Here is a 72,089-nt window from a genome sequence, read left to right as displayed (position 1 = left end):
AAAGTGCCAGATAGGGCAGGGAAAGGTGGTTTATCTGGGACACCTGGTAGGTGGAGAACAGATTGCACAACTTCAGGGGGAAATCCAGACAATCATGGATTGGGCTCCCCCTACAACTCAGTCCCAGGTGAGAGCCTTTTTAGGCCTCACTGGGTATTACAGGAGAATCATTAAAAACTATGGCTCCATAGCAGCCCCACTTAATGATCTCACTAGTAAGAAGATGCCTAAAAAGATATTATGGACATCTAGCTGTCAGAAAGCTTTTGAGGAGCTCAAACAGGCCATGTGCCCTGCACCTGTCCTAAAAAGCCCATGTTACTCCAAGAAATTCATTGTTCAAACTGATGCATCTGAATTAGGGGTAGGGGCAGTCTTATCACAACTGAATTCCAAGGGCAAGGATCAACCAATTGCTTTTATCAGCAGAAGGTTGACCCCTAGAGAAAAGCGTTGGTCTGCTATAGAGAGGGAGACCTTTGCTGTGGTCTGGGCACTGAAAAAGTTGAGGCCATACCTGTTTGGCACTCACTTTATTGTTCAGACAGACCACAAACCTCTACTTTGGCTAAAACAAATGAAAGGTGAAAACCCTAAATTGTTGAGGTGGTCCATATCTCTACAGGGAATGGACTATACAATGGAACATAGACCTGGGAGTACCCACTTCAATGCAGATGGACTCTCCTGATATTTCCACTTAGACAATGAAGACTCATCAGGTCATGGCTAGTCTTATTGTCCTTCGTTTGGGGGGGGTGGGTTATGTAGGAAAGTACCATCTTGCCTGGCATGTTACCCATATTTCACTGTATATATGTTGTTTTAGTCTATGTGTCACTGGGACCCTGTGCTCATAAGTATGTGCCATGTATGTGTTCCCTGTGTGATGCAAAACTGTCTCACTGAGGCTCTGCTAACCAGAACCTCAGTGGTTATGTTCTCTCTGCTTTCCAAATTTGTCACTAACAGGCTAGTGACTAAATTTACCAATTCACATTGGCATACTGGTACATCCATATGATTCCCTAGTATATGGTACTGAGGTACCCAGGGTATTGGGGTTCCAGGAGATCCCTATGGGCTGCAGCATTTGCTTTTCCACCCATAGGGAGCTCTGACAATTCTTACACAGGCCTGCCAGTGCAGCCTGAGTGAAATAACGTCCACGTTATTTCACAGCCATTTACCACTGCACTTAAGTAACTTATAAGTCACCTATATGTCTAACCTTCACGTGGTGAAGGTTGGGTGCAAAGTTACTTAGTGTGTGGGCAACCTGGCACTAGCCAAGGTGCCCCCTCATCGTTCAGGGCAAATTCCCCGGACTTTGTGAGTGCAGGGACACCATTACACGCGTGCACTATACATAGGTCACTACCTATGTATAGCGTCACAATGCTAACTCCGAACATGGCCATGTAACATGTCTAAGATCATGGAATTGTCACCCCAATGCCATTCTGGCATTGGGGGGACAATTCCATGATCCCCTGGGTCTCTAGCATTGTACCCGGGTACTGCCAAACTGCTTTTCCAGAGTCTCCACTGCAGCTGCTGCCAACCCTTCAGACAGGTTTCTGCCCTCCTGGGGTCCAGGCAGCCCTGGCCCAGGAAGGCAGAACAAAGGACTTCCTCTGAGAGAGGGTGTAACATCCTCTCCCTTTGGAAATAGGTCTGAAGGCTGGGGAGGAGTAGCCTCCCCCAGCCTCTGGAAATGCTTTGATGTGCACAGATGGAGCCCATCTCTGCATAAGCCAATCTACACCGGTTCAGGGATCCCCCAGCCCTGCTCTGGTGCGAAACTGAACAAAGGAAAGGGGAGTGTCCACTCCCCTGACCTGCACCTCCCAGTGGAGGTGCCCAGAGCTCCTCCAGTGTGTCCCAGACCTCTGCCATCTTGGAAACAAAGGTGTTGGAGGCACACTGGACTGCTCTGAGTGGCCAGTGCCAGCAGGTGACGTCAGAGGCTCCTTCTGATAGGCTCTTACCTCTCTTGGTAGCCAATCCTCTATCCTTGGTAGCCAAACCTCCTTTTCTGGCTTTTTAGGGTCTCCGCTTTGGGGAATTCTTCAGATAATGAATGCAAGAGCTCACCAGAGTTCCTCTGCATCTCCCTCTTCACCTTCTACCAAAGGATCGACCGCTGACTGCTCAGGATGCCTGCAAAACCGCAACAAAGTAGCAAGATGACTGCTGGCAACATTGTATCGCCTCATCCTGCCGGCTTTCTCGACTGTTTCCAGGTGGTGCATGCTCTGGGGGTAGCCTGCCTTCACCCTGCACCAGGAGCTCTGAAGAAATCTCCAGTGGGTCGATGGAATCTTCCCCCTGCTAACGCAGGCACCAAAAGACTGCATCACTGGTCCTCTGGGTCCCCTCTCATCCTGATGAGCGTGGTCCCTGGCACTCAGCAACTCTGTCCAAGTGACTCCCACAGTCCAGTGACTCTTCTGTCCAAGTTTGGTGGAGGTAAGTCCTTGCCTCCCCACGCTAGACTGCATTGCTGTGTACCACGTGATTTGCAGCTGCTCCGGCTCCTGTGCACTCTTCCAGGATTTCCTTTGTGCACAGCCAAGCCTGGGTCCCCAACACTATCCTGCAGTGTACAGCCTTCTGAGTTGTCCTTCGGCGTCGTGGGACTCCCTTTTGTGACTTCGCGTGGACTCCGGTTCACCTTCCTTCCAAGTGTCTTTTCAGGTACTTTTGCATATGCTGCCTGCTTCTGTGAGGGCTTCCTGAGTTGCTGGGTGCCCCCTCTGTCTCCTCCTCCAAGTGGCGACATCCTGGTCTCTCCTGGGCCACAGCAGCACCCAAAAAATCTCTACTGCAACCCTTGCAGCTAGCAAGGCTTGTTTGTGGTCTTTCTGCGTGGGAACACCTCTGCAAGCTTCATCGCGAAGTGGGACATCGGTCTTCCAAAGGAGAAGTCCCTAACTATCTTCTCTCTTGCAGAACTCCAAGCTTCTTCCATCCGGTGGCAGCTTCCTTGCACCCTCAGCTGGCATTTCTTGGGCTCCTGCCCACTCTCGACACTGTCGCGACTATTGGACTTGGTCCCCTTGTCTTACAGGTACTCAGGTCCGGAAATCCACTGTTGTTGCATTGCTGGTGTATGTTCTTCCTGCAGAATCCCCCTATCACGACTTCTGTGCTCTCTGGAGGTAGTAGGTGCACTTTCCACCTACCTTTCAGGGTCTTGGGGTGGGCTGTTTTTCTAACCCTAATTTTTTCTTACAGTCCCAGCGACCCTCTACAAGCTCACATAGGTCTGGGGTCCATTTGTCGTTCGCATTCCACTTTTGGAGTATATGGTTTGTGTTGCCCCATACCTATGTGCTCCTTTTGCAATCTATTGTAATTCTACACTGTTTGCATTACTTTTCTTGCTATTACTTACCTAATTTTGGTTTGTGTACATATATCTTGTGTATATAACTTATCCTCATACTGAGGGTACTCACTGAGATACTTTTGGCATATTGTCATAAAAATTAAGTACCTTTATTTTTAGTTACTCTGTGTATTGTGTTTTCTCATGATATTGTGCATATGGCACCAGTGGGATAGTAGGAGCTTTACATGTCTCCTAGTTCAGCCTAAGCTGCTTTGCCATAGTTACCTTTTATCAGCCAAAGCTGCTAGAAACATCTCTTCTACACTAATAAGGGATAGCTGGACCTGGCACAAGGTGTAAGTACCTCTGGTACCCACTACAAGCCAGGCCAGCCTCCTACACCAGCAGCTCAGGGCTGGTCAGGTGCAGAGGTCAAAGAGGTGCCCAAAACACATAAGCGCCCATAGAGAACAGGGGTGCTCCGGTTCCAGTCTGCCAGCAGGTAAGTATCTGCGTCCTCAGGGGCAGACCAGGGGGGATTTGTAGAGCACTGGGGGGACACAAGTAGGCACACAAAACACACCCTCAGCGGCACAGGGGCAGCACAGGGGCGGCCGGGTGCAGTATGCAAAGCAGGCATCGGGGTTTGTATAGGTTTCAATGGAGGGACCCGGGGGTCATTCTAGCGGTGCAGGCAGTCACGGGGGGGCTTCTCGGGTCAGCCACCCGCGGGCAAGGCAGAGGGTCACCTGGGGGTCAATCCTGCATCAAAGTTCGGTTCCTTCAGGTCCTGGGGGCTGCGGGTGCAGTGTTGGTTCCAGGCACCTGGTCCCTTGTTACAGGCAGTGGCGGTCAGGGGGAGCATCTGGATTCTCTCTGCAGGTGTCGCAGTGGGGGCTCAGGGGGGGTCGTCTCTGGTTACTCACGGGCTCGCAGTCGCTGGGGAGTCCTCCCTGGTTTTCTGCAGGTCGAGTTGGGGGCATCGGGTGCAGAGTGCAAAGTCTCACGCTCCCGGCGGGAAACGTGAAGTCCTTGGAAGTTGCTTCTTTGTTGCAAAGAAGTAGTTGGTTTTGAACAGGGCCGCTGTTCACGGGAGTTTTCTGGTCCTGTAGTTCAGAGCAGTCCTCTGAGGCTTCAGAGGTCGCTGGTCCCTGTCGGATGTGTCGCTGGAGCAGTTTTTCGAAGTTGGAGACAGGCCGGTAGGGCTGAGGCCAAATCAGTTGTCGTCTTCCTCCTTCTCTGCAGGCTTGTAGGTCAGCAGTCCTTCTTCTTTCTTCAGGTTGCAGGAATCTGATTTCCTGGAATCTGGGGAGCCCCTAAATACTGAATTTAGTGCTGTGTTTAGGTCTGGGAGGGCAGTGGCCAATGGCTATTGTCCTTGAGGGTGGCTACACCCTCTTTGTGCCTCCTCCCTGTGGGGAGGGGGGCACATCCCTAATCCTATTGGGGGAATCCTCCAAACTCAAGATGGAGGATTTCTCAAGGCAGGGGTCACCTCAGCTCAGGACACCTTATGGGCTGTCCTGAATGGTGGGTGACTCCTCCTTGTTTTTCTCATTATCTCCTCCAGCCTTGCCGCCAAAAGTGGGGGCAGTGGCCGGAGGGGCGGGCATCTCCACTAGTTGGGATGCCCTGGGGCGCTGTAACAAAAGGGGTGAGCCTTTTAGGCTCACCGCCAGGTGTTACAGTTCCTGCAGAGGGAGGTGAGAAGCACCTCCACCCTTTACAGGCTTTATTCCTGGCCACAGAGTGACAAAGGCACTCTCCACATGTGGCCAGCAACATGTCTGGTGTGTAGCAGGCTGGCAGAAACGGGTCAGCCTACACTAGAAGTCGGGTAGGTATTCAGGGGGCATCTCTAAGATGCCCTCTGGGTGTATGTTGCAATAAATTGCACACTAGCATCAGTGTGCATTTATTGTGCTGAGAAGTTTGATACCAAACTTCCCAGTTTTCAGTGTAGCCATTATGGAACTGTGGAGTTCGTGTTTGACAAACTCCCAGGCCACATACTCTTATGGCTACCCTGCACTTATAATGTCTAAGTTTTTGCTTAGACAGTGTAGGGGCATAGTGCTCATGCACATATGCCCCCACCTGTGGTATAGTGCACCCTGCATTAGGGCTGTAAGGCCTGCTAGAGGGGTGACTTACCTATGCCACAGGCAGTGTGAGGTTGGCATGGCACTCTGACGGGAGTGCCATGTCGACTTAGTCATTTTCTTCCCCACCAGCACACACAAGCTAAGAGGCTAAGAGCTAAGAGGGTGGCATAAGACATGCTCCAGCCTTTAGAGACCTTCCCTGGCATCAGGGCCCTTGGTACCAGGGTTGTGCCAATTGTGGAGACAAAGGTACAGTTTAGGGAAAGAACACTGGTGCTGGGGCCTGGTTAGCAGGGTCTCAGCACACTTTCAAATCATAACTTAGCATCAGCATAGGCAAAATGTTAGGGGGTAACCATGCCAAGGAGGCATTTCCTCACACCATACTATGTATTTTGTGCTAAAACTAAGCACCCATTGATTTCTATGGATTAAGACTCTTTTTACTTAAAAAATGTATATCTTTGCTTGAGTATGTTGGATTTCTGTCATTTTGGGCTTGTTTGAGTTAGAGAAATATTGGCTATTTTTCTAAACTGGTGTGGAGTCTTGTTGTGCTGTTTTCACTGTGTTACTGTGTTAGTGCAAATATTCTACACATTTCTTCTGAGATAAGCCTGACTGCTTATGCCAAGCTACCAAAGGGGTGAGCAGAGAATAACTGAGCTGTGCATCTCCCTTACCCTGACTTGAGTGAGGGTACCTATTTGGACAGGGTGTAAACTGACTGCCAACTAGAGACCCCATTTCTAACAGAAATGGGCACAATTTACAGTGTTTCTTGGAAGCATAATGTAGCCACTGTATTCAAATATTTGACTCTGGACCTTTGTTGTTAGTAAGGACGGCAGCCAGCCCCAATTAGAGTGTTAATTGTGGAGGTCAGAAGAGACTGTGATTGGGGCAATCAGGAAGGAAAATCCCCATTACTGCTGGTCAAATGTACTGTGATTTTTTTCACATGCCTAGGTAGTTATGTGCTTTATTTCTCTAGAATTTAGGGTATTTTTCTGTCACTGGCTCATCAATTAGAATACCCCATTCTCTAAATTGTTTTCTCTCTGCCGTGATGTTTTTAACATCAGACCACTCAGTCAATGTGGATTCTCTGTGAATGGTTTTTAAGTATATTAATTTTAGATGCTCCGATGTGAGATAGGATAGGGTAGGTATATTGCTTAAAAGGTGTTGAATGTTTGACCTGATTCGGGAGTCACCTCTTGACTTAAATTACTGGGTGAAAATCAACGCTGCTGGTGTTGGTACAGAAGGAAAATCTCTTTAGTCATCAGCATTAAGGCACATATAATGTGGTCCAAGTCCATTCCTAGCTACACCCTTGTGTGTCATGAGCAACTTGGTGTTTCAATTCTGCCCTTCCAGTAGTTATTGGTTGTGGTTCATTTTCCTGTGGTTTCCCCGGCTGTGCTTTGTGAACTTCACTAGGAGAGAGATAAGATTGCATTGAGGATCTCCCTTGGACATTAGTACCCAAAAACTGTGAGAAGGACTTTGGCCAAACTCTGTGTTGATTGACTATGGTCCACCTCTTCATGTGCCCTTGCTGTGAGGGCATGATTGGGCTGATGCTTATTGGTACGGGGGCACCTCCTGGAATATTTGTGCCAAGATCTTCATATGAAGACTCTGCTGGTGGCTTCTTTGGCCCTGTCTTTAGTTTGAAGATTGGATAGATGTCAGGCCCTTCTACCCTTATGTTTTTGCCCTGTTCCCTCGCGTTTCATTTTTTTTATGAAGTTTATCTTCTATTTTGTAGAATGTGGGCATGTCTTTTGATTTTTACTTTTTCTTTTGTTGTTGTGAAAGAGGTGTTTGATTGTTTTCTACCTCTGCAAGTTGGTGGTTGTTCATGGCATCTAATGGATTCCCCATGGCATTATAGGATACCAATTGTTCACAAGACCTGCTCTAACATGTTCATTCTCTTCCTGTTGCAACAGCCTGTAGCCCTCACTGTTTGTGCCAGGGTTACCCAGTTGGCAAGAGGAGGCTGGAGGGGCATGTTGCTGCTTGCTACACACACCACTATACACATTGTTGCCTTTGGAGTCTTTATCTATTAAGTTCCTGGGTGCCTGCAGGTCTGTGTGGGCAGGATTCCTGGCAGGACATCTCGCTGAGGCATTGTCTGCAACACCTATGGCCCCCTTCGGCACACAACTGTTTTCGGTGGGAATATCTCCACCTTGTCCAGTTCTGGCAGTGGAGCTAGCTTGTTGATCATAGCATCACCCACCAATCTGGATTCTCCCTTATGCATATTTGTGTTATGTTCCATCATCAAGTTGAGCCTATCCAGCTTCCTATCAAGTGTTAACATGATGTGGGTGAGCATTTGAACGAGCTCCACTTGGAGTTCAAGTTTGTGTGACTGCCAAGTGACAGCCTTAACTGTGGCTAGTAAGGAAGAGGTGATTGTGTTTTTAATGGATTCTGGTACATCTTCTCTGCTTCAAATGTATTGTGAGGTGTTGTTCCCTAGGGGTGAGGAACCTGTTATTTCCCTGTGCTCTACCCACGTTCTGCTTGCAGTTTTCTTTACTCCAGATGTGTTCAGACCATGAATATTCCTTGTTCCTAGGTGAGACCCAGTGAGGTCCAAACCAGGGGAGCTATGAGGGCTATGGGAAATGTGCTGAGCCCATTGTGCCCCCATTAAACGATCTACCGGGGTAGAGCATTCGTGTTAACATCTCTCAAGTTCTATGCACTGTAAGTTGTTATACTGATCGTTAGCTGATCAATGGTCTTGTTCTTGGGCTAAAGTCTCTCTTCTTGGGTGCCCTACATGAGTGGCCCCTTTTGACCTCTCTAACTGGATGGACTGTGTAAAACCTGTCCCACTCAGGTCTTCTACCTAGCCAATCTGTGTATGATCTTGATTAGATGTCTTTAAATTTGTATCTCCTGTAGCCATCGTTAAGGAGATTTCTATGCTCTCCAAGAGTGAACTTGGATTGCCGGAGATTGTATCACCCTTATGCTCTTCGTCCACAATTTCTGATCTCACTACTATTATAAATACTTCAAGAGATGCTTCAAGAGAGGGCCTGGCTGCAAAAGAGGGCAGTGCACTGTTTGATTGCTAAGTGTTACCCAACATGCCATCTACCTTGTCAACTCTTGCCCTTGTGAGATACTTGTAAATAGTATCCCTAGTTCCTGCCAAACCATGCTCTGGGCCTGACTTTCTTTTGCTTTGGCCCTTGCCTGTCTTGGCCCTCTCAGCCTGGTCCACTGCCTGGGTTGACTGCCCTGCATGGAGTTGAATGTTTTACAGATTAAGTTACATGTTGGTGGGTTTTTTCCACCAACTGCCTTGTCCATTTTTGAGGACCTCATAACTGCTTTCCTATTAAGACTTCTTATCTTGGCGTTGAGCCTGTGTGATTGGTGCTCTAGGGGAATGCTTTGAGATTTCACAAAATGCTGATGGCCGCCTTCCTTGACGTGTCTTACAGCACTTTAATGTAGTTCTCGTTCACCCTATCATTGAGTGTGAGAGGAGGTCTTCAAGTTCTTTGACTGGCATGGATATCTTCCAGACAGAGATGATGCCATGAGAGCTGTAAAAAACACTTGGTGGAGCACAGGAGGGAGGGAGCTAACCGAGTGGCAAGTTGCACCCAAGCCTAGTTGGGCCACTTCTATAACCCAGGATTCAACCATGCAACGAGACCCAGCCCATTGCCCCCCCTTTGCCACCTGTTTCTCTGCTGCAATGCACCACAATGCATCCACCCTCCGGATACAACTGCCAGGGGCCTCAGTGTATACAAAAGCTCCATGATCTCTTGTGATGCTTGGGGCTCAGCCTTCTGAATAGGGGTCCTCCAATACTCAATAAAGCTGCCAAGAGCTGTTTGGAGCCCCCCTTGCCCTGTGCCTGTTGTCACTAGTCAAAGGTTTCTCAATAACGAATAGAAAGGATGGGGGTATGATGATAGATGACAATAATTAAGCTGGCTGCTGAGTGGTAAATTAGATAGGTGGGTGGCATTGTATTGGGCCTTAGATATCCTTTAGAGCCCATAAATAGCCTTAAAAATTGTTAGAGTCAATAGTCATTAAACATTGAAGTAATTAAAAACAACATTGCTTTCTCCTTACTTTAAGCCCACCTTAGCTCCAGAGGTGGATGGCAATAGCAGCAGCTCCCACTGCTTTCCACCATGCCACATTTCCCCTACCTTTGCTGTGTCCGACAACTCAACTGGGAACAACGGTGTGCGTTGATCATGCAGGGTCAAGCACTTGGCTGCAGTGTAGCTCAGCCCAGTAAAAACTAAATGGGCAAGTGCAGATATAGCGTCAAGTGGGCTGAATTTCAGATCACTTGGTTGCAGTGTGCATGGTTCAGCAGCAGTGGATCTGACCAATCCAGTGGCTCCTATTGCCTGCTCTCAGGCAAACCACTACCTCTCCGGTCCTCGGTTGCTCCATGCATCATGCGCTGCTGCTGCTTGCTGCTAACTGTAGGAAAGTACCATCTTGCCTGGCATGTTACCCCCATTTTTCACTGTATATAGGTTGTTTTAGTTGTATGTGTCACTGGGACTCTGCCAGCCAGGGCCCCAGTGATCATAAGTGTGCCCTGTATGTGTTACCTGTGTTATGACTAACTGTCTCACTGAGGCTCTGCTAACCAGAACCTCAGTGGTTATGCTCTCTCATTTCTTTCCAAATTGTCACTAACAGGCTAGTGATCAATTTCACCAATTTACATTGGCATACTGGAACACCCTTATAATTCCCTAGTATATAGTACTGAGGTACCCAGGGTATTGGTGTTCCAGGAGATCCCTATGGGCTGCAGCATTTCTTTTGCCACCCATAGGGAGCTCTGACAATTCTTACACAGGCCTGCCACTGCAGCCTGAGTGAAATAACGTCCACGTTATTTCACAGCCATTTACCACTGCAGTTAAGTAACTTAAAAGTCACCTATATGTCTAACCTTTACCTGGTAAAGGTTAGGTGCTAAGTTACTTAGTGTGTGGGCACCCTGGCACTAGCCAAGGTGCCCCCACATGGTTCAGGGCAAATTCCCCGGACTTTGTGAGTGCGGGGACACCATTACACGCGTGCACTACACATAGGTCACTACCTATGTGTAGCTTCACAATGGTAACTCCGAATATGGCCATGAAACATCTCTAAGATCATGGAATTGCCCCCTCAATGCCATCCTGGCATTGTTGGCACAATCCCATGATCCCACTGGTCTCTAGCACAGACCCGGGTACAGCCAAACTGCCTTTTCAGGGGTTTCACTGCAGCTGATGCTGCTGCCAACCCCTCAGACAGGTTTCTGCCCTCCTGGGGTCCAGCCAGGCTTGGCACAGGAAGGCAGAACAAAGGACTTCCTCAGAGAGAGGGTGTTACACCCTCTCCCTTTGGAAAAAGGTGTTAAGGCAGGGGAGGAGTAGCCTCCCACAGCCTCTGGAAATGCTTTCATGGGCACAGATGGTGCCCATTTCTGCATAAGCCAGTCTACACCGGTTCAGGGACCCCTCAGCCCTGCTCTGGTGCCAAACTGGACAAAGGAAAGGGGAGTGACCACTCCCCTGACCTGCACCTCCCCTGGGAGGTGCCCAGAGCTCCTCCAGTGTGCTCCAGACCTCTGCCATCTTGCAAACAGAGGTGCTGCTGGCACACTGGACTGATCTGAGTGGCCAGGGCCAGCAGGTGACGTCAGAGACTCCTTCTGATAGGCTCCTTCAGGTGTTGCTAGCCTATCCTCTCTCCTAGGTAGCCAAACCCTCTTTTCTGGCTATTTAGGGTCTCTGCTTTGGGGAATTCCTTAGATAACGAATGCAAGAGCTCATCAGAGTTCCTCTGCATCTCTCTCTTAACCTTCTGCCAAGGAATCGACTGCTGACCGCACTGGAAGCCTGCAAAACTGCAACAAAGTAGCAAAGACGACTACTGCGACACTGTAACGCTGATCCTGCCGCCTTCTCGACTGTTTTCCTGGTGGTGCATGCTGTGGGGGTAGTCTGCTTCCTCTCTGCACTAGAAGCTCCGAAGAAATCTCCTGTAGGTCGACGGAATCGTCCCCCTGCAACCGCAGGCACCAAAGAACTGCATCACCTGTCCTCTGGGTCTCCTCTCAGCACGACGAGCGAGGTCCCTTGAACTCAGCAACTCTGTCCAAGTGACTCCCACAGTCCAGTGACTCTTCAGTCCAAGTTTGGTGGAGGTAAGTCCTTGCCTCCCCACGCCAGACTGCATTGCTTGGAACCGCGTGTTTTGCAGCTACTCCGGCTCCTGTGCACTTTTCCAGGATTTCCTTTGTGCACAGCCAAGCCTGGGTCCACAGCACTATAACCTGCATTGCACGACTTCCTGAGTTGTCCTCCGGCGGCGTGGGACTCTCTTGTGCAACTTCGGGTGAGCACCATTTCACTCTACTTCGTAGTGCCTGTTCTGGCACTTTTCTGGGTGCTGCTTGCTTCTGAGAGGGTTCCTTATCTTGCTGGATGCCCCCTCTGTCCCCTCACGCAATTGTTGACATCCTGGTCCCTTCTGGGCCACAGCAGCATCCAAAAACCCTAACCGCAAGCTTTGCAGCTAGCAAGGCTTGTTTGCGGTCTTTCTGCAGAAAAACACTTCTGCTTGACTCTTCACGACATGGGACATCGATCCTCCAGAGGGGAAGTTTCTAGCCCTTGTCGTTCTTGCAGAATCCTCAGCTTCTACTGTCCAGTGGCAGCTTCTTTGCTCCCACAGCTGGCATTTCCTGGGCATCTGCCCACTCTCGACTTGATCGTGACTTTTGGACTTGGTCCCCTTGTTCCACAGGTACTCTAGTCTGGAAATCCATTGTTGTTGCATTGCTGGTGTTGGTCTTTCCTGCAGAATTCCCCTATCACGACTTCTGTGCTCTTTGGGGAACTTCAGTGCACTTTGCACTCACTTTTCAGGGTCTTGGGGTGGGCTATTTTTCTAACCCTCACTGTTTTCTTACAGTCCCAGCGACCCTCTCTCAAGGTCACATAGGTTTGGGGTCCATTTGTGGTTCGCATTCCACTTTTGGAGTATATGGTTTGTATTGCCCCTATCCCTATGTGCCCCCATTACATCCAATTGTAACTATACATTGTTTGCACTGTTTTCTATTGCTATACTGCATATTTTTGGTATTGTGTACATATATTTTGTGTATATTTGCTATCCTCATACTGAGGGTACTCACTGAGATACTTTGGCATATTGTCATAAAAATAAAGTACCTTTATTTTTAGTATATCTGTGTATTGTGTTTTCTTATGATATTGTGCAAGTGACACTAGTGGTACTGTAGGAGCTTCACTCGTCTCCTAGTTCAGCCTAAGCTGCTCTGCTAAGCTACCATTATCTATCAGCCTAAGCTGCTAGACACCCTATACACTAATAAGGGATACCTGGGTCTGGTGCAAGGTGTAGGTACCCCTTGGTACTCACTACAAGCCAGTCCAGCCTCCTACACTAACTCCTCTCACTATGTGGCGTGGGGCAGATCAAGGTTTGACTTTTCAGGGGACCCAACATTTTTCTTTTAATTTGAAAAAAATAGAATGAGTTCTGATCCTCTTCTCTCTCTTTCGCTCTATCTTTCTGTCTCTCTCTCTCTCTTAGTCTATCTTACTCTTTTTCTATCCCCATTGCTCACTCTCTGCCCTTTAGCCACCGTCTGCCTTTGATATCACCTAGTGAAGCAAACTGGGTGGTGTTAACCGTAATTGCACATCAATAAAGCTGAAATGCCCCTTGGACTTCACCATTTCATTTTTTTTCTTTAAAGAAAAAAACTCAAAATCAGAATCTGGATTGTCTGGCAGAATGTTTGTAACGTCAGATCTTTGTCCCTCGGGGAACTGAAAAGCCCCATAGAAGTCCATAAAAAATTTGATTTCAAATGAAAATCTAATCTCATTATGAAGTTTGGCAGTTAACCAAAAGGATTTTTCTCTCTCTCCCTCTGACCTTGAAATTACAGCTTCCATGAGGAAACAAATCAAATCAGAGTTTACTCCAATCTGCTGTCCCTGCGCTACGAACATCATGTCTTCAAATATAAAAATCAGCTAAATAATGTTCCTAATAAAGCGAGAAGTCATATCCCTGACCTGCCCCACACGTAGAGACAACCTGAAAAACACACCATGGAATACAATACTTTTCTTACGACACAAATGTAAGCACAATCTCCTTGAAGAATGGTGGTGTGATGGAGAAAATGTCCCATTCACGGCTCTAAAAAGTGTGTGAGCAGGCAATGCATGCATGGAAACTGCGTGACAGATAGAGCGATATACACAAAAGAATACATTTTGTATATACTTGGTTCTAGTGATAGCTAAGATGGAGAGATGGATGGACAATGTGAAGGATTCCCCAGAACATTCCAGTGAATCTTTATAAAGGGACAGACAGAAGAGAATTGAGGAAAGTAGACAAAGAGATCTTTCTCTGGCAGGGCTACTGCCACATGTCAATAGGTATTAAAGTGAGTATTCTCCGTTTCCTTTGTGCCTTCCTATGCGAATCTCCTGACAGGAGTATTCCTGCCCCTCCCCAGTTTTTTTCTCATTTCTTGTGACAAGGACTTTGGCTAGGTCATATTTGAGTGGAATAACCAAAAGCCCTGAACTGCTCAGAACCTGTGTCAGAGCTCAATGTTGGACTTTGCAATTACTATAATTTTAGTCTAAAAATGAGGTGGAAATGTCCACTTAGTGTGACAATACCTCGCTACCATAATCGGGGGGCCAAATCAATGCCAAACAAGACATTCTTCTGTTCCAGGGTTGGTTGTCAATTGCAAGCTCCCTGTCTAGGTTTAGGCCCAGAACCTGATTGAGTTCAAAAGCCTGCCCTGGAGCCTGCAGTGAAGCAAAGATATGACAGTGCTGCAGAGAAACATTGAACATACCCTTGTATGAGGAATTGATACTTAGAAAACAGCCATGATGGAACTGAGCAAGTGACTGACCCCAATGGCCGCCAACAACATAGAGAACATGCGTGCATTGCATTTAGAAGGGGCAAATGGCTAGTTTTCCCTGTACTGATCCACTGAGCCCAGAATGGAGGTTCTAGGGCAGGGGAATTAAATTTTGGCTTTGACAGCATGGGAACAAACTCCCCGCTCATGAGCTATATATTTTTGGAAGTTTATTTTTGAAAATAGAAAAGGTTTGCAGAATGGGTGCACCAAACAGTGCCCTTTCAGCAACTCCTTTAGATCACTTGCAGCAGTGGCTGTTGCTCTGATGCCCAAGACATGCTCATCAGGCAGAGGAGATCGCAAACTATGACAGAGTTATGCTAGTCTCTGAAAGGGGACCAGAGGCTTAAGATTCTGCTGACCAGGTTGTCTAGCTGGCTACCCATCAGGGCCTAAAAGGCTTGTAATTTGGCACCAGGGTTGTGATATTAGGTTCAAATGATGCATGGTGCAGCAAGGATGAAATGGGCTGATCCTCAGTACCTAACTGAAGTTAATAGGATTCCCCTTGTTCCATGTGATATTTTGTTGATTTTTCTCCTTGGTCTGCTGGATGGCAGTGACCATGTATCTCCGGGCAGATACAGTGAATGAAGCTGTACTATGCAAGTATTTTCAAGGAGCTGGCTTCTCTTTAAGTGGGGGTGGGGTCAGTCACTCCCATTATACACTGCCTAGAAACTCACAGAGGCAGGCACGTCTTCCTCTCCTATCATCTTAGCAACATCAGTGCTTCCATGTCTTTCAGGACTTACACCATTTCTAGTTCAGGAGAATGGCAACCATCATGGGTTCCACTATTGTATTTTAGTCTTCCTCAGTTACACAGTTGTGGAGCTCTTCCTTGGTCGAACAGAAAATGCTGAAAAACTTACTGACCACAGGCGCCAGTACCTATGGTCAGTTCTGACCAATTATAACTTTGCAATGTTCAAATCTTGTGGTTCTGCAGTTGTTGAAGGACATGACTTCAGGGTGATAGGCTCATGGTCAAGCTATTGCATCCTGTGGTGTAAGTGAGCTGCTTTGATTTTGTTTCAGAAAAGAAGAAAGAGTCTTAGTGAATGTAGATCAGGTAGAATCTGTTGGTATTGTTTCTCACTCTGGCAAGGAAAATACTGCTAATTCCAAAGGACTACTGGGCTATATTCCCATGGTTACAGACATAATTGACTGTGGGGAGAAAGATAAGAGACTATGTATGTGCAGGCTCTAAAGTCCAAAACAGTCCTGTGGTAGCCTTGCTCAAAGCAGAGCACCATTTTTAAGGGGCGTATAGTCCACTTAGATCTACCCTCACAATTAACACAAACCTGCCGCCCACATCACTTAGACACAACTATAATGTACTCCTTCAAAACAGTATACATGAGGAGTGCAAAAAAACCTTAGTTAGTAGAGACTGAGAAGGCTGCCCAGAGGTACAAGGACACAGGCCTGTGTCCTTTAACTATAGATTGCATCGACCACACTCAGCCTCTCCTGATCTGGGTTAAAGGGACAATAGTCACTCTCAAAAAGACATGTACATTTTGGGTGTCCCTTCCAAATCTAAAATCCACTCTGTCTCACAACCTTACAACTGAAGCCCCGTCAGTGGTGATGTGAGCTTGCCAGATTCACTAAATGAAAACAGGAAACGGAGACATCCAGAATTGTAAAAGGACATGGCAGCACATCTTCCTAAATCCATGCCGAAGACTTTTGGCCAAAAAAATATGTATTGGTAATCACCAGAATTCACCAACAAACTGAAATTTCTTACTTGGTAATTCATCATGGCAGCGAAACAGGTAAAAATGTGGAGATTCACAGAGGAAAGGAATAGATACTTATGGTGAGCAAAACACAGGAGTACTCTTAGAATGATGCAAGTGCCACATGGGGGCAACCAGAACCCTGGTGAGGAGTGGGAAGATGAAGTGAATATGAAATGTGAGAACTCAGGGCCTCAATGAGGTCCAGGCAGACTGAGATGATACAAAATATGGGCACGAGTAAACAAAGAGGTCCTAGGAGACCCAGAACTAGGACATGCAGACCATGCAACCCTGTTAATTTTTCTGGACAAGACAATGCTAGGAAAAACAAATTAATGAAGAGAAGTAAATAACTCTTAAGCTATCAGTTAAAATAGCACCTTCTCTCTTGGCCGACATTCCCGATAACTATGAAAATCAAAGGTCAATTCACATTTGAAGGCTTTTTAGTAGGCACGCCATATATGGACTGCTGAAACACAATCTTGAAGACAGGTTTCATTTGGACATCAGAAAAGGATCTATAGCAAAAATGCTTAGAGAGCTTGTAAAAGCAAAGCACAACAAAACCAGAGATATTTAAACTTAGTACATCCCTTATATTATATACGTAGAAACCAAGAAAAAAATGTAATTTCCTCTTAATAACTTTCCTTTCTGTATTCTTTTCTCAGTTCGCATAATTATTTCTGTATGTGTTTCTCTTTAATGCCAAATCTCCTCTACCTACTCGGAATGATCAAATTGCCAACAAAAACAAAAAAAGTAGTCTATGCGAACATTTCTCCCTTTAGCCAAACAATATTCCCTGAGTTTCTCTCAAAACCCCAAAAGAAACACTTTCCAGTCAATTTAGATCTGTGGCTTCTCTCTTTCTCCCTCTCCGACCACAATTCGTTGCTGTACGTTTTGCACAATTAATTTTTTCTTTCGTACTTCAAATGTATTGCTTTTAGAAACTTCTGTTCATATAGCTTTAATGAATTCTCTGTTTCACAGACGTTTCCTACCATCCCCAGTCCCTTCTCTGGGCCACTTATCTGTCCACGATCTCTCCTTGAGTTGGGAGTGAGGGCATTGTAATGTGGGGCCCTAGGCCCTCATGCTGGTAAGTAAGGGGACGCAGACACGGTGGTAGGGTGGTATTAAACTGGCCTAAGGCACGTGCGCCCACCCCTTTTATTGGCAGGGTCACCTGACTGGTAACGCCTGTGTTGGGTGGGTGTGTGTTACATATGTAAGACCAGCCCTCAGCAGAGTGGCTGGCAGAAAGACTAGAATGAGTCCAGCTGGACTCTACATCCCTCCCAAACTTTATTGAGGAACCAAACAAAAGTCCAACCTGTAAAAGAAACAATAACAAAGCACCACAATCAGTCTCTCGGGCAGACTGCAGAATTGCAGTGGACATGGTGCAGTTGGGAGCACCCGGACACCTCCGCACGAGTCCATAATTCAACCAGGTACAGCTGGGCACGAACACTGTGTGGATGAAGTCCAGATACTTCAGTTGCTTGTCCACAACCTCACAGTTCGCTGGATATCGTTGATCGGGTCCTGTCTGGGCTCATGTGGTCAAAGTCTATTTACAGTTTCTGATGCGGGTGCATCTGGAGCAGTGGGGAGTCCACTGTACACAGTTCTGGACGGCATTCTGACTCTGGAGATTGTCTACCTCCTAAGACTGCAGATGACGTGACGGCCTGGGGCGCCTGGAAGTCCAGCGGCAGAGCAGCGGCAGTCTTCCCTCTCGTGCCAGACCTCCATCAAGCAGGAGTCTCCTCGAGGCCCTTCCGCGGGCTTCCACAGGACTGTGTGGGCTGTGCTTGCCTATCTCAGGCCCAGCAAAGACGTCTCAGAGGAACAGCCTACAGGACCACATCCTAGTCTCGCATGGAGCCACAAGGGTTGTTGATGCAGGACCCGCTTGCTCGAGCCATCTGGATTCAGGTGCTCTGGCCACGGTGCAAAGTCTTCAGGTGACCAGTCTCTCGATATGAGACCTCCGTGCTTCCAGATGCCTGACGTGGAGCTGTCTCAGATGCATTCTCTCTCAGCGATATTCCCCTCTCACAGGAATTTGTTGGAGGCCCTTGTCCCTGGATTGCGGCAGGACTGCGTGGGCTGTGCGGGCCAACGTTGGCCACGCTAAAGGAGTCTCTCTGAACTCTCAACAGGGCCACGTCCTAGTCTTGTGCAACCCCAAGGGTTGGTGGTCCAAATGATCTGGTCTGCTCTCACTAGCAGGCGTCCGGTTCACGGAGCTCATGGCAGGTGTTCAGATGATAAGTTTCTACGTTGCCAGACATGCCTTGCCAGCGTCGGTTCTTGTTGCTGACTGTTTCCACTCAGGTGGTGCTGTGCTCCTCCTTCGATGATTGGGTGATGCACCTCATCATGATGATGATGTTTTTTCATCCTTTTGCAGATCAAACAGGTGGCGGCGGCTTTGTCAGCGGAAGGACCAATTGATGGACATAGTGGCCACGGCGGGTCTTGTGTGGCCTATGCAGTCGGCGTCAGGGATGCCATCCCAGCCAAGCAGCCGGTGACAGGTGACAGGACGGTCGTACTGGGAAGCGTGGGGGACCACCCGCATCGCTGTCTTCAGTGACGTCTGCTCACCCCGGTGACTGTCTTGTACTGATGGGTACCTCCTCATCTGCTCGCACGAATCCTCAGTTGTGTCACTCTACTTCCTTCCACTTTCACACCTGCAAGGGAGTTGATCTGTGGTGTGACTGGTCTGTCACACTCCTCTCCTCATTTCTTGTTGGCATCATGCCACTCTCTCTTCTCCTTGGTGTGGCGTCGTGCCACAGGTCACATGTTGCGGCACATGGACCTTGCGCTGCACCTCTGATGGTACATCTTCCTCTTTGTCCTCGACGTGGCGTCGTGCCACAGGTCTCATGCTGCTTCACAAGGACCTATCACTGCACCTTCGCTGGTGCATCTTCCTCTTCGTCCTCGATGTGGCATTGTGCCCCAGGTCGCATGCTGCGTCACATGGACCTATCACTGCACCTCCTCTGGTGCATCTTACTCGGTCGCAGCCTCTCACAGGCTGAGTCCTGCGGGTAGGACATGATCTGCTCTTCATGCAGACCTCTCCCGGTCTGGTCCGTTCCCGGATCCTCTTGGTGGACCTCTCTCTAGCAGGAGGGTCCCCGCTCTCTTCCTCCTTCTCTTCACTCGAGGGCGCCATTCTTGCGCCTCGAGGCTGCGCTGTTACGGCGCTCACTCCTGCCATCTGCTCTGGCAGGGTCGGTCAGTTCAGATGACCTGCTCAGTGATGGGCCAACAGTGGCCATTTTCCGTCGCTGTGCGGCCAGCTGACATGGCCTCTTGTCCTGTGCGTTACGTCACGCTCTCGGGTACTCTCTCCATCTTCACTTTTACCCATGTCGTCACATTCCCTGGCGCAGCTCTCTGTGCACGCTGCACACGTGTCAAGTCTTTTTTTTTTTCTGGGCGTCCTGTGGCAACGCCTGGCATGTCCCTTTCTTGTCCTGCGGTGATGTCCATCACTGCTGGGGCATGTGGCGTTCTCTCGTCGGTGGCAGAGGACGGCCGCCAGGGGCTGTGCAGACCATGCGCGCTCTCTTCGGACCTCACGTGGCACTTGCGTCCGTTTCTCACTGTTGCAGCTTGGCTGGGACAGCTGCAGTCTTCTCCTTCCCTATTGCAGCGTCGCCCGCGTCGCTTTCTTCTTCCTCGCTATTTCCATCTTCTGCGCCGTTTCTGTCCACGGGCGCACTCTTGGTGTGTAGCAGTCATTTTCTGAAGGTGCTGGTGTAAACTTGCCTTCTTCCAAGCTTGTTTTCCTTTTAAAACAGAAATAGGGTGCAATACCAACTCTGGCCACTGGATGCCAGTAGTGCACTTTTTTTCTAGCTTCCAAGACAGTCTTTCCTGTTACCAGCCTCGTTTATTTCAACAGATGCCGGTGAGGAGGGCATGCTGCCGGGAGGACTCCGTCATGCTGGTGGGGGCTGCAGGTAAGTTCAATTTTATTTATCTTCTCCCTTTTCTCTCCGTGTTTTTTTTCCTTTCTTTCCAATTTTTTTTTTCAACCTGCACAGCCTCGTTTGAAGAGGCGTGCAGATGGCACCAATGTCATTGAGGGGGGCGTGGGGGCTCCGGGCAGTTTTTTTTTTCCTATCTAGGTGCGTGTGAGCACCTCACTTTTGTTTGTTGGAGGTGGGGGCGGCCCTTGGCAGTTTTCATGTACTTGGTGCGTGCCTGCACCATGTCATTTCAAATTAGTTTGGTGCGTGTCTGCACCTATTTCAGGCTGTATTCGGTGCGTGTCTGCACCGAGCATTTCACTTTACTTTTGGTGCGTCTGCACCACTTTAACCACACTTTGGCAACTCCTCCTCACAGCGCAGGGTGCGCGACAGCGCCACTTTAAAAGGAAAAGGGGGAAACGGCCCCCGGTCGTTTTCTTCACTCTTGGTGCCCAATCGCACCATGTTTTTCACGTGCGCGGCCGCAGCAGCATGGGACACGCTGCGGACCGCGTTCTTTTTTTTCTTGGGGGCTACCCGCACTGGCCAGATTTTGGCATTTTCTTTTGTTTTCTCACGGCGCGCGACAGCGCCATTTCCCCCACATACCTCGCGGACCCAGCAGCTTTCTCTCACGCTGCGGGCCGCGCTGCGTCCGACTTTTGGGGGGCGGGGGCGGCCTCAGGGCATTTTGTTTTCTTGGGCTGGGGAAAACAGCCCAGCGCGCTTCGTAGCGCTTTATTTTCGGCGCCCGCAGCCGTTTTGGCAGTGCTGCGGGACGCGGTGATCAGCAGCACTCACCCCCTTTTTCCTATGGATGGGACTGGGGCTGCGACGGCCTCGCTTCTCTCTTTCCTCCCTGAGTTGAGTCCATGTCTGCGACCACGTGGGGTTTCAGATCCCACTCGTCGCCAATGTAATGTGGGGCCCTAGGCCCTCAGGCTGGTAAGTAAGGGGACGTAGACACGGTGGTAGGGTGGTATTAAACTAGCCTCAGGCACGTGCGCCCACCCCTTTTATTGGCAGGGTCACCTGACTGGTGACGCCTGTGTTTGGTGGGTGTGTGTTACATATGTAAGACCAGCCCTCAGCAGAGTGGCTGGCAGAAAGACTAGAATGAGTCCAGCTGGACTCTACAGGCATGTAGCCCCCTTCTAGTGTAGTCATGGCGACACCAGTCTTCCCTCTCCTCTGCGTCTGTTTCTTTCTCGTTTCTATTCCTGCCTCGTCAGTGTCCTTTGTGGGCAAGGCATCTCATCCTTTGCCTTCAGGTGTCCCCAACACGTTCAGCGCCTTCTAGTGCTCTGTGTCTGGACTTACTTTCATTTCAAATACTCTACGGCATCCTCCTGCTATCCATAAAGTCCTGCCCTGTGTTCACACACCTCCTAAACTCTTAACCCTTCCTGCATTCTCTACTTTCCCTCTCATTCCTGTTATGTCTTCACACCCGTTTTCTGTAGTCCGTCCTCTCTATGCATTACCCAATCGGTCAGTCTCCTTCCTTTTTCTGTTCCTTTTGTTTTTGTCTCATCCGGCACTCTGGTTGTTACTAGCATCCGGTTTTTTCAGGGGGTGAAGCTTTATAAATTACTATCTAAATCCCCCAGAATGCATCCCAAAAAGTGGCACACTAGTGGACGTAGTTAACATTTCTCCTCATGTCTATCCATTGGATATTTTGTCCTTGTTCTTTGCCAGGTGGGGTACTGCAACATAGAGGCCATCAAAATGTTTCAGCCTCGTCCATTTATTTTATATGGCCTTTATCAGAACAAAAAGTACTTACGTTTTTTGCCAGCATCAATGACTCATTATACAGAAGTATACGTTGCATGGATACAAGCAGTGCAAATATTGCTTAAAGTGTGTGTGGTGCCACATCACTGACTGATATCAATTGTCCAGTTTTAGAATCAGAATTTTTGGCTGTCATTTTTCTACTAAAAGCAAGGACATTCACACATTTATAATTATTGGCAACATTTTGCTTTCGGCTTTATGAAAGGTATGATTGGGCTGTATAGGTGCAGGGAAACATTATGAGAGGTAGAAGTTCAGACTTACATCAGAATCCTGTAAGGCAAGACAATAAAAAATTAAACGTTAGTCAGGTACAGTGCAATGACTTCTATGCCTCAAGACTCAGTAAGAATGCTTTAACCCCACAGTCCCCACCACCTGCTGGTTTTGTAATATTTCTACTTCAGACCTCAAACATATGTTATTTGAATGTCCCTTCATGCATCAATTTTGGTTACAAGTCTGGAAACATAAACAATTTCTTCACTTACACTATTTTTCTTGGAAGTATTTCAGAGGATTAATCTTCTCATTCAGATACTGTTCCTGTTCTAGATTTACTTATAGCAGCTGCATTTCAGCTGATTACTTAAGGATGACAAAACTATTCTATTGTATAATTTCAAGCTTGGTGGTTTGGTATCTGGTACAGTCACAGACTTGACAGAGCATAGGTCACTCCAATTGCTCTTGAAATCAAAAAGTATTTATTTTGTTACCGGTAACAAACTTCATGGATTCCTCTGCTAAGACTGACTGCCTGCATAACCCTAGGTCTGACGAGGTTTCTAAACCTCCATGACTCTTTACTGTGAATATGAATATTTGATATAATCTGTTGATTTTTTTTTGTCACACTTTACTGCTTAGATTTCTTAGCAATGATATTATATCTTTGTAACTTTGTTCTAGTAGGATTTAATGATGTCACTTTTCTCTCTTTTTCTTCCTTCCTTTTTCTTTCTCTACTCTATAATTATTTTCTAGAAATTAATTTGATCCTTAATACTTCAAATATCGTAATGTATTTATTTGCTTACATATTATCTGTTATGCTAATTCAAACATTAAATAAACTTTACATTTTAAACAAAAAAATAATGCATTGTTCAAAAATGGGAAAAGAGGAATGAGGAATGGCTGCATTTACAGTATCTGAAAATTGCTTCTACACAGTTATGTAAGAACAAAGCTAGATAGCAACATTTCCCAGCCACTACAACAATTTTCTGTATATATTTACAAGCATATTTTAGCTCTCGTGTTCAATTATCAAGATGTGAAATTAATTATGAGGATGGCAGTTTCTAGACTTTCTCTAATAACATGGAAAGTGACAATTGTTAGGTTGTGCATTTCTACTGCCCCCAAAGAGGTTCTCCGGCCCTAACAGAAAAGTGTGCCACCCAACTGATACTGTAACCACTTTTCAGTTGTCGTTGAAATAGTAGACAGAAGCAAACCTGACCACAAACTGAGAAATAAATCTTCTCTATGGTGGTTTAAATTAATTAATTCATGTACTTAAAGTTGCAAATTCATGCTAAAATATCTTGTGGCGCAGTCATTACCCACATGTTCCTTGTGGCCATACTATTTATATGCATTACTGCACACGTTTACAATAAGATGAACGTGGCTGGGAGGTAACTACATTTTTGATGCCGAATTAGTGTTACAGTTTTGCACAGTAACATGGAGACACAACACAGGGCTACAATGCCACCTTAGGAATTCCTTTGAAAGCTATACACTTAATGGACTTTAAAGGAATGTAACTCCACAAATTCGGCTTAGATTACTCATATCAACGATGGTCCAAGTTCACAAAGGTAAACTAAGACCAGAAGTCTAAGTTTAGACCAAAAGTTTAAGTTTAGACCTAAAGTCTAACTTTACTAGTAGTAAAGTTACACTTTTGGTCTAACTTTAGACTTTTGGTCTAAGTTTAGACCAAAAGTCTAAACTTAGACCAAAAATCTAACTTTATTATGAGTAAAGTGAGACTTTAGGTCTAAACTTAGACTTTTGGTCTAAGTTTACCTTTGTGAATCGGGGCTGTAATGTATTACAGGCAACTCTCATGAATGCATGTTCATTTTTGATTCCTCATTAATTTCCCTGGGACAAATAAATTCTAATTTAAATGCCCACATCAACTATTTGGACCTGATTTAGAGTTTGGTGGACAAGTTACTCTTTCACAATTGTGACGGATATCCCATCCACCACAATTCAGTTTCCACGGGATGTGATGAAATCATAATACAGCAGGCAGCATATCCCTCACAATTGGGATGGAGTAACCTAATCTGCCAAACTCTGAGGGCCTGATTTGTAACTTGGCGGACAGGTTACTCCATCACAATGGCGATGGATGTCCTGTCTGCCAATATCTAAATCCCATTGGATATAATGGGATTTAGATTTCGGCAGATGTGACATTTGCCACCGTTGTGACGGAGGAACTCATGCACCAAGTTCTAAATTAGGCCCTAAATCAGGCTCTTTCTCCCTTAGGATGTGCTTTTTGTCAACCTCTGTTGTATCTGGAAACCAGGGGATTAATTGTATTATTTTTTACAGCTGGCTGTTTTTCCTCAATGGCATACGCAGAAATATTGGAAGTGGCATTTGCAAAGCAAATGTTGCCTTTAGATCATATCCACCCAGAGAGTCGAATGTTTAATGGGCACAACATGCACCACTAGTTCAATAACTTTGCTAAATGTTTGACTAAGTTGTGTACAGGAAATTGCAAGGACTTTTTAACATTCATTAATGATTCTTCTTACTAGATAACCAACATTCCCTACATAGAAATTACTTTTAGTGACATTTTAGGATCCGATAATGATGAGCTTTGATAATTGTGCAACTATTACACGTATTGCTCACCTCAATAAACACTGGGAATGATAGGTGGCTGTAGTCAGCTGCTACTGGAGAAAACAGTGTGACCACACCCTCTGACCTTGTCTCCTACATTGCTAACCCACTGGCTTTTGCTTAGGCAATGGCATGCAGGCTCCTCACACAAGGCATGGCTTATCGCCAGACCTTGTACCCAGTCTGCATTCCCTCAGAGACCTCTAGGCGCAGGGCGTGGCTTGTGTAACGTCCTGTTATCATTACCCATGTACCCAGAGTCCACTGTTCATTACTTCTGGCCATACTCTACGTGTAGTGGGCAGATGGAAACCAGGCCCTCTGCCTAGTGCCTCAGATCCTCTGCCCATTTTTGCAAGGTGAGCTGCTATCACTAGTCGGGCACTAATCATAGCGCTAAACGCCTCAACGAGAACAAAGGAGTAACTGGGTTGATTACAGCACTGTTGCAAATACTGGCCAAATGGCACAAAATAAAAGTAATTGTGAATACTAGCAAATAATACAGAGCGCTATTCGTATTCAAACGTACATATATAAAAGAGCATGTTGTGCTACAGATTTTTTTCTTCAAAATTAGAAAAACGCATTAGGGATTTCATATTTCTGATCTCAGAAAGTGTGAGTGTAATACTTAAAAAAGCTTGTCCTCTTTGACTTGGAGGCCGAACTTATAGAGGATAAGCCTGCACCTGTCACGATCCCAAGCACTGCCTTAAATTCAACTCTTTGTAGCTGGTGTCGATTCTTTAGATATAAGAGTATATGAATCTGCAACAGCAGCTATGAAAAAACAGCTATTTAAGGCATTGTAAGAAAGCAAGCTCATGAGAATTTTTGCACCTTAAATGCTTATTTCTGCAGGGTGTTGGTTCTGAATATCAAGGAAGGAAAACTAAGTGGTCACAACATTATGTATGGAATACTGAAACCCAGAATATTAATAGTTAAGTATGTGTGGATTTTCTATTCCTGGCTCAATATACATGTACCTTGATCATAGACATATCTTTCGGGTGCATGGACGTGAAGTTGAGAATACTAAAGCTAAACCTCACTCTGTGCACTTAACCTGCTCGATGTTTTGGGTTTCTATATTTTGGTCATGATGTTATGACCATTCAACATTCCTGCTTCAATATTCCAGGTCTGCAGTATTTCCTGTTTAGGAAGTCAAACGGTGCAAAGCATGCTCTACGCATAAGTGACACAATGGATTTAACATGGCACACAATCAAGCACAAAGCATCATGTTACAATGGACTCAGATTTCTTTTAGCGCTAAATCAGCCCCTAAACCCATGTGGCTTTTACAGATTAAAGGTCAGTTCAACATCGTCTGTAGTGTGCACAGCCTGTTCTCTAGTCAGCTCACTCACCCAGGTGTTAATGTTGAGTTAATAAGGCTAGTCCTTCCTTGCACTCCTAGATGAGCTGCGAATGCAGGCTGAAGCCAGTAGCAGCCTCACACAATTCATTGTGTCAACATTCTGAAGCCCTACTCTCAGCTCACACAGCAAGGTGTCTCTGTAGTTCATTAAAAAAAAAAAAAAATCTTTATTGGTTTTCACAACTTTATGAAAATTGGCATTGCCAATGTACGTACAGAATCACTCATCATATAGGTCTATAATACTCGCCCATTTAGCAAAGCTTCTTCTCCCATGTTCAATTCGTACACATGGGTGGTATGACGGAAATGCATGTGCCAACCACGCATGCCTGAACAATGTGGTTGGAACAACGACTGTGTTGTTACCACGCATGCCTTTACCATGCATGCCTTAACAATGATTTTTCATTGTAAAGGCATACCTAGTAAAGGCATGTGTGGAACGACATGAGTGGTTGTAGCATGCCACACCCCCGCCCTAAAAACAACTACCCTGAAAAAAACCCACCCTAAAAACATTACCCGACCACCCCACCCTCGCCCCTAAAAACAAAAGTACCCCAACACCATCCACCCACCCTGAGCCCTAAAACCTTCCCTGACCCCCATCTGCCCTAATAACAACCACCCCCCACTTGCCCTAAAATCAAAACTACTCTGACCCCATCCCACTCCTAAAATAAACCTACCTGACCCCACCACCCCTGCCCCTAAAAACAACACTACTTCGACCCCCCACCCTGCCCCTAAAAAAAAAAAAAAAAACGACCCCCTCACTCCCACCTGTAAAAACAAAACTACCCCAATCCTCCACTCCTGCAAACAAAACGACCCCAACCCCCCCAATACCACCCTTAAAAAGAAAACTACCCCAATACCCCACCCACCCTGAGCCCTAAAACCTTCAACGACCCCCCACCCCAAAAACAACAGACCCTGATCCCCAAAAATAAAACTACCCCAACCCTGCCCCTGACAAAACTACACCGCCCCCCCACCCCACACCAAAAAACAAAATTACCCCAGCCCCTACCCCAAGAAACAAAACTACCCTGACCTCCCACAGACCATAAATACAAAACTACCACACCCCACCCTAAAAACCAAACTATCCCAACTCCCACTCATAAAAACAACCACCCCAATACCCCCACCCACCCTGAGCCCTAAATCCTACTGTGACCCCACCCCCAAAAATAAAACTACGTCACCCCATAAAAACAAAATTACCCCGAACACCCTCACCCCGCCCTAAAAAACAAACTACCCGATCCCCCATGCCACCTCTAAAAACTTATCAGCAAGCACTTTTAAATCGCACGTTTCTAAGTTAATGCTAACAAAGCGCGCCCCTGAGGTTAGCGTCCCCCAATTCAGGTCAGCACCTGTGCGCCCGCTCGCACTACCCAAAAGCCAGCCCTGCCAATGTGTTACAATTCCCCTTGCTGTTGGATTCTCTGCTCATTTTCTACTGCAAGTACAGTTCTGCCTCACCTCCAGCTCCTGCTCTTGCCCCTTTCCAGTTTTTGCTTTGTCCCAGTTATTACTATTCATTTTCTCTGGCTATGATCCTGCCCTACATGATGGAGAACCAGTTCTGCTAGCACTAACAACAGTTGGTGATAAACTGGCCATTATTTTACTCTGACACATTCCCAGTAGGTTGCAGGCAAAGGGGCTGATTTCAGAGCAGAAATGGCATCTTTGATCAAAGTATGCATCAAAATCTTCAGTCTAGTTATATTTTCCTGTAGTGTAATGCATGTTCGACAAATTTGGCCAGGGCTGATTTTGGTTGCCAGTCCAACAGTAGCTCAAATTTGCTCCAGGACTGCCACCTCCAGTTTTACTCCAGTTCTGGCCTTACTCCAGCTGTGCATGAGTCCTGCCAAGTCCAGATTCTGCTGTGTGTCAGCCCTGGTTTCAATCCAGCTGTGCTCCAGGCCTGCCAGCTCCACCTACACTACTTTCCTCATCTTACTCCTGGTCTGCTTCATGCCTACTAGGTTATACTCCAGCTGTGCTTTAATACTTGTATCTGTTCAGGTCTGCTCCAGGCCTGCTAGCTCCAGCTTATGTCCAGTCCTGGTCTTACTTCAGGTCTGCTGCAGGATTGGTAGCTCCAGCCCTGGTGTTGCCTGTTAGACCTGCCAGCCTTAGGGTGGTATTCCCCTAAACCTTTTGCCTGCTTTCCTCCCATTTTTGCTGGATTTCGTTTGTGTTGTCCCTAGGACTCTGTGCACTTTACCACTGCAAAGCAGTGCTGAAGGGCTTGTGCCCCTAAACATGGTTTGATTGGAATATACCTAATTGCCATATTTAATTTGCTTCTAAGTCTCTTGTGGAGTGTATACCATATACCCAGGGCCTGTAAATTAAATTATACCAGAGAGACTACAGCATGTATTGCGCCACCCACTAAAGTAGCCCTCTAAAATATGGCCCACGTTTGTTATTACAGCCTGAATGCAGTGTCACACTGTCACATGGCCATGGCATTTAAACTCTTCTTGGCATGCATTAAAATCTCCTTTTATTACATGCAAGTCACCCCTATGGTAGGCCCTGGATAGCCCATAGGGCAGGGTGCTGAGTAGTTAAAAGACCGGGCATGTACTTTCAAGTTGTAGATGTCCTGGTAGAAAATCTCCTAAATTTATTCTTCACTACTGTAAGGCAACAACCCCCCCATAGAATAACATTTGAGATTCCTTATTACATGTAATAGGTTGTAATTCCTAATTGGGACAGGTAGTTATGACATGTTTGGCACCAATGAATTTGTAATGATAAGCCAACTTTAATGGTAAAGTTGGATTTTTCATTAACATTTTGAAAATGAATCTTTTAGAAAGTTGGCATTTTTCTTCCTTAGCCCTTTCTGCCTGTAGTCTGTTTTGGGTCACATGACTGGCAAAGCTGACAGACTTTGTGAAGTTTTCCCAGAGACTCACAAAGTAAAGGGATTAGGTGTGCCTCAATGGTCCATCTGCTGACAGGATGGGGGTGAAACTAAGCATAGCCCCACGTACACCTGACTAGCCTAAGTTTGCCTTCACACAAAGGGCCTACCAACCCTGTATTTTTACTGCAGTTAACAGGAAGCCAGAGCAGGGCAGTCAGGAAATCCCATGCACTTCAAATAACCTTTCCAGAATCTTCTAAAACATTCCAAAATAAGGACATCAGAGTATAAAAATAGAACCCTCAGACCCACTCTTCAGTTCACTACTGGACCTGTGAAAGGACTCTCAGAGGACTTCCTGGTGCAGTGACCTGCTGTGCGTGTTGGAAAACTTTCAACACTCTGTTCATCATTTTACTTTGTGGTGTTGCTATGTGCGTCCTAAGGTACTAGGGTATGCCCATATGTTGGTCCCATGCTTGCAGCGCCACTAGATTCAAGCTAGCCTGGCTGATGAGGGGTAAAACCCCTTAACCGTTCCCAGGAGACCTGGGTAGACTGAGCGGCGTGGCATTACGCGGAACTCGTCAAAGTGGCAAAAAAAAAACGCCGTGCTACGCAGACTTTTGCTAGCGGGTGGAGTTCTCCATTGCCTGCTCATTTGATGTCAAACACAACGGGAAGTACATACTTGCGTTCAAGATCATGCACAAATGGCACTACGTGATACGCATGGGTGCGGCCATCTTTTTTTCACTCTGTTAATGGTGCTGGAACTTTCAATTCGACCTCAATGTTTGTAATCCTCCACCCCATACTTGATCCATCCCTATTTTTTTATTTATTGTATTAGTGTAGGAGGCTGGCCTGGATTGTAGCGGGTGCCTATGGTACTTACACCTTATACCAGGTCCAGTTATCCCTTATTAGTGAAGTGTAGGCAGTTTCTGGAAGCCAGGCTCTCTAAAGGTAGCTGTGGATGAGCAGTCAAGCCTTCTCTAGGACTGTAGTCACACAGTACTCACACACATGAAAGAAAATACTCAGTGTGAGAAAAATAAAGGTACTTTATTTTGGTGACACAAAAACCAAAAATACCATAGAGACTATTCTCCCTTAGGAAGTAAGTAATACACCAATTATATACACTAGTATGCAGAAATAGGCATAAAACTGTTAGAAAACAGTGCAATTAGTGAAAATCACAATAGTTAGAAATGGGCCTGGGGAACACAAACCATATACTAAGAAAGTGGAATGTGAAAGTCGGTTTCCCACGTAGGCAAGTGTAGTGTGTAGAGGGTCACTGGGAGTACTAGAAAACACCAAACGTAAGTACTAGAACCCACCCCAGAGCCCAGGAAAGTAGGAGTAAAACGCAGTAACTTCCCCAGAACACACTTAGAAATTAAAAGAAGGATTATGCAAGAATCAGAAGATACTGCAAGACACCAAGAATGGATTCCAGGATCCAAGGACCTGTGGAAGAAGGGGACCATGTCCAGGAAGCACAGAAGGGTCCAGGCACAACAGGAACCCCTGCTAACACGGATGAAGGTGCAAAAGAAGAACCACAGGTGAAGAAGAACAGTCAGTACTGCACCCAAGAAGATGGAATCGGGTTCCTGGTTGGTGCAAGTGATGCCCCACACCAGATGGAGGATTGCAGTCTGATTTCCATCACTGGAGTCTGCCAACAAGCCTTGGCACATGCAAAGCTCGCGGTTAGTGGGAAATGGCGCTGACCGGGACCTGAAAACATCAGGTGAACTCTACCCAGGAGGGGGAGTCAAAGGGGCTCTCAGCAGCTAAGAAAACCCACAGAAAACCAGGCAGCGTGCACAGGAGTCCCAAAGCATGGAGGCAATGAAGGTGCAAAAGAGGCCCATGCAGCACAACGCCAAAGGCTCCTGCGTCGCCGGACAACCACTCAGAAAGCTGTGCATTGCAGGATAGAGAGCTGGGGGCCAGAGCTGCATGGTGCGTGAAGAACTTCATGGAAGAATGGCAACAAGCCTTGGCAACTGAAAAACAGGTGGTGCACAGGGGTACTGTCTTGCGTGGGAAAGCAAGCTCTTACCTCCACCAAAGTTAGACAGTAGTACGTCAGCACCATCGGGACAACTTCAGTCCAACACCCGTGATGCAGGACCCACACAGCTCAGTAGGAGAGGTGATTCATGTACCCAGTCGTCATTATAGTAGGTGCCTGCTGAAGCAGGGGAGTGTCTCGTTCACTCCAAGGGAGATTCCTTTACTCTTCTGGTGCTGGCTGAAGATGGACTGTCCTCAGAGGATGCACAACCACGAAACAGTTGCAGTTGCTGGCAGGAGCTGAAGATACAACGTTGCAGAAGGCGTCTTGCTTCTTTGTTGCGGTTTGTAGGGTTCTTGGAGGGTCCAGATGCAGTTTCTTTGGTGAGAAGTTGAATTGGAGGATGCAGGGGATTCCTGCTGGAGTCTTGCAATCTGAATCTGAAGAACCACCCAAAGTATAGACCCTGTATAGCCCTGAAAGGGGAATTGGTCAGCTAACCAGGAAAGCACCTATCAGGGGAGGGCTCTGATGTCACCTTCTGGCACTGGCAACTCAGAAGCTCCCAGAGTTCCCTGCCATCCTTAAATTCAAGATGACAAAACTCAGGGGCCCTCTGTAGGAGCTCTGAGAACCACCCTTGGGTTAGTGATGGACAGGGGAGTGGTTACTCCTCTTTCCCTTGTCCAGTTTCACGCCAGAGCAGGGACTGGGGGTCCCTGAACTGATGTAGAATGGATTATGCAAGGAGGGCACCAAATATGACCATCAAAGCATTTCCAGTGCTTGGGGAGGCTACCCCTGCCAAGTCTGTAACACCTATTTCCAAAGGGAGAGGGTGTAACACCCCTCTCCGAAAGGAAATCCTTTGTTCTGCCTTCCTGGGCTTGAGCTTCAGGAATGCAGAAACCTGTCTGTGAGGTGGCAGCAGCTAGGGCTCCTTGGAAAAACTCAGAAGACTGAAATGGCAATACTGGGGGTCCTCTAAGGAGGCCCAGAGTGCATGGAATCATACAACCAATGCCTGCAAAGGTATTGGGATATGATTCCAACTTGTTTAATTACAAACATGCCTATGTTCGGAGTTCCCATTATGTAGTTGGACGTAGGTACTGACCTATGTCCAGTACAAGCGTAAAATGTCTGAGAAAATGGTCCTGGAGGTCATGGGGGGACTGCACCTCTGATAGTTAGGATGTGCCCTCACACACAGGTAATTTGCACCCTGCCCTGAGGGCTGGAGGGCCTTCTATAGGGGTGTGAGAAAGTAGCCTCTTTCTAGCTTTGTTACCCCCACTTTTGGCCTGTTTGTGAGTATATGTCACGGTGTTTTCACTGTCTCACTGGGATCCTGCTAGCCAGGGCCCAGTGCTCTTACTGAAAACCCTATGTTGTCAGTGTGTTTGCTATGTGTCACTGGGATCCTGCTAGCCAGTACCCAAGTGCTCATACGTTTGTGGCCTATATGTGTTCCCTGTGTGGTGCCTACCTGTCTCACTGAGGCTCTGCTAACCAGAAACCTCAGTGGTTGTGCTCTCTCTGCTTTCCAAATTTGTCACTACAGGCTAGTGACTAAATTTATCAATCAATTCACATTGGCATAGTGGTACACCCATAAAATTCCCTTGTATATGGTACTGAGGTACCCAGGGTATTGGGGTACCAGGAGATCCCTATGGGCTGCAGCATTTATTTTGCCACCCATAGGGAGCTCTGACAATTCTTACACAGGCCTGCCACTGCAGCCTGCGTGAAATAACGTCCACGTTATTTCACAGCCATTTACCACTGCACATAAGTAACTTATAAGTCACCTATTTGTCTAACCTTCACCTGGTGAAGCTTGGGTGCAAAGTTACTTAGTGTTTTTGCACCCTGGCACTAGCCCAGGTGCCCCACATTGTTCAGGGCAAATTCCCCAGACTTTGTGAGTGTGGGGACACCATTACACGGGTGCACTACATATAGGTCACTACCTATATGTAGCGTCACAATGGTAACTCCGAACATGGCTATGTAACATGTCTAAGATCATGGAATGGTCACCCCAATACCATTCTGATATTGGGGGGACAATTCCATGATCCCCCAGGTCTCTAGCACAGAACCCGGGTACTGCCAAACTGCCTTTTCAGGGTCTACACTGCAGGTGCTGCTGCTGCCAACCCCTCAGACAGGTTTCTGCCCCCCTGGGTTCCAGGCAGCCCTGGCCCAGGAAGGCAGAACAAAGGATTTCCTCTGAGAGAGGGTGTGACACCCTCTCCCTTTGGAAATAGGTGTGATGGGCTGGGGACGAGTAGCCTCCCCCAGCCTCTGGAAATGCTTTGATGGGCACAGATGCTGCCCAGCTCTGCATAAGCCAGTCTACACTGGTTCAGGGATCCCCCAGCCCTGCTCTGGCGTGAAACTGGACAAAGGAAAGGGAAGTGACCACTCCCCTGACCTGCACCTCCCAGGGGAGGTGCCCAGAGCTCCTCCAGTGTGCCCCAGACCTCTGCCATCTTGGATTTAGAGGTGCTGGGGGCACACTGGACTGCTCTGAGTGGCCAGTGAGCGCAGGTGACGGCAGAGACTCCTTCTGATAGGCTCTTACCTGTCTTGGTAGCCAATCCTCCTTTGTTGGTAGCCAAACCTCCTTTTCTGGCTATTTAGGGTCTCTGCTTTGGGGAATTCTTCAGATAAGGAATGCAAGAGCTCACCAGAGTTCCTCTGCATCTCCCTCTTCACCTTCTACCAAGGATCGACCGCTGACTGCTCCAGGATGCCTGCAAAACTGCAACAAAGTATCTAGACGACTACCAGCAACATTGTAGCGCCTAATCCTGCCGGCTTTCTCGACTGTTTCCAGGTGGTGCATGCACTGGGGGTAGCCTGCCTTCACCCTGCACCAGAAGCTCTGAAGAAATCTCCTGTGGGTCGACGGAATCTTCCCCCTTCTAGGGCAGGCACCAAAAGACTGCATCACTGGTCCTCTGGGTCCCCTCTCATCCTGATGAGCGTGGTCCTTGGAACTCAGCAACTCTGTCCAAGTGACTCTCACAGTCCAGTGACTCTTCAGTCCAAGTTTGGTGGAGGTAAGTCCTTGCCTCCCCACTCTAGACTGCATTGCTACAAACCGCGTGATTTGCAGCTGCTCTGGCTCCTGTGCACTTTTCCAGGATTTACTTTGTGCACAGTCAAGCTTGGGTCACCGGCACTCAGTCCTGCATTGCACAACCTTCTGAGTTGTCCTCCGGCGTCGTGGACTCCCTTTTGTGACTTCATGTGGACTCCGGTTCACTCTTCTTCCAAGTGCCTGTTCAGGTACTTTTACGGGTGCTGCCTGTTCTGTGTGGGCTCCCTGAGTTTCTGGGTGCCCCCTCTGTCTCTTCCTCCAAGTGGCTCCAAGTTGCGACATCCTGGACCCTCCTGGGCCACAGCAGCACCGAAAAACCTCTACGGCAACCCTTGCAGCTAGCAAGGCTTGTTTGCTGTCTTTCTGCATGGGATCACCTCTATAAGCTTCATCGCGACGTGGGACATCCATCCTCCAAAGGGGAAGTTCCTAGTACTCTTCTTTCTTGCAGAACTCCAAGCTTCTTCCAACAGGTGGCAGCTTCCTTGCATCCTCAGCTGGCATTTCCTGGGCTCCTGCCCACTCTCGACACTGTCGCGACTATTGGACTTGGTCCCCTTGTCTTACAGATACTCAGGTCCGGAAATCCACTGTTGTTGCATTGCTGGTGTTTGTTCTTCCTGCAGAATCCCCCTATCACGACTTCTGTGCTCTCTGGGGTAGTAGGTGTACTTTACTCCTACTTTTCAAGGTCTTGGGGTGGGGTATTTTTCTAACCCTCACTGTTTTCTTACAGTCCCAGCGACCCTCTACAAGCTCACATAGGTTTGGGGTCCATTCATGGTTCGAATTCCACTTTTGGAGTATATGGTTTGTGTTGCCCCTATACCTATGTGTTCCTAATGCCACCTATTGTAATTCTACACTGTTTGCATTACTTTTCTGACTATTACTTACCTGTTTTGGGTTTGTGTACATATATCTTGTATATATATCTTATCCTCATACTGAGGGTACTCTCTGAGATACATTTGGCATATTGTCATAAAAATAAAGTATCCAACATTCATTTTGAAGGGAGAGATCATAAGTACTAGGGTACTGATCAGCAAGATCCCAGTAGACACAGTTAAACACACTTATAAACAGGCCAAACGGGAGGGGGGGTAACCAAGCTAGAAAGAAAGAGGCTACTTTCCTACAATGAGTGTTTCTTTTTGTGTCTCATTAATTTTAGGGTGTTTTTCAATTTGTTTAATGTTTTTATGACTTTTGTATTTTTGTTTATGTTCTCCTTATTTCTTTCCTTTTCCTTCTGTTTCCTTTTCCACCCTACCCATCCAGCACCATGGCAGAGCAGCAGGGCAACAGCAGCCGCCTCCTTTGTCGGTGGTGCCATCGTCAAAGAGTGCAGCCTGGTCCGATCCTCAGTGAGGAGGAGGTGGCAGCACTATTTTTTTATGTGCAGCGACTCCTCCCCTCCATGCTTTCAGCAGGCGTGTGGCCTGGAAGCGGTTACCCCCTTCAGGAGCATCAGTGGCACTGGGCTAGGGTACGCCGGTTCATCAGGGCTGCCACCCATGTCCAGAGCACCACCCAGGAGCTGACACACCACTGGGTGGATATCACGAGAAGGACCTGCTCGGCCTCCAAGGTATGAAGATAACTTTTGTTCTGAATAGCATGCGGCTTCCACTCAGAGATTTAGTTTACATTAAGGTTATTATTTATTATGTGATTCATTTAGAGCTAGGCAGGTGCTCAGTGCTTCATCATTATACTCCTTGGTAGGCACTCGCTTTTGCTGATTATTTAAGAAGCAATTGCAACGCAGACACCTCTGTCCTCCTTTCTCCGTAGTGTATTAGTATATCGGTGAGTTAGCATTCTCTGTGTCTTTATGTAGCTTGTACAGTCCCAAGCAATTTCATAGTGATGCAAGTATGCATGCATAACAAAAACAGAGAGGCTGAGTTGGTCCATCAAGGGGGGTGAGAAACAAGAATGGAATGAATGTAGAATGAAAGAATATTCACTGCAATGCATTAGTTCTAAATGTAGATTTTCTTAAGGAAATTTGATAAAGGGATTTTAGGAGTATAGCCAACTCAACGGTAGTTGATCATACTAGTATACTACCATAGGTGATGCGATTTAAGAACGCATTTGCCTGTTATATGATAATTTAGTGGAGATTAATGGTACCACTAATGTAATTTATTTATCTTCTTTCTAATCTTAGATCAGCACCGAAGGGCAAGAAGAAGGGCACTGAACCAGTGGGTCCAGCAGGAGCTGGGAAGGTGCTATCCACCTGCACCAATGCTGATGGCTCTGCTCACCCCAGTCATTTCGATTATTTAATAGTATTATTATTATTTCCCTAACTTTTACCTATCTCCACTTTTATACTACTTTTAGTTTTGCCTTGTTTACTTTTTTTATACTGGCTCCCTTTTTTCCAACTACTCTATCCATGTTTTTTTTAATTCCTGTTGTCCCTGCATTATCTTTTTTCTGTCTTTCATTTACCATTTTGTATTCCACCCTTTTGTTGCTCTTCAGTGGTTATAGCCACACCAACCACCAGTGGAGCAGCCGGCTTAAGTTCGACCACTGCAGGAACAGATGGAGCAGGGGGAGTTGCTGGGCACTAGTAAGTCACATTGCTTGCTTACTGAAAAGTACTCTTACTCACTAGCTACAAGGGCATTTTCATGATCGGATTCATGAACCCCCTGCATTACAGCTACAGCAGTGGTTGGGTTACTTATGGCCTCTTCTGTCAGAAACTCAGCAAAAGCACACATAATGCATACTAAAAATGATGGCTTGATGGAAACATGAAAGAATGAAAGGTTAAAAGAAAGGATGGGTGAAAAGAGTGAAAGGAAAGGATGAATGAATGGCTGGATGAAAATGGGTACATGGGTAAGTATTGGTATTGGGTAAATGGATGGATGGGTGAAAAGATGATAGAAGGAAAGGGTGAATATTGTTGGTACTGAATGGATGGATAAAGGAATGTGAATTTGGGTAGAAGACTGGAGGAGAGAGTGATGTAACAGTTACGGCTTCGGCAGTACCGCTTGGGTGCCAACGACATTACCATTTCATCCTAAACCAGGCCCATGGGCCACCAACCCACCCCACCAGGGCAGGGGATGGAAGGGGAATCGCTTCCCCTTCCACCCCTGCCCCCCCAGGGACATCTGATGACGCCAGCTCCCGATCACCCGCTGACCTCATCAGAGGCTGTCCCCTCCTTCTCACTAGAAGCTCAGCTTCCAGCTGGATCGGAAGAGAAATGCTTGCATTTCTCTTCCAATCTGGGGAGTAGGGGCGGGCAGAGGGGCCAATCGGGGGGAGGGGGCAGGCAGAGAGGCATCAAAGGAAAGGAAAGTCCTTTCCTTTGATGTCTGTCTGAGCATTTCTGCAGCCCAATCATTAAGCGAGTGGGCTGCAAAAATGCCCACTAGACACCAGGGATTTTCTTTTTTTTGTATTTGGCATGAGGGGAGAGACCCCTTTGGCAAGGGTCACTCCCCAGGGGGGCAAATTGTTTCAGACCATTTCCATCCCTCTTGGGGGCAGATCGGCCTATTTTAATTGGGCTGATCTGCCCCCAAGGGGGCCAGAAACCACTAGGCACCAGGGATATCTTTTTTTATTTTTTTTTTTACAGATGGGGAGCGACATGTTAGGCAAGGGAGCAGTTTTATTTTAGGCCATTTCTCCCCCCCCCCCTTGGGGGCAGATTGGCCTATTTTTCTTAGGCCAATCTGCCCCCAAGAGGAGCTGAAACCACTAGATGCCAGGGATTCTTTTTTCTTGCGGCAATTTCACACAAGGGTCGCTCCCCTGTGGGTCAAATTTATTTTAGGACATTTTTGCCCCCCTTGGGGGCAGAAACCAAGCGGCTCCAGGGATTTTTTTTTTTACTGATGAGGAGCGACCCCTTCGGCAAGGGTCACTCCTCTGGGGGTAAATTTATATTGGGCCATTTCTGCTCCCCTTGGCGGCAGATCAGCATATTTCTAATGAGTCGATTTACCCCCATAGGGGGCAAAAAACACTTAGGCACCAGGGATTGGTGTGTGTGTGTTTTGTTTGTGGGGCACCCCCTTGGGCAAAAGTCAAGCCCCATGGTTGCACATTACTGTTGGTCATTTCTGCCTCCTTGGGGGCAGATCGGCCTATTTTTGTAATGCCCATCTGCCCTCAAGGGGGGCAGAAAGCCCACCCGAGACCAGGGAAGGCTGTTTTTTTTAAGAAAAGAGGGTGGGGGTATGGCAATAACCCCACCCCAAATAAATGGCAACAAAGTTGTTCTGCCCACCGGTGGGCAGATGGAGAAATTACCCCGATCTACTCCCTGGGGGGGCAGAAAGCCTACTAGATGCCAGGGAATTAAAAAAAATAGTGGGGTGGTGGCTACCAACAAGTATGGGCATGGTTATGCCTCCACCTCAACTAAAGGGGGTGACAGTCTTTCAACTCTCCTCCCACACACTAAAAGATCTTATCCCAACAGCAAGCAAGATGACATTTGATTATTTTGGGTTTTGGATTTACATTTGAGCCATGAGAGTTTGTCTAACTCTCAAACCCGTCCCACTTGGAATGGTAAGGGTTGCACTTTTTGGACTTTGGGATGCTGCCATGTAGAAAAATCTACAAGACCTAGACACATCTGAAGATGAAACATCTTGGTGAGTCCAAGGTAGTGTGCTTTACATGCACCCCACACCATTTTCTTACCCACAATGCCCTGCAAATCTCCAACTTTGCTTGAAATCACACATTTTTCCCACATTATTGTGATGGAACCTTCCGGAGTCTGCAGGAATCCACAAAATTCCCATTACCCAGCATTGTCATATCTATACCGATAAAAATTGCACCCCACTTGATGTTTTTTTGTAAGCTGCCCTTTTGGACCCACTTTGGTTCCCCCTCAATTCCGACATATTTTTGGCTCTTCCCTGTCACAGGCACTTGGCCCACCTACACAAGTGAGGTATCATTTTTTATCAGGAGACTCAGGGGAACATTGGGTGGTAGGAAATTTGTGACAGTGCAGTGATCTCACACAGAAATATGGGAAAGATGTTATTTTTTAGCTACATTTGAGGTTTGCTGAGGATTCTGGGTAAGAAAACAATGGGAGTTCCATGTAAGTCACACCTTCCTGGACTCCCTCCATTGTTTAGTTTTCAGATTTGTTTCAGTTTGGCAGGTTTCCCTAGATGGCTGCTGAGTCCAGGACAAAAAATGCAGGTGACCCCCTCAAAACCAGTAGTTTTGTATTTGATAATTTTGATGTGTGTTTTGGGGCATTTCCTGTCGCGGATACTAGGCCTATCCACAGAAGTGAGGTACTATTTTTATTGGGAGATGTAGGGGAATGATGGGTAGACGGAAGTTTGTGGCTCCCCTCAGTTTCCAGAACTTTGCAGCACCGAACTGTGAGGAAAAAGTGTTTTTTTTTCCAAATGTTGAGGTTTGCTAAGGATTCTGGGTATCAGAACCTGGTGAGAGCACCACAAGTTCTCCCACCCTGGGTTCTCCTAGGAGTCTAGTTTTAAAAAATTAACAGGTTTGGTAGATTTTTCTAGGTGCCTGCTGAGCTAGAGACCAAAATCCACAGCTAGGCACTCTCCAAATAACACAGCTCTTTTTTTCACCTCAATGTCAATTTGTTTTATTTTAGCTGTTACTTTCTGTAGGAAAACCTTAAAGGATCTACACAAATGACCCCTTGGTGAATTTAGAATTGTGTCTACTTTTCAGAAATGTTTAGCTGTCTGGGATCCTGCATTGGTTTCACACCCATTTCTGGCACTAACTGGAAGGAGGCTGAAAGCATAAAAAATAGTAAAAATTGTATGTCCCAGTAAAATGCCAAAATTGTGTTGAAAAATGTGCTTTTCTGATTCAAGACTGCCTGTTCCTGAAAGCTGGGAAGATGGTCATTGTAGCATGGCAAACCCTTTGTTGATGCCATTTTCATGGAAAGACCAAAAGCTTTCTTCTGCAGCTCTTTTTTCACATTTTTATTTTAAATAAAACAAAATTTTATCTGTATTTTGGCTAATTTCTTGGTCTCCTCCCGGGGAACCCACAAACTCTGGGTACCTCTAGAATCCTTAGGATGTTGGAAAAAAAGGACGCAAATTTGGCCTGGGTAGTTTATGTGGACCCAAGCCACATAAGCCTTAGCACAACCGCCCCAAATAGCCAAAAAAAGGCTTGGCACAGGAGGGGGAAAGGCCTGGCAGCGAATGGGTTAAATCATGGTGGCTTAGGGTGTATCTAGGGGAAGAATGAAAGGACAATTGAGTAATTGCTTGGATGATTAAAATAGGGAGCTATTCTTCTGTAGATAGATATGTGACGCCCCTCTATTCTTCTATAGCAAAAGCTCTACCTACCCGCTTAATGCATCTGCCTTTCTCTGCAGTAGAGTAAGTCAAGTTTATTTACTTTCCTTACCGCACAGTAAATCAATTTGCTGAAAAGAATTTGTGATGGAGGGGGAGACCAGTGAGTAAACTGGGACCAGTAAGTGCCCAATTTAATTTCAAGTTTGGCATAGGGGGTACTCTGTGACGAACGTGCCATATACAATCTATATAGCCCATTCCTTTCCCTGTAGTGCAGTGCATCATTTCCCCGCTCCATCCACTTACAACAGACAGGATAAAATATATCTGCATTTTATACATGTCATGTGTGATGTTGCTTATATTTATTCATGTGCCTCTTTGGAGTTGGAATAGAAACTAAACTAGGTGAAGGGCATATGGGGAAGAGCAGGGCCATTGTAATTAAAGATAGACAATTGTCAGCTACAGCTGCCTGAGCTGCACACAGTAACAATGTACTTGAAGCGCTGGCTAGCATGCCTCCAATAATTTGGCACAAATTGTACTCCATAGTGCATAATGCCTTACTCATCATAATAAGAGGTAATTCTTTTTTATTTTTCCACTAAATGTGTCTATTTAGTTACTAGAAAGGCCTTTAAAAGAAAAAAAATGACCTGGTCTCCTTCTGCCTTAATTCTTTTCTACCAGACAGTTAGTGCTTCTTATGTGAGGCATGTGTAGGTAAACAAACAAAATATTGGCCCTGTGACTCCCCTAATCATAAATATTAATCACAACAGCAATGTACTATTGTACTACCCACTATCTATCATTTGAAAAAGTGTTTGTTCGGAGCATTGTTTACAATTTGTATTTTGTTATTCTTCTTTTTTCTCGATATATCTACTCCTGCCTGATGACCACCACTAACTAGGCAGGAGACAGAGGCCCATCTCCAGCAGCAGAGGCTGGGAAACATTCAGGCGGAATACCAGCACCTGGTGATCCTAGAGGAGGAAGAGGCCAGAACAGTTGCCTCGGACCCACGCTCCAGCAGAACAGCATGCCAGCCCTCAGCCTCTTGGCCAGTACATCGGCGGCATCGTCCCCTGCAGTCAGATTCCATGACTGCACCTGCTGCTACACCCTCCTGCTCTACCAGGGCATTGTTTCGACACATTCTGCAGCCGATGGACTGAATAGAGAGCCAGCTCACCAGTATTGTGCAGAACATCAACCTGCTCATGACCAATATAGACAGTGCCCTTTTTTAAGCCCTTGTTTTGTTTATTTATTTTTTGTGGGAGGGACTTGTTGTGGGTGGAGAGAGTGGGGAGGGATTTGGGCTGGACTGTAGTTTGGACTGTTCGTTGGCCTTTTTGGGGCCGGGTTTGTATTTGATCGGGGAGAGGGGCGGGACTTTTGTGGGTGAAAAGGGCGGGTTTTCTATTTGTAAATAATAAAGGGGATATTTATTTACTTCATTTGCATCTCAAATCTTTATTTTGGTGTTTTAGACTTTTAGTTTGCACTGCTGCCTTTTAGTGTAGACTGCTATTTTTAATCTGCTAAAAAAAAGTATATGTCATTTTCTGATACCCTTGCTTTATTACTAGGGGATGATTGCCCTTGCCTATTTTGCCTACAAAAAGCCACTACACACAGACAACATAATCTTCAGTATGAGTAAAATACTAATTAAACAAGTTCACTTCAATCTACATTTATTCTCATACCTGAATAGATAAAGCAAGCAAGTCTTCTTCCTACTGCAGGGCTTTCCCAAAATGGCATTAAATGGGTGGTAGGTAGAAAGCAGTAGCAGGCTGGCATGCTAACAGAGAAGACAGAACTTGACAGAAGGTGCCACTCCCACCTATGTGAACTCCAACTACAGGATTAATCAAAGGGTTATCCATTACTGTTATCTAGATTGAAAGAAAATAGAGAATTAGTGGGTCATCATCATATATCATAACTGTAGGAAGACTGAGAGCAGACAACCGCAATGACAGTATTGACACACAGCAAAGAAGACGTGATATGATAATAAAACATAGCAATATCAATTTCTTCCGAGTAATGGTGGGGAGCTATAGTTTAAAATTGAACTTAGAAAATAAGATCATGGAGTCAGAAGTGGGTTCAGACTCAAAAGTATTTAGACCAGGTTAAGCATTAACAGAACACACACAAGACATGAATGAAGTTGTTGATGGGGCCGATGTGGAATATTGCTCAGGTAATAGAAAGCCATATAGTGAGTTGGTATTATGTTCAACACATCTGCCCCAGAAAGTGTGTGATTCATTTATGGTGTACAATTAGGTCACACCTCAATAACATGCAGCCCGGGGGAAGAGGTTTAGGGGCTCAATGAATGGATGGGAAAGGGGATTTGGGGAAAGGTGTGTCAAAGACAAACACTACACAAAGGAATCCACAACATTATTTATTGGGGAGCTGAGCAGCACACCATTATCAATCTGTTGTGGAAAGAAAAAAATGGATAAGTAAGAAAGTATGATAGAGTTCAGTAAATTAATTGGAAACAGTCCTTCTGCCCCAGAGTGACCCCAAATAGTATATCCTAATAGGTATGTCTTCTGTTTTGAAATATGGAAGATTGAATGTAACCCACTCATTTCTAAAAATTATGATTGTTAAAAGGAAAATGACACTGCATTGCCAAATTGGGCGATGCATCTCCATTCTTCTTGGAACTTCCGTCATTCTGGTGCCCATCTGAACCTATCCAGTATGTAAGCTGAAGTCTTGAGTCTTCCAAGTTTTGTTCGTGCAGGAAAGGAGAAGGCCTGTGTATTGAAACAAATGGCAGATGTATTATAGAGTAAATGAAAAGGACAAAAGAAAGCAGGGTAAGCTTCTTGAGGAGTCAGGAGTGTACCCAGAAGACTCCTTTCTAGCTGATGAGGTAGTCCCGCCCTCCATCCCAGTCCCACACCAAGCAAAGTAGATATGTGAAGTGAACTACTGTTGAGGAACAAATAGAGAAACAGAACTAGAGTATTTGTTTGTATACAATTCTGATTGGTAACTAAAGTTGCCAGTTTGTTGCGAGGAAACAGAAAAAAGAAGTAGACCCTGCAAGAAAAGTTCACTACTTTTGAATGGCCATTCACTTTCAGGAAAAAAACTTTTTTGCCCAGAAACACCGCAAATCATTGGAAACAAGTTTGCAATTTTGTTGAACTGCCTCCCTCACTGTCAGCCACTACATACATCAGTCATCACTCACAAATAAATTCATAATCACAATCAATGTATCACTACTCATTGGTGCAATGGTTACTTAGTTATCTCTTCAAATCCAAGCATGGTGGTTGAACAAAAATACCTCCTTTGTGATGGTATCCATTGGAATTAGACTTTGGCGCTGGCAGTCTTTTAATGAATAATCTTCTAGGGCAGCCCTGCGAGGTAATGTAAAAATAGTTTGTGCAATGGCATGTGAAGGAGGCAGGCAGCATATCCAACATCCTGGAGGGTCTCTGGGGGCTTCTTCACTGCACACGGGCTCAACTCCAATCCAGGATTGTATGTGACTATAAAATCAATGTTGGGGCAGCATAATCTGACACAATTGTGTACTAGCATATATATATATATATATATATATATATATATATATATATATATATATATATATTTATATAGATATAGATATATATAGATATATACATATATATATATTTATATATACATATCTATATATATCTATATCTATATATATATAGATATAGATATATACATATATATATATTTATATATACATATCTATATATATCTATATCTATATATATCTATCTATGTATATATATAGAGATGTATATATATTTTGTAAACAAAGAAAAAGAAGCCGAACGAGAAATATTATAAAAAAATCTGTGGTGGCACTGGCATACTCGATCCCGGAAGTAAAGTTTGTCCTCAAACTCTGGTGGTTCACCCAGAAGTTGGTCAGCTAACATGCTTGAGTCTGAACAATCATCCTCTTCATCTTCCTGTGGTGTTTCCGGAATGGTGTAGTCATGTGGTATAAAATGCTGGTTTATTTTGATCATGGTCAATCTCTCCACATTTTGAGGAGAGAGACTGGTCCTGCTCACTGTAACAACCGCACCAGCTGCACTGAACACACATTCAGCAGACAGGCTGGCTAAGGGACAAACCAGAAACGTTACTGCCAGACTGCTGAGCTCTGGCCATTGGCGCATCTTCCAATACCAATGCACAATTGGGTTTTGATCCACATACACCTCTTTCAGGTCATCTAGACACTCCTGGAACACCCTCTGAATGGTCATTGGTGCTGCCACCTGCTTGACCACATTTTACTTCACCTCTGCACTGGACATAAGACCTGCTACTGAAACCAAGCCAATGCAGGAGTTGGGTCCAATTTTTCTATTACTGTTGTCACTGTTTTTCTTGTTGGTGGGGTTGGCAGATCAGAGTCAAGACTGCCCTCTCTGGAAGTTGAAGGTGGCACTCAAGAACCATGGAGGGGGACTCCAAGTTCCATACTTTCTTCTTCCAGTTCTTCTCCTTGCTCCACAATCCACCTCTTGTATTGTGAAACATCCCCTTCAGAATTATTTTGTTGTGTGGCTCAAGTATGCTGGCACAGATGTACTCTTTGGAAGAGATAATGTCATTTTGCAGCCTTGCATTACAAGTCAAGGGATATCTTATGCTAGTTACCAAGGCATGCGTTTCTGTTTTTTTCGTTTGCAGCCAAGAATGCGAACTTTTCAGACACCTTCTTTAGCTGCTCCTGTAGCAGAATCAATAACGGGATATCTTGGCCAACTGTACAGTCCTCCTTGCTAGCTTCCCATGTGAAAACCTCAAAAGGGAGCAGCATCTGTGTGAGGCATTTGTCTAGGCCCCATTTGTCCACATCCATGGTCATAGCTTTCCCAATTGCATCAGCTCCTCTTTGAATGACATAGTCAAACTGACATTGCAATGTATAATAAGTTGAGTTCCAACGTGTGAGCACTTCCTGTAACAGGGCTTTAACTGGTACCCTGTTATCATGCTGAATAATCACAACTGTTTCGGGGCTTTAAGAGAATGGTAGGAAATGAGTGCAGATGCATCTGTAGGTGGGCAGTATGTTGCTGACTATGTCTTATTTTTAAACAAAGTCTTGCACAACCAGGTTGATGCAGTGTACCAAACACAGGACCTAAAATAGCCACCATCTGCCATTGCCTTGACTATGTTACTGCCATTGTTTGTGGCAACAAATCCAACTTAAAGACCTCTGAGTCTCAGCCATTCAGACACCGTGCTATTAAATTCCTCCAAGATGTTTGCAGCTGTGTGTGACTTCTCCATGGCAAACATGGCTACTGTTGCATGTTGGTGAACACTCTTAGAAATTTCTTCAGGGCCAAGACCTGTAAATACCTTTTGCCTTACCCCCCAGAAAAGAGATCCAGTGTGCAGTGATGCACATTCAATTTATTGCCTGACAACTGGTCCACATGTCTGTCATCAGGTGGATAGTGTGGGCAAAACTTAGGAACAAAGCTTGCCCAACCAATTGCAGCACATTGTGATGCAACGCTGGAAGAGCTGCTCTGGTAAAATAGGTCTAGCATGAAACCTTCCTTTTTGGGCAGAAGGCTGCCTCAAAGTCTGAAAAGCCCACTCCTTCCAGAAGCAAAAGTGAGGTGGGCCTGCGCTAATATTTTTGCCAGCTTGCCATTGTATAAACGTGCCATTGGGGGGTTGCAGTCATAGGGCACCTCCTGCCTTAACATGCCCATAATTGTAGCCTGGATTTTTTACTTTTGTGGGGCCACTGATGCAGCCAACTTTTCAGATGTAGCTGGTGGTAGACTTAATGTGCGTCGTGGTGCAGTCACTGTATGCTGTGGTGTCGCCATTTGACTCTGATTCTATCTGTGCCATTTTGAGGTCACTTAGGCAGGTGTTCTGGTGCACTGCTGTGACAGGGCTGCATTGGGTGAGGATGATGTCACCCGCTTACTCCTCACCTTCCACCTTGATTTGACCAGGTGTAGCTGATGTTTCCTGGCTCTCCTTGCCTTCACCACTGTGATCACATTGAGCTATTTGTTTAAGATCCTGCTCCCATCGGATTGCGTGAGGTTTTTTCATATGGGTTGTCTGGCTTCCAGCACCATAATGTGAACCAGGTTTACCTCGACAAACACTCCTGTGGCCAAAAGAGCATATGGCAATGTTCTCCTCCTGTTCGTTAATCGTAAAAAAGTCTTAACCTGGGAACTGCCAATGACTGAAGAAGAACTGGATGAACTGGATGTAGGTGCAGGTGCTTGTGGGTGTGTCCATTGCGTCTCTGCAGTGAATATTTGTACTGAGGTAGGGGTTGGTGCAGGTCTCTGCTGGGGTCTTAAAAATACAGGAGCTGGTGGTGCTGTCTATGCAGCATCCCTTGGAGCAGGTTTGATAGTAATGTCAGACTCCTCTATGCCAGCTTCTATAATGACTGTGTTGTTGTCATCCTCCTCATCATCATCCCCTTCCAGGATTGTGAGGCTTATTGGAACTTTTCTTTTCACTTGCCTCTCCTGACATTTCCCGGACTATGGTGTGGTCCACTCCTTGTCCCTTTCATTGCCATCAGAAGTGGTGATTGGAGAAGAAGGTGGAGTAGTACCCTTCCTTTTACTTGCTGGCGATCTGGGAGCCCTTGATTCTAAAAGAGGAGGTTCTTTCTTGACAGAAAGCTCGACCTCCTGTTCTGCTCCAACTTCAGGAAGATCTGGCTGAGACTGCTGTCAACTTTGCTCTGTTTCCTGAAATGATTGGGTATTACTTCGAAAAAAAGGGACAAATCCAAGTCAACATCACTGTTTGTCAGTGTCACCACGATTGCAGTGGCTGCTGCACTGACTGACATGGTCTTGGGCTTGGGTTGAGGTGGTGTTGATGCAGGAGTGCTCCAAGGTTCCTTCCCGGAGGCCGCTGTGGCAGGCACACATCTCCCAAAAAAGGTTGCAGATGGCACACCACTGGAGGTAAGCTGTTTTTTATCACTGGCCTCTTTTTGGGAGCAACTTTCTTTGTGGCCTTCTTAAATAGTTCTAGGTTGGCAGTGGCACTACTATGCACAAGAAAAAGAGTTTTGTGCCTGTGGAACGAGGTAACTGTAAGCCCATCTCTTTGACAGTACTGCAGGTGATGTGGGGTGTCTGCTCTTGTACACCTAAAAACAACCAAGCAAGAAAAACATGTAGTTAGTGTTGCAGCAGGTTGAAACTAGTAAAGAGAAATGCAATCTTAGTGCAGTTGGTTTCTTATGTAATATGCCTAGTAGTTAATCAAACATTGTAAAGGCAAACCATACCACCACACCATCAAAAATTACATTTCAAATCAGACAGCACAACAGGCAGATGTAGCTCTTTGATTTATCTTCATCTGTTTTAAAACACACCTGGGGTAATAGGATAGAGGTGCATGGGTAAATGGAATACTCCTTTAAATAAAATAACCTATGGTGGCAAGGTGGGCCATGGGGAAATGGAATAATCACTGACAAAAAGAATTATGATGTTGATTTGTCTGCCATGCTCCCCAGGCAGGGTGTCCTGAGAAAATGGAATTACACCTAAGAAGCTGAATGCTGTAGTGCAACTGTGCATCTTTGGTGGACGGATGGGTAGAAGAATGTAATGGAGCAGACGGATAGATATAGGCAAAATGCAGAATTAAACAAAACACAAATACAAATACAAAATTATAAAAATAAAATAAAAAGAAAAATAAAAAAAGTAAAAAGTTATTAAAAAATTAAAAATAAAATATAAAAATTAAAATAAAAAAATTACAAAACAAGCTGGAAAAAGATTTACAAAATAATAAAAAATATACTAAAATATAGAAATTAAAATATAGAAATTAAAAGAATGAACTAAAAAATGGCTTAAGAATTAAATAAAAACAAATGATCAATAATGAGTGATGTTCGTATGTAAAACTATGTCAAAGACACACTGGCTACACAGTGTATGCACAAAACGAACAAGGATGACGCATGGGGAACAAAGAATACACACTAAGCCTATAGCAAAGGGACACTGGCTGCATGCACACAATGGCGGCCAGCCACATGGTCAAACAACAACAACAAGGAGCAAGGAGGCATGGCAAACAAAGAACACATGCAAGCCTATGGCAAAGGACACTGGTTGATGGGTACAATGGCTGCCAGCCAGCCACATTGTCAAACAACAACAACAAGGAGCAAGGAGGAGGAATGGAGAACAAAGAACACATTTAAGCCTGTGGCAAGGGACACTGGCAGCCAGCCACATGGGCAAACAACATCAACAAGGAGCAAAGAGTAAGTATGACAAACAAAGAACCATGCACGCCTGTGACAAGGGACACTGGCTGGATTGACAAAATGGCTGCCAGACAGCCACATAATCAAACAACAACAACAACAAGGAGTAAGGCGGCATGGCAAACAAAGAACACATGCAAGCCTCTGGGAAAGGAAGGTCCACTGGCTGGGTGGACTAAAAATGGCTGCCAGCCACATGGTCCAACAACAACAAGAAGAAGTAAGGAGGCAGGGCAAACAAAGAACACATGCAAGCCTATTGCAAAGAACACTGGCAGGATGGACAAAATGCAACATGGTCAAACAACAACAAGGAGCAAAGAGGAGGCATGGAAAACAAAGAACTCATGCAAGCCTATGGCAAGGGACACTGGTTGAAAGGACAAAATGGCTAGCAGCAACAACAAAGAGCAAACAGAACTAAGAAGAACACATGCAAGCGTATGGGACACTGGCTGAATGCACAAAATGGCTGCTAGCCACGTGGTCAAACAAAATCCTCCTATGCCAATAAATACTATTACCCCAAAATAGCCAACATTTAAAATGTAATCCAATGCCATCCCTACCGTAAATGAAGTTTTAAAAGCAAATACCACTAAAACATGTATTTCATGCCCTGATGACTACTAGTACTGACCTGGGATGACTGGCTTAAATGGCCCTTTGGAAATCTAGGCCACATACTAAGATAATATTGCAAATGCTGCAAACATGTAGAAAAGGTACTGAGCTGTGCAACAATTTTCCTTTGGAAAAGGTAAACAATCAATGAAATGCTAAATAAATCATAAGTAGGCCCACATTCAAATGCCAGGCCACCCACCACTATACATTTTTCAAATCAAATTAAAGAACAAAGAAATGCTGGTGAATGCCCAAGCAAACAAACACCAACACCCTTATTCAATAGTTTTAGAACTTACTTGTGTAATTTCACAAAAAACAAAGTCCTTAAATCCAAAGGTATATCCAGGAGACAAAAAGAATGATCCTTCCACCTTAAAATCCAAGTGAAAAGTGACCAGGAGATGGACAAAGCACTGGGAGGAACCTGCTGGACAGGCCCAGCAAGTTGGAGTCTCTGGCACACTTCGTTCCTGTTTGAAAAAAAAGGCTTCTTATTCTGAAACACAAATTGCTAGGTCCATTGGAAAAGAAAATCCAGTCAAAATGGTCTTTTTGACTAGATTTAGTGGATGTGAATTAAAAAATGTACTTCGAAAGTGAGTTCACGCTTGTGAGTGGCCTGTTTTGGCCACTGGCGGGGCTGGAAACAACACCCCAGAGAATATTTGCGCTTGCAAGAGAGCACCAAAACCTAATCTAGCGAGTGGGGACAAACTCCGTTCCATGCCGGAGAGCAGAATTCGGGAGCTCCACGCTACTCTGTGTAGCACAGAGTGCCCAAATTTCACAAACTCTGATGGCGGAAGGAAGTTCTACGCCTAGGCCTAATCTTCACCTGCACCAGGATTACCAGAAGTAACTACAGTACAAGGGCTAATTTGCTGGCCTTCTGTTTAGAGCCACAGGGAAATAAAGGCTCCCACCATTTTAAACCTGGACCATGCATGAGTGAGTCCTGAACCCCCAAGAGGTAACCTACCATGCCTGGAACCTTGGTTGTGGTGCTAAATGTGCAGAGATGGTCAATTTCCAAAACTGAGGGCTTGGGAAAAAATGTGGCCAAAAAGTGCTCTGAGTGCATTGTTGGTTAGATTGATTTCATGGCTTCTAACCACTACATTTTTCCCTTCAGCAGAAAACCTGTTTCAGTGGTCCTTCGCCAAAGGGGTATCCGACCTCAAACTGGCTTCTGCTAGAGGCCTCTTCCATCCAGCTGGAGTTTTTCAACTTCCATTTCAGCAGTCTGAAAGTAGAAATTGTCACTGCTGCTTCAACCCAAGACCATCCAATGATGAAGCTCCCACCTTGGACACCCAATGCAGCCTTGCCTTTTCAGAACTTTAGTTTCTCAGATATTTTAATTGAAGAATTCTTCGATGTCCGAAGGTAAGCAAGGAGTTGGCCCAATCCAATTCTTGTGCTTTTATTTTTAAACCTTTTGTTTATTAAGGTGTACTATGAAGTACAAGCAGAAGAACGAACGACCATTAAATGTACAACAGATAAATATGAAAAGAAAAATTGATAAAATAAGACAAACAGTTGAGCAATCACAATTAACAAACTGAGGGGAGGTGGCAAGTAGGGGGAAATATCCATACATCAGAGTTGCAAAACAATGTGAGTGTTGCAAATGTGGGTATGGGTATTATGCTTGTACACAAACTGCTGTGAGACAACGGTTAACTGGTGGGGGGGGGTAATGGGTATACATAGATGGGGACTGCTAACTGAACTGTGTAATGAGCATAGTGTGGAGTAAAAGGTATGACAGATGGGATAGGGGGCTGTAGTGTAGACCTAAGTGAAAATTGTGTGGGGGAGTGGCAGTCAGGGGATTGGAACCTGGAGCATAGGGTAGGCTATAAATAGACATGGACTGGGAAGGGGTGAGAAGTAGGCAGGTGTTAGACTGAATAGAGTACTGGGAATATCTAAACTAATAAATGATATAAGAACAGTGGGAGTAGTATTGTGAGTATAAATGTGTTCATGGGAGCATGGTATCATTGCACGTTTTTTGTTGGAAGTCCAGGAGTAAAGTGGTCCAGTAAGAGTAAATGGGCTGTCTGTGGAGGCCATGAGCTTCTTCATCGCGGAGTGCCTCCTCCTCCTCCACTGTGCCCCATTTGTAAAGAGCTTTGCCAGGCCTCCACTGGCTGTGGTCTCAATGATGTGAGGGTATCGGTGGCCAGGAGCAATGCCATAGCCACAAAGTGGATGCACACTTTGTTCCTTTTCCTACATTTTAAGATGCCTAAGGCACTTGCCTCCCATATATGCAAATCTTCCAGCTCTGTAACTTCCCTGCAGGTGTGGTGCCCAGAGTGCCTACAGCTCTGTATCGCTGGGCATGCCCAAAGAACATGCTTGAGGTCTGTATCTGGGAAAGGGCAATGTGGGCAGGTAATTTGTGCATCTAGGTGATAGTTATTCAAAGGTGCAGGGGTGAGATATTTTCTGTGTAAGATGTAAACTTGGATGTTTTTGAGTCAAGAATTTCAGGATACTTGCTGTGGGTGCATTAATGCCATGCCCCATTCTTTGTTGTGCAAGACTGTCCCAAAGTCATCCTCCCATTTGTGTCTGAGTGTAGTGAGGGGGTATCTGGGATTTCACAAATGACCTTATAGAGTACAGTAATGAGGTGGTGACCCATGCCATTGTAAGTACAGTGTGAATGAATGGGTGGGGAAGCGGTTCAGCATCTGGGGTATTCCAAAAAGTATGAAAAGTGTTATACAGTTGCCAATATGTAAGGAACTGTCCAGTTGGAAGCAAGTAATCTGCAATTAATTGGTCAAAGGGAAGGAAGTGGCCTTCTGAATATGTTTCAGGTCCTGAGCTTGCCCCCCACGACCGCAGCACCAACCTGCTGCCTCCTGCCTCTGTCCCCGACCACGCTGCTGTTTGCGTGTTCGAGGCCCTCCTCCACCCGCAGGCATCCTCCTGCGCCTCATCCCTGGTGTCCAGTGGGCTCTGCCTAGCTCCACTTGACCCGTGTGCCGCTTCCGCCGTCCTGTAATTTGTTTTTCTGATTTTTCTGCGCCTCGCCGCCGGCGCTTCTGCCCCCGTTGTGCCCCCCTGATTGCTGTCTCCCCGATCATGTACTGTGCCATTACCGTATTTCTTACTGTGTGTTTTTCTATTGTGATTGCCTTTAATTTTGGTCGTTTTTGTGCTTTTTGCCCCTTGTGCGCTCCCCCAAGCGTTCTGATCCCTGCCGCTGCCTCCCTGCGGCCCGGCCCCCTCGCGCCCCCATTCGCCGCTCCCTCCCGCCTCCCAGCTGCTCCTCCCTCCCCCCTCCCTTCTTAATGGCTGGCGCTGCGCGTCGCGAGTGAGCGACCTCTGACCTGTTTCAGGTCCTGAGCTCGCCCCCCACGACTGCAGCACCAACCTGCTGCCTCCTGCCTCTGTCCCCCGACCACGCTGCTGTTTGCGTGTTCGAGGCCCTCCTCCACCCGCAGGCATCCTCCTGCGCCTCATCCCTGGTGTCCAGTGGGCTCTGCCTAGCTCCACTTGACCCGTGTGCCGCTTCCGCCGTCCTGTAAGTTGTTTTTCTGATTTTTCTGCGCCTCGCCGCCGGTGCTTCTGCCCCCGTTGTGCCCCCCTGATTGCTGTCTCCCCGATCGTGTACTGTGCCATTACCGTATTTCTTACTGTGTGTTTTTCTATTGTGATTGCCTTTAATTTTGCTCGTTTTTGTGCTTTTTGCCCCTTGTGCGCTCCCCCAAGCGTTCCGATCCCTGCCGCTGCCTCCCTGCGGCCCCGCCCCCCTCGCGCCCCCATTCTCCGCTCCCTCCCGCCTCCCGCCTCCCAGCTGCTCCTCCCTCCCCCTCCCTTCTTAATGGCTGGCGCTGCGCGTCGCGAGTGAGCGACCTCTGACCTGTTTCAGGTCCTGAGCTCGCCCCCAACGACCGCAGCACCAACCTGCTGCCTCCTGCCTCTGTCCCCGACCACGCTGCTGTTTGCGTGTTCGAGGCCCTCCTCCACCCGCAGGCATCCTCCTGCGCCTCATCCCTGGTGTCCAGTGGGCTCTGCCTAGCTCCACTTGACCCGTGTGCCGCTTCTGCCGTCCTGTAAGTTGTTTTTCAGATTTTTCTGCGCCTCGCCGCCGGCGCTTCTGCCCCCGTTGTGCCCCCCTGATTGCTGTCTCCCCGATCGTGTACTGTGCCATTACCGTATTTCTTACTGTGTGTTTTTCTATTGTGATTGCCTTTAATTTTGGTCGTTTTTGTGCTTTTTGCCCCTTGTGCGCTCCCCCAAGCGTTCTGATCCCTGCCGCTGCCTCCCTGCAGCCCCGGCCCCCTCGCGCCCCCATTCGCCGCTCCCTCCCGCCTCCCGCCTCCTCCTCCCTCCCCCCTCCCTTCTTAATGGCTGGCGCTGCGCGTCGCGAGTGAGCGACCTCTGACCTGTTTCAGGTCCTGAGCTCGCCCCCCACGACCGCAGCACCAACCTGCTGCCTCCTGCCTCTGTCCCCCGACCACGCTGCTGTTTGCGTGTTCGAGGCCCTCCTCCACCCGCAGGCATCCTCCTGCGCCTCATCCCTGGTGTCCAGTGGGCTCTGCCTAGCTCCACTTGACCCGTGTGCCGCTTCCGCCGTCCTGTAAGTTGTTTTTCTGATTTTTCTGCGCCTCGCCGCCGGTGCTTCTGCCCCCGTTGTGCCCCCCTGATTGCTGTCTCCCCGATCGTGTACTGTGCCATTACCGTATTTCTTACTGTGTGTTTTTCTATTGTGATTGCCTTTAATTTTGCTCGTTTTTGTGCTTTTTGCCCCTTGTGCGTTCCCCCAAGCGTTCCGATCCCTGCCGCTGCCTCCCTGCTGGCCCCGCCCCCCTCGCGCCCCCATTCGCCGCTCCCTCCCGCCTCCCGCCTCCCAGCTGCTCCTCCCTCCCCCCTCCCTTCTTAATGGCTGGCGCTGCGCGTCTGCGCAGCGCGCGCACCGCTGGCGCGCCGGAGGCGCGCCAGAGGCAAGCCCGTCTGCGCCCGTCCGCGCCTGGACCGCGCCCAGTGCCACCCCCCCTGGTCCTCACGCCCCCCGCATCACCTGCGTCCGCTACTCGACCAACGAACTCCGCGCACTCAACCCCGGCCCCTCCGCAGAGTGCTTCCTTGCAACCCCGAAGCACACAAAAGGACCTTTCTCCTGCCGCTCCTGCAACTTCTCCTGCGACAGAACGGCGAAGCCAACAACAAGAACTTCCAACACCAACCACCTGAACTGCATCCTCATCAACACACGCTCCGCACGAAAACACGCCATCGAACTCTGGGACTTACTCGACACCACCGCCCCTGACGTGGCCTTCCTGACCGAAACCTGGTGGAACGACTCCTCGGCCCCGGACATCGCAATCGCCATACCGGAGGGATATAAAATCACCAGAAGAGATCGAACCAACGGAATCGGCGGCGGAATAGCCATCGCCCACAAATCTACCCTCAAAATCCACACCCACACGGACGACACCCTCAAGACAGCCGAACACTCCACTTCCAGATCCACACGGACCCCAACACGACCCTCAGAGGAACCCTCATATACCGCCCTCCAGGACCAAGAGCCCCCTTCAGCGACACCGTCGCCGACCTCGCGAGCACCCACGCCCTCGCTTCCCCAGACTACATCCTCCTGGGAGATCTAAACTACCATCTGGAAAATAACAACGACGTCAACACCGCATCACTGACCTCCAACCTCCTCAACCTCGGACTCCGTCAACTGGTCAACACTCCCACCCACATCGCCGGACACACTCTTGACCCCCTCTTCACCTCAAGCAACCACATCTCTTTCAGCCACACCTCCGAACTCCACTGGACCGACCATCACTGGTCCACTTCTCTTATACGAAAATCACCGAACACCACCGCATCCCTCGACCTCCTCACCGCCGCTGGGGAAAAATCACCGAAGACCAACTAACCAGCACCCTCGCCAAAGACCCTCCACCCGGCTCAACCGACCCAAGCACTGCCGCCATCAACCTCCATCAATGGATCCTCGACTGCGCCAACACCTTAGCCCCACTCAAGAAACCCACCGCCAACCAAGGAAAGAAAAAACCAGCCTGGTTCACAGACGAACTGACCGCCTCCAAAAGCCTCTGCCAGAAGCTCAAGAAGAAGTGGATCTTAGAGCGCACACCTGACAACCTTGCCTCCCTCAAAAACGCCAACCGTGAACACCACCAACGGATCCGAGTCGCCAAGCGCGCCCACTTCACTGAACGCATCAACAACAACGCCCACGACTGCAAAGAACTCTTCGGCTTCGTGAAGGAACTCTTCAACCCCAACGCCAACTCCAACGACATCCCGCCCTCCCAGAAACTCTGCGACGACCTCTCCACCTTCTTCCACCAGAAAATCACAACCATCCACGACAGCTTCAACGCCACTCCGCCGCCAGACCCCACCCCTGACATCTCCACAGACGCCTGCCGCCTCACCGCCTGGACCCACGTGGACGACACCGAAACAAAAACAACCATGAACACCATCCACTCAGGCTCCCCCACGGACCCATGCCCTCATCACGTGTTCAACAAAGCCAACGCCATCATCGCCCCCAAACTCCGCGAGATCATCAACCTCTCCTTCGACTCCGCCACCTTCCCAGACAGCTGGAAACACGCAGAAATCCAACCCCTCCTCAAGAAACCCAAGGCTGACCCCAAGGACCTCAAAAACTTCCGACCGATCTCTCTCCTCCCTTTTCCAGCAAAAGTCATCGAGAAGATCATCAACGCACAGCTCGCCCACTTCCTCGAAGACAACTCCATCCTAGACCCCTCTCAATCTGGTTTCAGACGAAACCACAGCACCGAGACTGCTCTCCTCGCCGCCACAGATGACATCAGAACCCAAATGGACAACGGCGAAACCTCGGCCCTCATCCTCCTCAACCTATCAGCTGCTTTTGACACAGTCTGCCACCGCACCCTACTGACCCGCCTCCATGAAGCCGGCATCCAGGATAAAGCCCTCAACTGGATCTCATCCTTCCTCTCCGACAGAACCCAGAGAGTCCGTCTCTCCCCATTCCGCTCCAAAGCCACCAACCTCATCTGCGGCGTCCCCCAAGGCTCCTCCCTCAGCCCTACGTTGTTCAACGTCTACATGGCCCCCCTCGCTAAACTGGCCCGCCAACATCACCTCAGCATCATCTCCTACGCCGACGACACCCAGCTCGTCCTCTCCCTGACCAAAGACCCACTCACCGCCAAAACCAACCTCCACGAGGGACTAAAAGCCATCGCCGAGTGGATGAACGACAGCCGCCTGAAGCTCAACTCCGACAAGACGGAACTCCTCATCCTCGGGCGCACCCCTTCGGCCTGGAACGACTCCTGGTGGCCCTCCGATTTCGGACCCCCACCCACCCCAGCCAGCCACGCAAGAAACCTCGGCTTCATCCTGGACTCAGCCCTCTCCAAGTCCAAACAGGTCAGCGCTGTCTCCTCTTCCTGCTTCAACACCCTTCGAATGCTCCGCAGAATTTTCAAGTGGATCCCAACAGGAACCAGAAAGACGGTGACCCAAGCCCTCGTCAGCAGCAGACTTGACTACGGCAACGCACTCTACACAGGCATCCCAACAAAAGACATCAAACGACTCCAGCGTATCCAAAATGCATCCGCCCGCCTGATCCTTGACATACCCCGCCGATGTCACATCTACCCTCACCTGAAGGACCTCCACTGGCTCCCCGTGGACAAGAGGATCACCTTTAAACTCCTCACCCACGCTCACAAGGCTCTACACAACACCGGACCTACCTACCTCAACTCCAGACTCAACTTTTACGCCCCCACTCGTCAACTCCGCTCTGCCAATCTCGCCCTCGCCATCGTCCCCAGGATCCAGCGCAAGACCGGCGGCGGCAGATCCTTCTCCTTCCTCGCCGCCAAGACCTGGAACTCTCTCCCCACCTCACTGCGCCAGACCCAGGACCTCCTCGCCTTCAGGAGACTCCTCAAGACCTGGCTCTTCGACCGCTAACAGCTCACCCCCCCCCACCACCCCCAGCGCCTCGAAACCCTGACGGGTACATAGTGCGCTTTACAAATGTTATGATTGATTGATTGATTGATTGAATATGTCTCCCACTGTTTATAAGGAGCATATTGCCCATGTTGCGAAGGTTTTGTGGTTAAAAAGCTTGGAAAACAGAGGAGGAACAATAGGGAGACCTTGGGGGGCATATGCCGGACCTAATGGGACAAACGATGTATGTGAAGCAGGCACACCGATGCTATCATCATCTGCAATGGCCAAAGGGAGTGAGGTAGCACTCCGGGAACAAGTAGGTTGTGCAGTATTGCTGGTGTGAGGGCCCCCGAGAGTCGCTAGCCTCACCCATTTGCAATCCCGCAGTCCATCATGAGAGCCAGTGCAGTTGTGTGGCCAGAAAATATGCCTCGAAGGAGGGAGCTCCCAGTCCACCTTGTTCTACCAGGAGTTAGTTTATTGAGGGCGACGCAAAGGTACTTCATATCCCATTTAAGTGTGCATAGGAGTGTCCCCTACTCCTTGAAAAAAGAGTGTTTGGGGATAAGAGGAAGTTTGGTAAAAAAGTATAATAATCTAGGTAAGATAATCATCTTTGCTAGAGCAATCCCACCAATGGGACTGGGATGGAGAAATTCCCCAAAAGAAGCTTGTGAGTGAATGACCATCAAGGTTTTTCAAAGGTTCCCCTCATATAAGTCAAGGGGGTTAAAAGAAGGTTGGATCCCCAAGTATAGAACTGCCTCAGGGTACTACTGGAGACTTGTCCCCCCAGACTTCTCATGGGGCATTTGTTCTCTACATAGAGGGTAAATTGCTGATTTAGCTCAATTCGCTCGCAGGCCGGAGCTGTCGGCAAATGCAGAAAAGGTGTCCTATAGTGGAGTGACAGTCGTCATTACGTCTTGGATGTATAAAAGCAAGTTGTCAGCATAAAGTGAGACGACATGCACCCAATCTTTCAGTGAAAAGCCCTACTCGCAGCCCTCCCCACGGAGGCGGACCACCAATGGTTGCATCTCCAAAGCGAAGCGTAAAGAGGAAAGTGGGTACCCTTGTCTAGTACCACTTCCTACTGGGAAGGGATCTGAGACCAATGGGCCCAACCGAATACTGGATGAGGGGTCTGTATAAAGTATTCCGGCATATGCAAGAATTTGTTTCCAGACTCCCAGGCTAGTGAGCACTTGGAATAAATGATCCAAAGAAAGGGTATCTAACGCCTTCTCTATGTCTAGGATAAGGCAGGCTGCAGTTGGGAAGTCACGTTTGATCTTATCCTGAATATAGAAAAGATGCCGAATGTTCTGTGAGGTATTGCAGCTGGGTACAAATCTATTCCGCTAGCTATGGACAAGTGCTAGAGCAACTTGTGAATATCTGTTTTCAAGGAGCTTACAAAGGACTGTATAATCTACACCTAATATGGCCATGGGTCAAAACAATCCTAACAAGTATGGGTCAGGATCAGGCTTTGGGATGGGGACTAGTAGTGACTCTTGCAGGGAGCAGCGGAGTGCCCCTAAACATAAGGCCACTCCATAATCTCTGCTAGACACAGTGCTAACTTAGCAAAGAGTGTAGCATAATACTCTAGGGAGAGGCCATCAAGGCCTGGGGTCTATTACGAGCCAAGTCTTGAATAGCTTGTGTGACTTCTTGCATCATTGTTAGTGTGTCTAAGGTTTCCGTACAGATGCCAGGTCACCTTTGCTACTAAATAGGATGGAATGACGGCGGGATCCCAGTCTGCTTTTTCCCTAAGACAGCGATTCGGGCCTCAGATTCTTTGATTTCACATTCTAGGGGTTTGGCAAACCCCTGTTACATCCTATATATAGGCGCCCCGTGTAACCACTTTGAATGCATCACACTCAATGGTTCTAGTGGTTGCTGTGTTATGGTTTTCTGCAAAGTATTGTTAAATATTTCTCTTGGGGTGATCCACAGCTTCATAAAGAAGTCGCCATAATGGGGTTGGATGACGTGGCGGCATCCAAGTCAGGTCCACCATGTGGGTATCATGATCAGAGAGTACTCTTCCCAAGTAATTAGAGTGTCTGATGAGTGGTATGAGGACGAATGAACAAATAAGTGATCTATTTTAACATTGAGCCTATGAGGAGTGGAATGAATTGAATGAAGTCTAGTAGTTTGGGTGTTGCAATCTCCAGGCATCTGTGAGAGATGAATGTTGAGCCCAACAATGAATCTGGGCCACCTGTACACTAGGGGCTGAATTCAGCAAGGGGGGGGGATCTGTCTAAAGTAGTGTCCAACAGGCAATTGTAGTCTCCCCCTAGAAGCCAGGGCATTTTAATTTTGTGGGCTAGGTCAAAAGAGACAAGTTAAAAGGACACAGGAGCATATATAAAAGGACAATTTATAATGTTACCATTAAAAGGGACTGAATTTAAAGAGTCAGCGTCATTTTGAAAGTTGCCAATTGAATCCGGGACAGTGGAGGACAGGTAATCTTCCACTTTGGCAGGTGTTAAAATTGGAAAGGCATCACCAAGAAGGATCAAGGAGCAGTCGTGTTCCATAGCTTGAGCCTCAGACAAGGCAGCAGCTTTCTGTGGCATGGCCAATAATGAGTTAAGAGCCGCATCCTCCAGGACAGCTCATAAGCAGCTTCCCATAGCAAACGCATCCTCAAAGCACTTGTCCGTTAATGAACCCTCAGCGGGAACATCAACAGATCAGCGTCCAATGAAAGCAATCGCTGCGTAGAAAGACAAACTTCCAGTGCATGTTCAAAAGGCACCAAAGGCACCGAAACACGGGCTGCACACAATGAAAAACCGGTCTAAATGACAGAGACCAGTCACACTAGAATTCCTGCAGGCATGTTGCTCCAAAGTACTGCAGACTGTAACAATCTTAGAGACCGAAACAACATAAACTATTCCGGCTTGCATCCCACAACAGTCTTCACCATTGAGGAGAACATAGCTGACGTTTGAAAGCTCCTGGGACGTAGGTCTAATCAAGGGGACTGGAACTCCCTTCAGAGAACAAGCCAAGTTCACTGCAGATGCGTTACACGCCCCATGCAAGGACAGCTGTTTACAAACCCTCGAATGGCTGACAGATGTCTTGCATTCACTATCTCTAAGAAAGACCTCTTTCATGCCACTGAGACATTTGTATGAGAAGGATAGCTCCCATACCTCATTGATGTAACTATCTCCCTGCCTTTCATATCTGCCTAACGGTATATGTTTTAACCAGGAGATGAAATGGAGTGTGGAAATAGGCAGATTCATGACCCCTTGTATTAACCACTCAGCCAATGGTTTTTCAGCAACAGTAGAAGGCAACTTTTCAAATTTTTCAATGTTTAGCATGACATAAGTTACTTCTTTTTTTAGCCATTAGTTTTTGTTGTTGCATTAAATTAAAAGTAGAAAATATTTCCCTTGCGCTGACATGTTGCCAGGGAACGTGACCTGCCTTCAATGTTTGAAGTGTTCAACCCAACTGCATAATGGACCTTAGTTGACTCTGTCCATGGTGTAAGGAAGACCTATCTGATTGTATGATGTCTATAGCAGAAGAAACAATGTTATTTAAGGTGAATATCCTGTCGGACAGGGTATTAATCCCATTATCTACAACAGCTAATGCCTTCTGTAAGTTTTCTTGGTCTATTTGCCTTAACTGAGCAGCAGCTTCTTACTGGGAAAGCTTCCAAATTTCAATATATACTTCAAATAAGAAGTGCTTTCTGCGTTGTTTTCTGGTGCCTAACAGTTGGTGTTATTAGACAGGAGACTGAAGTGTTCTCTAACTGCATCTAGTGAGGAACTCTTTAACCATTGCTGCCATAGTTTCCCTACACTGTATGTGGTTACTATACCCGCATGTTCGGATGATTTATAGCGAGTGTCTGGCCTACTAGTTCTAAGCCCTCCTGTGGAGTTTATAAAATGTGTATGACACCCATTGGTATCTATTGGCCACAATAACCACCCGCCAGGACGTGACAGTGAAGCATTAAACATGCCATTATGGACACATTCATTGAGCTGATCTTCAGTTGCATTGATATAAGTTTGCCATTTATGAAATTTGCAGGTTTAGGAATACTGGGCATGTTCAATTCCTTAATCTTTGCTAAGTCTAAACTTCTTTTTTGTTGTGCAGTTTCATTTAAAAATATCACTTGAACAGGTATTAGGCATGCTCTAAATAAAGCTTCCTTCCCCCGTATTTGCCAATGTGTAGTTCCCCACACACTTTTCAAGTCCAATGACCTCAGCCAATATGCATAGCCTTCTATAGTCAACTGGGAAACAAAGGAATCCGAATAAATTCATTTCGTATTTGTCAATAATATGTGTACATTTTCTGTAGGTCGCAAATTAAAATAATATGACTCAGCATTTTTAACATAATGCCCAGAAATAAATATGTAAACTTTTCAGAGTATGTTTTAGAACTCCCTTGTGGTGGAGTTGGACAATGTTCCCATTGGGTGTAATTAAAAACAGTCTTTGGGGTACTTGCTCTGTGGATGAAATGGTGCCCATAATATTTTATAGCAAAACATATCACTGTAGTTCTCTTTAGATTGATAAACATCTTCGTTTTCAAATATAGTGTAATACTGCAATTCAGTTATCATAGAATCAACTGTTTTCACGTCCCAATCATCAGAAACAACCTCGGGTATTATTACATTGTTCATTGAAAGTTTAAACACATATGGTAGTTGAGTGACTTCTGTGGGGTCCTGTATATCAAATGTTACTTTATCCCAAACAATCCCATCAGGAATTGGTATGGCAGAAATGTTCACAAAATGACAAGTCTCTGCGGACCTTGTGAGAAAAAAAATGTGCTTTTATGACCTCATCCACCAGTTCAAGGGTTGATTTTTCAGGAAGAAAATGACCATGTATTAACAAAAAGAATGTTATAACAAACCCAATCCAAAGCAGGAAGGTTAGTGCAGCCAAGGAAAGCCACAGATAGTTCCATCGAAGAATAAAGTAAGTTACTTTAAGCCAGTTTATCAGCTTATGTGTTTTTTTACAGTTCAGGTGTCGAGGAAGTGAATGAGTCCGAAACGTCGTTCGTGTCGGCGAAGTAACCAGAAGCAGTTTGTGCAATTACTGGAGCTGTGTTTATAGGTGGGGTGGGTGTTTACAAGGTGGCACAGAAAAGATGACGCCATTCATCTGTGTTGAAGTTGTGTCAAATCGATCAGTTAATTCTGTATTATTTGATGTCAGTGGAACCAATGCAAGATCATTTTCCACCCTCCCCAAGCTCGGAGAGGTGTCAGTGTTGCTGCTTACAACTTGTAGAGGAACTTCTTGACCAGTAGTGAGAGGGATTCAGGAACTATTGGCTGTTCCTTTTGGTCGGCTGTGCAGGATCGGCCACATAATGTAACTTGACATTGTCAATGGATAGAAAGCAGTTTTCTTTAGCACCTGCCAATGGCGGTAGAATGACAGCTCTGGTACCGTGTATTCCCAAGACTGGGACCGGTGCACGATAGGAAGGGCCAAATTCCTTTTTCAAGGCAACCTTTTCAGGTACTAGATCCTCAACTTTAGGAATCCAGCCTGTAGGCATTACAGGTGCGTCCTTAATTCCTGTGGAGGCAGCACTGGCAGAAGCATTTTCTTCACGGAACTGTTGCAATTTTCTGTAAGACAGTGACACTTTCATTTATGTCAAAAGGTGTTTCTACAACCTCCACACCAGGACTATCAAGATCTAGAACATATATTTGGATTCCAAACAGGCACTCATAGGATGTACGACCCCACAGGGACCTTCTAGGCAGATTGTTAAGTGCCCTATGGACTCCATACAGGTGATTAAGCCAACTACAACCCGTATCTAAGACTCTGTCTGTTAAGGATTGCTTTAAATTATGGTTTAATCGCTCCACAACACTGTTTCCCTCAGGATGAAATGGAGACGAATACTGGAGTTAGACCCCAAACTAAGCCATGGCGTCCCTGAATGCCCTTCAAGGGAAAGCGGGGCCCTGGTCCGAGTGGAAAGCCGTAACTGCATATGTGCCGATAAAGACTCGCAAATCTTTAATAACAGTCTGAGCGTCAGACGAGCAGTGTGGCCACACCCATAGAAATCTGGGGCAGGAGCCAACAGTGACTAAAATGTATTTGTATGCACTGTCCGGTGTTAGGGGACCACAATGGTCCAAGTACACACAGTGTAATGGTTTGTTGGAAATGAGGAGGGGTGTCTACAGTGGGCGCTTAGCAGTGGAAACTTTAATTTGTTGGCAGATGTCACAACAAAGGACATACTGCTTGGCCTGTTTGTGTAGGCCTGGCCACCAATAACAGGCTTGTAACCATGATACTGTAGCTGCCACACCAGCATGGGCAGAGGCTACCCCCTCATGCGCAGCTTTAATCATCTCTGGTCTAATATCTTTGTTGGGAATATCTCAAACTCCTACACCTGGTATCTTAACCTCAGCGTTTAGGCAGCTTCCCATTCGGTAGGAATATTTACCTGGAAATGCTTATGGATAGGGTGTACCATCAGCCGTAGCTTTCACGGCAGCCCATGTGTCTTTATCTGGTTTCGCACCTAAGCGGGTTACTGCAGCAACAACAGCCATAGCAACTGCTGATTTTGCAGCTTCAGCCAGTATATTCCCAGCAACGTGTATTCCAACGCACTGGTGTCCAAGTGTGTGTGTATAACATAGACATTTGGTAGTGTTTCCTTCAGATCTGTTTTTTCCCCCAGAAGTCTGTGTTTAATGGTTTTCTTCAGAATCTCTGAACCCATTCTGGTGCCAGGAATGCAGGTATTTATTGAAGGACTGGACACAATAGTACGAACCACAAACAATAAGTGTTAACTGTGCAGGATCCGTATGTTCCACTGCCATCACCAGAGCTTTTAGTACTGCTAATTGTGCTGTGCAATCCCCTAGGGTTTGCGTGTATGTATGTTGGAGACAAAATGTATTATCCTTCATGTAGCCACTTACGACTGAGCAAGCAGCTGAGTATTGATGCTTTGTGCCAATTGCAGGTTGCGCTGAGACATCGGTGTACATGACTCTTTGATATTGACAACAAGGCAGTGTGTTTGCTGGAACTGGGTATTCTAGTTCATATTGCAAAAATTCTTGAGTTTGTAATTTTGGGTCAAAAATGTAGTCTACATCAGTAGCTGTAAAAGACATGGACCACTATATCCAATGTGGAAGTAATGGTTTAGCATTTGGAACGCTGACTTTGGTGACAGCCTCAAGGGCTGGATTTGGCGAAATGACAATGATGTGTTTGCTTTTGGCCAGAGGTCTTTCTTTAATGACAGCCATCTGAACAGCAGTGAGAATTTTCTCAGTGGGAGCAAAGCGCTGTTCTGCTGCTGAGTACAAATGTGATGTGTACGCAATTGAGACGGTCTCACCCACATTAAACGTTGCATAGATGAAACCAATGGCACCAGCAATTACTCTGATGACCAAATGTGTTTTGTTGTCCCTTGTGTGTAAATGTTGTGCTGCAAGCATGTCTGTTTACAGGTGTCTGAGAATGCGTGCATGTTCGACTGCCCAAAATTTACTTGAAAGGTCAGGACGTATTAAGTCATATAAAGGTTATATGCATGTTGCATAGTCTGGAATGTAAGTTCTGCCAACATTTAGGAAACCCAATAGAGATTGGAGTTTTTTAATGGTCTTGGGTGGTTGTAATTGTGCGCATTTTTCTAAGAATTGTGGCGCTAGGCTCTTTCCTTCACTCGCAGGCTCATATCCCAGAATCAGGACGCTGAGGAAGGCTATTTTTGTTTTTCTGAAGTTTAATTTGTAGCCACACTCAGCAAATCCCACAACAATGTGGGCTACTCTTAAATCTTGCAGCAATTCATCATCCGTGAGAAAGATATTATCTATATAGCACAATGCTTCAGGATCAATGTCGTGCAAGATTGAAGTCACACGAGCTGCCAACAGTCCTGGAATGTTCTTGTACCCCTGGGGTAAACAACAGAATTTTTTCTGGGATCCTAGTGCACTGAAACTTGTTAAATCTCTACTCTCAGGTGCTATATTTTGGCAGAAAAAAACATTGGAAATGTCTAGTGTTGTTTTGTATTTTTTGCGCACTATGCGGTTCATCAGTGCTGTGCTATGTGAGGTTTGTATAGCATATGTGTGTGTATGACTGTTTAAATGTCTGTAGTGTAAGACTATGTTGTATGAATGGTCCGGTTTAGCTACTGGGAATAAAGAATTACTCATTGGGGAGATGCATGGTTAAATTACGCCCTGTTCTCTAGTTGTGTGAGAATTTCTCTCATGTGTGCTTTAGCATCATGTTTTATTGGATATTGGGGTTGAGCTTGGGGTTGATTTTTAATAGGAATTGCATGGTAGGGGAAGCCTTGTCCCATCCTACATGGTTGTGATATAACGCAGGTGCCTGCACCACTGCCCAATCGATGGCATAGGATTCTGCAAGCTTTTTGGGAACAAGAGGCAAGAAAGAAGGTTTAGTAACATCTTCCCCATATGGGCAGGTATGGGCAAATTCAGGTGTCCAGTCTTGTTCAGCCAACAAAATATCATATATATTCACTACGCGATCCCAAAAGATTGCGTCTATTGTGCGTTCAATGTCTCCTTCTAATTGTAGCGTTACTTCATACACCCTATGAGGTGGGGAAACATGCATGTCCGCAGTTTCTACTTGTAAAAAGTCATCAGTTGCTTTCACCTCCAGATGCTCTAGAAGATTCCGGCGAACTATTGTGAACTTTGCTGCGCTGTCTAATAGCACTAGTGCCCACTTCTTGTTCTTCAAGAGAGCCTTCTTCTTAAGTAGTATGTCGAACTGCAACTGCTGCCACTTTTTTCATTTTAAATTGGGTTTTTGTTGGAGAGATTTCTCATTCATTTTAAGAGAAACCTCTGTTGAGGTTTGTGATTCCTGTCTCGGTTTTAAGTACTCTGTGCTTTGCTCTGTCCACCCCCCTCTCTCACTGCGTTTTTGCGATGAGTCCTGAAAGGAATGAGATTGGCGTATATAAGTATATTGATATCTGTCAAGTGTTTATATATTATCTCTATTTCTGAGATTATATCTATTCTGTGGGGTCTCAGTGCGCCGAGATTCTCCCCTTTCTTTTTTGGGAGTTTTTTTTTTATCCCAGCATTTCTTATTACCCTCAGGAGCTTGCTTGGAAAAATCTTTATTAGATTAACCCTGAAATTGTGATTTTGTTGGAATGGCCCCCAGACTATCTCGACCAATGCTAGAGTAGGTCTTCCCGATAATCTTTGGCAGCTCACTTTCTTGATCCTGTTGAGGAACATCCCGGAGACACATGTGCACCGCTAATGCGACCGCTTCCCCTTAAAGGTTACTGAAAATAATTGAGGATACTGTGGCAAAGTTGCCCATTAATTGCATCCCCAAAGCTAGGGCTGGGGCAGCCCCGTATTAATCTTGAATCTGTTTAACACACCGGTAAATTGGCAAGTGTCGGTGTACCGTGTGCAGTAGTATAGAACGTGACAAATACCGTGCCCCATGTATTACAGTTATCTATTTTTGGAACCATCCCAAATGGCAAACACATTGTTAGTATTCTGCATTTATCCTGAGGTCCCGTATGGGGAAATGCTGCTTCTAGTGCATTTATTTTTTGGGCTAACCAAAACGGAATTTCTTCTCGTTTGGGGGGTACCATACCCATGATCGAATGTACAGTTGCAGGGTTAATGCCTGGCGTCATTGCATGTGGTTGCACTGGAGCAGCACGTTCTGGGTTTGTATTTAATTTTTGCATTACAAACTGTACTAATCGCCTGTATAGCGCCGTCAACTCAGTATATTAGCGACGGACTTCAGCTACCGCTAAGTTTGCTACAGTGGGGTGAGGTGTGTAAGTGGCCAATAAAGGCCAGGTAGGACCATAATTACTTAGAGGACCTAACCTAACAGGTAAAACCGTGTAGGGGTAGGGCGCCATCAAGCCAATTATTATGTTCTTGATAAGTTAAAGGTATTTCTAAATATGCATATGCTCTGTACTGTCCAGGTACATTTGCAAGTGTATAGTGATGAAATGTGTTTGTGTTCCCATCAGATGCTGGAAATGTGACCCAAGAGTAGAAGAGTTCTGTTCTATAAGCTGCATGTGCATTCTCCACAAATGTGACTGGACTCCCCCAGGCCGTTCGGCCATTTGCTAATAAATGTGTAGTCAGGAGTGGTCTCATATTGACTGCAATTGCTACCTGTTTCAGATTCGCCATAATAGATGGTAAATTTGTTCAGAGATAAGGACACCAAATGGGGATTTTCTTTTTAGAGTTCAAGCTTGAACAACCTCCAGCGTCAGATGCGTGCTCCCTACTTTGCTGAGGAGGAAATCCTCAGTACCACAGATGTCTCCGTATATAGTACTGAGGTGTCTTTTTATATAGTGACACAGAGATACTCAGGAGGACCCGGAAATTACAGAGTGACCAAACATTGGCGGCACCATGTCACGTAGGCTCTCATTATTCTAATGAGACTACTGGATTTTGAGCGGCAGAATTGCCTGTGGTGTGGGAGACTGAGTCTGACCCACTACAGGTGATACCTGTCTCCCCAATCCAGGTTTTGCTTCGGCTAACTAGCAGCCTCATCTCCACCCAAGGGCAGGGATGATTGGGCAGCCGTGCGCATGACATATTTGATTTCTCAGGGGAACCGTGGTCACTCAGGTCTCATCTGTTTCTCTCAGTTACATTAGTCTCACATACACAATGACATACAGAGGAGGTATAAGTTTCAATAAGATTTTAATGAAGCGACTGCATCTTAGATAGCATAGCATGGGCTGCAATAACCAGGATGATACAGCATGACAACATTAAAATTGTGACAGGGAGAGTAAAGCATAGAAATAATGCTACCTTATTGTCACTAGAGTCGATAGACTAATTCCTACCTGGGCTATAATAGAGCACAGCATGGTAAGCTCTAGTTCTGCCCTTCAGGTTCCCCTGGGAGGACATCATTCCCCCATCCTTGAGCAAAGGCCTGAAATCTGCATATGCAGCTGTAGCGAAGCATTCAGCAATCAGCATACAGTTGTGGTTCTCTGGCTGGAATCTCCCTCTAACGTGTAAGGGACAGGGACGTGTTTTATAACAAAACAGCTGATGTTCTGAGAATATGTTCCTTCTTAAGGATGTGTGTTTTTCTATGAATGCCAGAGACAAAACTTGTACCATGGTCACCACCAACCTATCTTACTGCAGCCTTGAAAGAAGCACAGAGTGAGCAAGAATGTGTTGTATGAGAACGTAGCGCTGGCCTAGGCAAAAACAGCAAGATAGAGAGAAATAAAACAAGACAGCAAAAGTGGCTATTGTAAGAATAATCAAACAAAGCTGAATAAAATATATCTAGGTTAAAAGTGCACAGTGTCAGGCATAATATGCTAAAATAGTGTGCATAGAGCTAAACTAAAATGGCTACACAACAAAAGTATCCCAAAAGGGGCTCTTTACTGCACAGAGGACATGAATATTCCCTATCAACATGGGCTTACCATCAAGTCGGCCCTCCAGCAACACATATTTACCCTTCTTATGTAGTGTGACTCCCATTTCTTGGAAGGGAACGCTGGGTCTAACCCAGATCAGGTTGCCCTTCCCATAAGCTGAGTAAGTAGTAGGAGGAGGTATACCTCGCCATCTCCTGCATAGTTGCTTGAGGTCTTCAGTTGTTGTATGCAGCGATTGTGTCTTGCATAAGAATAGACAGCATAGCACTATCTGACTGTGTGCATCCCTTTAACATTGAGAGTGAGAAATCTGATGTTTGTGGAAGGCATTGTAATGGTGGTACCAGGGGAAGGTACTGAGGTGGGGGAAGAGGGGAGGGGGGATACTGCAAACCTCTTTGATGAATGTACCACAAAAATTTCTTGTTTATTGTGCTCATGTACTGCAGAGATGTGTGTTGAGGGGGGATGTAGAGAATATATGTGAGGGAGTTTCGGAGAGAACAACTGATAGAGCACATCGCAACAGCCGATACTCCCAAACTAACATGCTGGGCCCAAATGCGGGGCAGATTATGCGTTGAGTGTGTCCTATGTGACAAGTGTATTGAGGCAACTGGCCCAATATGACGAGGTGGTGACGATGGCCCAAAGGGGTCTGGAATAAGGTTTACGAGAATGCGCAATGCGCTACACAATCTTAGCAGGTATTAAGGAGGCATGCGCAGTTCTTTAAATCAATCAACAAAAAGCAGAACTGATGGTAGTGTAAACATGCACAGTATTAAATAGAAACACTTAAGTTAGACAGGATTGCCGCTGTTTGTGGGGTTACTGTTGGAAGTGGCTGTGAATACTGGCAGGTGTCATCAAAAACAGCAGAGTCATCATCCGATGTGAAAATATAAGGTCTAGTATCCCAAACAAGAGCTCAGATTGGTCGACGCCTCCAGGGCCTTCCTGCGGTCGATAATAATTTGTTCAAGGTCTGGAGAGGTGGGTACAAGAGCACGGGGAATATTAGCCGTCCTTGCCTTTTCTCTGCATCACTGTTTAGGGCGCGCTGGACCTCAGAGGAGCCCAGAGCACTGTGAAGCGTGACCTCTGTTATAATAATGTCCCAGGCTTCCTTGGAATCGGTAAAGAAGGTAGTTGTTTAATTGGAGATGATATTCAAGCAGGCTGGAAAAAGCAATGAGTATTGGACTCCTAATTGGCTGAGGCGGTGTGTGACTTCTAAAAAAAAGATCAGTCTTGTTGAACTTAGCATGTGTAGTCCAGAAAAAGCATGATTGTTTTGTGCTCAACCTGCGATGGAGCTGCCTGCTGGGCTGGTTGCAATATGGTGACCTTGTGTCTGTACTGTAGTAGTTTGGCCAACATAGGTCAGGAAGGTGCCCCGGGGGAGGGCGACATGCTGGGACTCCGTGGGCTCTCTAGAGAGTGTAAAAGAGAGTGAGTTTTGTAGACAAAGTGAATATTTCTAACCAGTTCTCAAGGTAGGACAGGGGTAACTCCCTCTGGAAGCCCCAATATGCGGATGTTGCTGCACGCAAGTTTTAAATTGCCACATGATTGTCCATTACCAGAGGATGCACAGCAGCCAGTGTCTTTTCTCCATCTGAGTCTTTGGGCCTGATTTAGATATTGTCCGATGGGTTACTCTGTCAGAACAGTGAAGGATAGCCCCTCCGCCGAAATATAAATCCGATTATATCCTATGGGATTTATATTTTGGTGGAAGGGCTATCCGTCACTGTTGTGTTGGAATAACACTCTGCAGAAATCTAAAATAGGCCATTTGCCTACAAGTTTGCGATGATCATCTTGCAGGAGGTTGAGCTCCGTGGCAAGTGCTCTTAGTCGTGCCTCCATCGACACCCTGGAATGTTCGATGGCTATAAGTACTAGGTATAATTTGGCAGACATGAAATGTGATGAGGAGAAGCCCGGGGCTGGAGTGTCTGGCACGAAGGCGGGGGGGGGGGGTAGCAGTCGCCAAGATGGAGAAAGGCCCTACTGGTATCCTGTGTGCTTCTTAGGCCAAAGAAGAGGGAGTTTTCGTCAGGGTGTGGACCAGTAGGGAAGTGTTATCCAGTTCCTCTCTGTGTCTAGGCATTCATACTGTGAAAGTTGTGAAGAGGATGATGGATTAATAAAGCACTCACTCTTTCTCTGATCAGCAAATCTCCTTTATGGACAGCTTAGCAGAAGGGAATCTATGTCCACTTCTGCTCAGTCCCCAAAAACAAGGGACTATGAAGAATATGGCAAGGAGTAAGTTACAGTAAGGGATGTGCATCAAGTAGTTACACTCATGTACAAGTCTTCAGATGCACAGGAAGTGCTCATGGGGCCCATGGGAGAATGAAATGGGGGTCAGCGCCCTCCATTCTATGCAAGTCACCCCACTTATGAGCCTATACTTGGGGTGCGCAGGTGAAAGCAGTGTGCAGCTCAATGAATCAACAAAATCAGGTTTTGTGGTCCCTTTACCACAATTGATTTAGTCTCCATTGGCCATTCTCGTGCTCCCTAGTGGGAACAGGCTATGAGAAAGTAGCCTCTTTCTAACATGTTTACCCCCACTTTTGGCCTGTTTGTGCGTGTATGTCAGTGTGTTTTTACGGTGTCACTGTTATCCAGGACCCCAGAGCTCATAGATAAAAACCTATATGTCAATGTGTCTCACTGGGATCTTGCTAGCCAGGACCCCAGTGCTCATAGTTTGTCGCCTAATGTATGTGTTGTCAGTAGTGCCTAACTGTGCCACTGAGACTCTGCTAACCAGAACCTCAGTGCTTATGCTCCCGCTGCTTTTAAATTTGTCACTGTAGGCTAGTGACTTCATTTAAAAATGTCAATTGGCACACTGG

At 46.4% G+C, this 72,089-nt stretch overlaps 1 long non-coding RNA gene across 1 annotated transcript; it reads left to right on the top strand.

Annotated features, from left to right (window-relative positions):
* Positions 1 to 20,011: 20,011 nt before the first annotated feature.
* Positions 20,012 to 41,984, top strand: LOC138304483 (uncharacterized). The gene is made up of 4 exons (XR_011205578.1): positions 20,012 to 20,216; positions 35,653 to 35,962; positions 36,551 to 36,964; positions 41,614 to 41,984. It is a non-coding gene; the product is annotated as an uncharacterized lncRNA (long non-coding RNA).
* The last annotated feature ends 30,105 nt before the right edge of the window (positions 41,985 to 72,089 follow it).

Source organism: Pleurodeles waltl, chromosome 7 (assembly GCF_031143425.1).
Source record: "Pleurodeles waltl isolate 20211129_DDA chromosome 7, aPleWal1.hap1.20221129, whole genome shotgun sequence".
Lineage (NCBI taxonomy): Eukaryota > Metazoa > Chordata > Amphibia > Caudata > Salamandridae > Pleurodeles > Pleurodeles waltl.
This window is presented reverse-complemented; position numbering and strand designations above follow the sequence as displayed.